The sequence below is a fragment of the Vigna unguiculata genome, chromosome 7, assembly GCF_037176805.1.
Source record: "Vigna unguiculata cultivar grain cowpea cultivar isolate G323 ecotype 2 chromosome 7, ASM3717680v1, whole genome shotgun sequence".
NCBI classification, from domain to species: Eukaryota; Viridiplantae; Streptophyta; class Magnoliopsida; order Fabales; family Fabaceae; genus Vigna; species Vigna unguiculata.
The window spans coordinates 25,523,954-25,596,042 of record NC_140798.1 but is presented as its reverse complement, the minus strand read 5'-3'; the positions used below and the strand labels follow the sequence as shown (position 1 = coordinate 25,596,042).

The window sequence follows — 72,089 nt, the reverse complement described above, 5'->3', positions numbered from 1 at the left end:
TATCTGTTTTGTTATTTTTTTCTGATTGGAATGTAATAACATTTATCTTTTGGTAATGAAAGTATCTTTGGTTTCTTTACTTTCACAAATCTTCTAGAATATTTCTTCTCGCTTAGTTGTTCCGTATTTCTTCTAGTTTCTTGATACATGTGTTCTTGTTCTCTTTTTTTCTAGTTCCAAATTGGTGTTTTCATTGACTCAATGGTGGAAAACACTTGCATGAAGGATATGCAATCCTAACTAACACGTTACAAAGAGGAAATTCGTCGAATCGTGACCTTGCTAAAAAATCGTGAGGGAACTTCCCAAGAACGAGATGATTTCCTGATGACTTGGGCCTAGTCATAGGCTCAATCAAAGACCAATCATGATGCTTCTTTCTTAGGCCTAATAGCTTCAAGACCATAATGGACCTAAAGGACTCCAAAAGCTTCCTAAAAGTTCATTAGAATATATTTATTTTTGGGCCAATTGTTTAGGCCATGCTTTAAAAATAAATTGTAAAATGATTAGAAGTAGTTTTGGATCATAATTCATCTAGATTTAGCAATTGGGTCCATTCACGACCAATTACAAAAGTTTAGACCAAGTTTACATTTAGCTTTAGCCATGAGTTGCACATTTAGCACATGTGTTAAATGAGAAAAGTGTGACATACCACCTGGCATGTGATACACTTTTTGTGGATCTTAGATCTAGATCTAGGTCTAGACACATGTGTTTCACATGGCCACCTTTCATTTAGTCTTGCATTTTGGTATTCATTTTAGGAGATGCTCTCTACTATAAATGAGAGTCTTCACACTCTTTGTAAGATTACTCTTGATTGTTATTGCAAATACATGTTGAGATCACTCCATGACTTGCACTTTTGATAGTCCAAATTGCTAGAGCATTCTCCTAGATTTCTCCTCTAGCCCTCCTTCCTAAGTTGGCCTAACCTCTTAGGAACCTTCTCTAACCATTTTCGCTGCCATTCCATCTCATTCTCTTCGGTGCATCTTCATCATTACTGCAAGGAAGCTTCATTCAACCATCAAAATCACTCGTGGAGCTTCATTATATCCCCTTTCGGTGGTTCCATACGTCCATCAGGTTGATGATCCTCCAGCTTTACAAGAAACATTGTAGACTCGAGATGCCTTATTACGGCTGCTAAAAATTAACTTGTCAAGAGCCCAAAATTATATGAAAACTCAAGCAAATAAGAAAAGGAGAGATGTCCAACTAGCTATCGGTGATATGGTTTTAGTAAAGTTATAGCCTATCGTCAACCGTCGCTAGCTCTAAGGAAAAACTATAAGCTAGGATTACGTTACTTTGGCCCTTTTGAAGTGTTGCAAAAAATTGGAAATGATGCCTACAAGCTATGCTACTGCTAAATTACATCTGGTATTTCACATATCACTCCTAAAAAAGTTTCATGGCCACTATAATCAGCATTATTTTCCATTGTCGCTTACTACTTATGAGTTTGGACTAGACCAACCTGAGAAAGTTCTCACAACACGAGTAGTCATGCAAGGTTCAACAGTAGTCCAACAACTTTTGATTCAGTGACAACATACTGAAGCAGCAGAAGCTACTTGGGAATCTGGACAAGATATAAGAAACTCTTATCCAACTTTCAACCTTGAGGACAAGGTTGTTTCTCATGAGGAAGAAGTGTAACATGCAACAAGGAAAAGGAAACAATAAACCACCCTCTAATAGAGATAATTGTAAAAGCACGAGACAAAGGAAGGAGAATGTTCTATTTAAAGACTGAGTGGCAAAATAGGAGACACATAAAATTTCTTTAGGCTCTTACGAAAATTTCTTCTTTCCTCACTTTCTTCTCGCTTACATGTTCCGTATTTATTCTAGTTTCTTGACACCTGTGTTCTTGTTCTTTCTTTCTTTTCTTTTTTTTTTCAGGTTACATAAGTACGTTATGTCCATAGTTGAAAATAATGCTAGACCAAACATACTTCGATTTGTTTGAAACAAAAGAGTGAAACAACTTCTTTGATTCGAGCTTTTGTTGCTTAAACGGAGTCTCGATTCAATAAAAGAGTTACAATAATCATAACTAGCATTATTAGTTATGTCATAAACATAATAATCATAACTAGCATTATTAGTTATATCTTTTCAAGCTCTGTATATTTTTCTAATAAGAATTTCTATTCATTCATCCTTTTTTAGATTCTTGCTCTTAATCTAACTTTTGTACATAACTTCTGTCATAAACATCACATAAAATCAAACAGAAAAAAGAAACAATAATCATAATGTTTCATACCTTAAATGCGACTCCTCGATTAACAGCAAGTTTCCAAGTTTCAGGACAGCAAAAAAATGATGTACTATGTTAGCTAGAAGTAAATGCAGATGTAATGACAGCTCAAAATAGTTTCTGCGCTCCCATTATTCTCAAGTGACTAAAGCTACCATAAAAATTCACTAGAAGCCATTCCTTTTGTTTATGTCTTGTCTTTTATGGTTGGTTGGGATTGGGCGACGATGTAGGTAGTGAACCAGAATAACCTGATCAAAAGTTTCCCAAAGCAGCAGCAAAATTGATAAATAAATAAACAAATACAACCTCATTATCCTGTAATATGTTCCAATTGATTTAGAAAAACAAAATCTTTCCTGGAATTCATCTAATTATCTTAATCACAACAAAAGGGTGACTAATTGTGTCCAAAATTAAATAAAATCAACCAACATGATTTGGATGATCTTTTGCTGACACTTCTACCTATGTTGTAGAGAATATGAATAACATATAAAAGAGCACCTACAGCACATGAAAAGAGCTATAAGATCAATTTTCCATGACTGTGTATTGATGAAACGTTAAACTTCAAAGTGAGCATGCTACTATTCTGAAACCCGGATGCTCTCACTTGTCAACCAAATCTTCTTCTGAATTATCAAAATTGCATCATCTTTGTCTTGGCTTGAGTCTTTCTCGAGATTAGATGTGGCCACTGAAATCCAGTGCAATGCTGGCAAGAACTTCTTTATAAACACCACTACTGACCGCTTATCATGGACAATGACGAAACCTTTAGGCCTCAGGATTCTATCCATTTCAATCAATAAATCCGTTGGACTGCATTCTTTCTCAATGATATCAGAAAATATACCCCATGCATGGAGCAAGTCATAAGTTCGAGGGTAGGTTGAAAATGCTTCACACCTGTCACATCAATCACAAAACATGGTCAAAAGAAGGTAATATTTCTTCCAACTAGAATGTGGTTTAACTATATGAAAGTAGTGCTTCCAATGGTGGGGTATCCTTGCATTTCAGAGAAATAACAGCAAAGTCTTGTAGATTAAAGGGCAAAGTTTCAGAGGTATTGAAGAGAATGAAGCAGTAGATTAAACAGAAATTGCTGTTATTATAACCTTGAGAAAGATAATTCCTTTATAAAGATAAGAGCCATACCAATTGTGAACCGTTCCTAACAGCCCTCTATCATATATGATCTTGAGAGTGTTTGGTCCATTTTCTGGCACCACATTCATAGTCCAAACGTCTTTGTCCTTCAAAGCAGCAGCAAATGAGCCCAAATGTGCCTTCATGTCCATCACATTCCGAATTGTCTCAGGCTTAATTTTATTGCCAAGCATTTTCCAGTAATTAACAACCTCTTGGTGCCAATATTCCTGAACAGAATTAGTTGTCATAAACAACGTAATCAGACACGTTGCTACGAAGCTAATATGCTTTTAGATTCTGATTTCAAGAATAATGACTTCTTTTGAGCCATATTGCACCCAATTTCATGACTGGGACAAAGATGAAATCACAATTAAGAGAACTATTCATATGGTGTCACATTTAGATTGTCTTCCTTTGGACAAAAATGGAGAGTTTCTTCATTTATTCATGTCAAATTTTATGAGAATGAGATCCCAGTTATATTTGTTTATACTTTCAATTGGCAAATGTTGGGTTTCCACTTCTGTCTTGTATTTCTCACAATTTTCTTCACTGTTACCTTTGCTTCTACTTTTGATGGTTATTTGCATTCATTATTCAAGTCATTAAAAGTGTAAACAGGATAGATTTTAAATTACCATGTCCTTTTCAAACATTTCAGTAGAATAGTTAAAGTCAGCAAGACGAGGAGGTGGAGTAGTCAATCGAGCTGGCCAAGGAGCCAAACCAGATCCTCTTGCTTTGTGCATCTCTGCATAGACCAGCAGAATATATGGTTATTGACTTTTCAACTTATGATAAAAGAGTAAAGAAACAATACCACAAATTGTTGATGGAAAAGAACAAAACCATGCAACATTAATATATGAAAAAAAATGAGTTGTATAACTTGTGTTGAATGTAATGTAATCAGAAAGAACATGGGCCCATCTAGAATAGCAAAAGCTATCTGATTTAACTAGCCAACTACTGGATATTATATCCATAATCACAAGACAGCCGCCCCTCAAGCACTACGTTGTTTCATTCATCACTTGTTATTCATAGTCAAATATTTTTTGAACTGTTAAGGGTCTATACTCTATAGGAACATTCTTATTATCAGTTTATTTCATGGTGTTGAGATTAGAGAACAGACTAAATCATTAAATGAAATGGAGAAGATATCACTCACGATCAGAGTAACGTGAGATGCAAGCTTTCATTTTAACTCCCCAAACAGCATCAGGATCATCATCAGGACTGCAGAGGGGAGGGTGAGTATCAGGCTCTCTTTTTAAGTAGCAGTCATTTGTAAGAGGCTTCACCCATATGACAGTCTGGTTCTTCTTAGCAGCAATTTTCCAACACATCTGCCCAACAAGAGCACTCATTTGTCTCCATATTCTTCGATCTTCTTCATCCTGAGCATAGGCTTCAGGAGATGAGTACGCAAAGTAGCCTCCTGGCCTGAGTAACCTATCTAGCTCAAGAAGAAGTATCCCATCTCTTTGAAGCCAATCAATTCTACAGCGAGAACAATGGGCAAGTTCAAAAGATCTACTAGGGTAAGGAAGTCTTAATGTCCCCAAGACACCAAGATATGCGGGAATTCCTCTTTCTAAAGCAAACTGTATTTGGTTTTCATGAACATCATTTGGTGCTAATGACATTGCTATTACATCAGAAGAAAGAAGATATCCTCCAAAGCTTGCAACACCACAGCCAACATCAAAAACATTGCGAAGTCTTCCTTCATCATTTATGATATTGTTTGGAAAGTTAAGCATCTGTAAATATCAAAACCACAGATACTAAGTTATAAATTTTTCTAGTCATGTAAAAGTTTTATGTTTTGGCCCAGACAGTAACTATCTTACATTGGCAATTGATGCAATATATTTGTCAGCACCGTAGTGGAAGTGAGTTCCTCCACCAGGAAAAACTATCTTTTCACCTTTTACAACCATCCATCTCTGGTCAGATTTCTCAGTTGCAAGATGAGTATGAGGTATATTTGCCCTCCATACCTGATCTCTGCTTTTGGGCCACTTGATTGGAATCTATTATCAAGAACAGAACTCAAAGCTTGTAAGCACAGAAATTTTCCCAATTTATTTAACTCTCTTAGTTATATCTAAGAGAAACAATGCTGGAGAAAAGAGAGACACCTTGTATCCTGGAGGAGGGGGAATCAAACAATTATAGCGCCTCTCAGGCATCGGGCAGTGTCGCTCGTAGTGCTCCATAATAGTCAGATCAAGCTTCAACCTTGTTTGGTATATGAAATTTCTGTCCAAACACGGAATTAGCTCTGAGAGACGATCATCACAAACCTGAAAAAAATTGAACACGAGTAAAATAACTTGAATCCTCAAACAAGACCTTAACATTCAAGAGAACTCACTGGAATGGTCTTCGGTATGGCACTTTCATCTCCTCCAAAAGTCAAAGATTTGCTACCATACTCAATAGAGGATGAACCGCTATCCCTAGAATACAGGTAAAAGAAAGCACCGACAATCACTAAAACTATCACAGGTATGACCAACCGCTTTCTCGGTTTCCCATCTGCTCTCCCTCTGCCCATTCTTGTCACTGCATAACAACAATATACCATGGTTTCAACTTCAACTGGCAGATAAAAAATAGATAATATACGAGCAAAAATAACTATTCAATTTCAATCAAACAACAATATCTCATAATTATCTCACCACAATCACCGTTTCAACCGTACCAACTCAGTTCCACAAAGCACCTATCTGGTGCAAACTAGAGCCACGAATCAATAACTGTACAGAAAGTAGAAATTGAAACCAATGAAACAGCACTCACTAGCACCATAATGAATGAAAAACTGAACCGAAAACACCAGAAGCACAATCCCTCGGAAAGTATACATTACTATTGGATAAAACCATTTTTCCAAATTCTGCGCAGATCTTTAAATCGAACATAAAAACAACAAATAGGAGCCCCATTAATGATAACAAGAGAATAAGTTAACATATTCCAAAAAGAGAAAAACAAAATCTAAGGGGAACAGACGCACAAACTCTAGATATGGGCGTGCATATGAATTGCCATCACCGACAAACTGCCAGCTTTCAGTAACCCATCTCGTGAAAAGAGTAGAGAGTGAGGTGGCAGAAGCAGAGAGATGAAAAAGTTATCATTTTGTGAATGTCGGAGGCAATTCAGATAAAGGGTATGGATCTGAGGAAAGAAAACAGACATGGACAAGGGAAAAACACAAAAAGATAGATAGCATTTTGTACCTCAGACTCCGCGTCTCTTCACTTCAGAGGTTGCGTTAAACTGGGGCATCGCATAACGAACAATGCAATATCTTAATGTCGTAAATGTCTTTTTACAAATCAAAATTTTTAATTTTATTTTCGTAAGTGATACACAATCACAGATTCGAGAAATGGTGAGATCTAACCTCTGCAAATGTTTACGGTGTTATTTATTGCTTCATTATTATTGGTCGATAAAAAGTTTGGGAGTAGTGGAGGAGAGGAACATGCAACGGAGTTTATCAAATGGTAAACCTTTCATCGTTTCAATCTTTCTTAAAAATTAGTTTTAATTTCTTTTCTGGTTGTTGTTTATTTGTGTGTTTATTAAAATAGATTTAGAAGTTGAGAAAAGAAATTATAGATATTTTTTAGTTTATAATTAAGTTTTAAATAAAATTAATATAAAAAATAATTCATAGGTTTAGAAAGTTAATATATTTGTTCTTCTTGATAGAGCTGTCAAAACGGATAACCTGACCCGATGCGGCTTGACCCATTACGGGTTGATGATTCAGTGAGCCAACCCAATCCAGCTCACTTTTTAGCGAGCCAAAAAAATTCGAACCCGGTCCGGCCCATCACGGGTTGGCAGGTTAAACGGATTGGCTCACGGGTTCACTTAATTAAAAAAAATATTTTTTTATTTTTTTCAGTCAAAACTAAATTCTAATTCTAATTAAAATCTAAATAAACTTTAATACAATTCAAATACAAACCAAAATAAAAAAATACAAAATATTTATGTGTTGGATAAAAAAACAACATAACATGATCCAAATGTAAAGCTCAACTTAATAAAAAAAAATAAAAACACTTGTGTGACCCTTTTATCTGCGGGTTAGTGAGCCAACCCGGCTCACCACGGGTTCAACCCGGATGAGTCGGGTTTTAAATGAGTTGAGTCAAAAATCAATCTATATTAAAATTTGTAAAAAAATTTCAACCCAACCTGGCCCGAACCCATGGTGAGCCGGGTTGGATCACGGGTTCCAACCCATTTTGACAGCTCTACCTGTGGAGGCAATAACAAAATATCAAGTAGCACAAATCAAATCTTACCCAATCTTTAACTCTTTGAGATGGATACTCTTTTACTCCTCGGCTTGGGTGTGTCTTCTTGTAGTATAGGCAGATTGAACATTTTTGGGTTACCTGTGGAAAAGACTCTGACGATCAAGTCAACAGAAACTCTCAAAAGTCAAATCACATATTAGAGAATTGATGAATTGTGTACCTTTAATTACTAAAGTCCACATGTATTTATAGAGCATTAATCACAGTTTACTTGGTTCATGGGCTGGGCCTTTATTGAGCTCGTTGGACCTCTTTTGGGCTTGTATGGGCCTAACCAAGGCCCAAGCAAGACTTATGATTTGATTATGGGAGTTTAACTATTATTTCCTAAGTTTGGGGTATGCGGCCTTTGCTCGTATGCAGCCTTGACCACTATGTATGCATAATATTTTTACATAGTTAACTAGTATTCCTTTTATGCTATAACTATAAGTTAGCGGTTGGGACCGGGTAGTTAGCCATATCGGTCCTAATCGCCTAGTATAGTACAATATCTATAAAAATATAAATAATAAACTTTGAAAAAATACAAAAGGATAAAACATGTGCAAAAATATAAAGTAGATTTTCTAAAATTGTATAATGTGTGCAAAAATATTAGGAGTAGACTCATTAAAAAGATAGATTAGTGTATGGATAGCGTGGTCTAATGTGTATTGCTAGACTCATCTAATAAATGCATTGATAAACTCATCTAATATATGTTGTTAGATTCGTTTAATCATTATATGGACACACTCGTCTAATATGTATTATTAACTTCATCTAATCAGTATATGGACAAACTTGTTTAATGTATATTATAAGACTCGTCTAATCAGAGAATGGATAGAGTCATTGATACAACTTAGATTTTTAAATCTTAAAATACCAGGCGATATAAGTGAAACTTTATCTATTGTAGAGAACATCTTCATACAACACTATATTCCAACCAACCAACAAAATGGAATTAGTTTATAATTCAGCATAACAAGATCTGTAATGAATAGGGAAGATGCTCAAGACGTCAAGTCACATTCCTACCATCGCACATGAAGAAAGGGAATATTTAGAAAGGGTTTCTAGAAACAAAGAGGTTGAAATAGAATTCTCGGAGATGAGAGAATTACCATAAATTGCTTAACTAACAAAATCTTGTAGCATTGTATTTGATAATTCTCTTTCTATTACTCCTCCTTGTCACCTTGATTTGCAAATTGGTTGCGACAAATCCATTCTTTGCAACTAATTTGGATTTTGGCTCTTTGTGCACTACACCTTCCATGTCACCAATCTTATTTTTCTTCATTAAAGTCCTCTAATATGTATTAATAGACTCATTTAATATGTGTATGAACAGAATCGTTTAACATATATAGCTAGTCTCGTCTAATTAATGTATGGATAAATTCGTCTAATGTGTTTTGCAAATTTGTTTCAATTTATCAAATTTGTTCCAATAATTTGTTTAGACTACACACTTATTGTTTTTGATTTATCATAATTAATTGAGAAATGCAAAATCAGATTTCTTTTGAACATAATTTGTGTAAGACCTCCACAAAAAATACAAAAAAAAAGTCAAAGAAAAATGTTGAGAAATAAAAAAAAATGATAAGTCATTGAAGTGAAGGCATCAATTCATGTTTTTCCTGCTTGACATCATTGTGATAAATCATAGTAAAGTGTATTTTTTAGGTTTTTTAGTATATTTTCAATTAACCTTCACAAAGGTGGATTAATTCACTTGTTTTAGGTCCAAATTTGATATTAAGACAAACTTATTTGTAGTTTATTAAAGTTTTCTTTCTGTTTTTAATTTGTCAATCTATTATATGTCATTCATAGGTTCCTTTTGTTTGTGCTAGCCTTGTTAATTACCTTTAGTTTCTTGATTGTCAATTGTTGGCAACTCTTTTCGTTTTGTCTTAATTCCATTCTCTTTGAGTTTAGCTTTTTTATGTTTAAGCCTTTTATTGCTTTATTTTCTTGGTTACTCTTCGATGTGCATTAAATTATGATGAGGAAGAACTCTTCCAATGTGAACCATTGCTAAGAGGCAGCATATTAGAGGGTGGAGGTTCAAGTGAAGCTCCCAGCCAAGGAATTTTCAAGGAGCATACCAAATACTCAAAGTGAGAGGAAAAAGTGAGTTTAAACACCAAAGAGCAAGGAATGTGGTCTCGAGAACTATCCACTTTTGGCTTGTGAAAGTTGTTCTTTCTTTTGCTTTCTTGTAAAAGGCCTTTAAGAACTAGTTATCTTAGGGAGAGCCTTTGGTGTTCTTCCATCTTTTGGCTTGTGAACTTGTGTAGTAATTGGTGTAGATCGTGAGTGTTTCTTGCTAGCCAAAGCTATAAGCCTCACCTTAGGAATTCGACTAGTTGCATTTAAATTTCCCATTTTAGTGGCTTGGTTTAAGATACCAAATTATAAAACCTTGCCAAATTAGGTGTCTGTTTTATTGTTGTAAATGTTTGATTTACTTTTGCTTTATTTGAGTCACATCTACGTTTAAGAGCACATCTTTTTGTGAAAATAGCAAAGCAAGTAGCAAGGTAAACACTGGCTAGGTAAGACTTGGTACTTAAGCAGTCCTTAGTGACTCACCTCTCTTACTTAAGGATGAACTTGTGAAACACTAGAAACTTTCACGCTAAGAAAACTTTTAAAATTAAAAGATGTCAAGACATGCTTCCAAACATAGTAAAAGTAGCTCTGAGGGTTCTAAAAATGCCTTGAAACAATTTTTTGAGGAACTCAAAGAATAGAAACTATGGAGGGAAAGGGAATCCCAAGCTAGGAGAGAAAACAATATTGAAAGAGAACTCCAACTAATTTGCCTAAGAGAAGAAGTTAGAACTTTAAGAGAAGAAAGAAAGCAAAGAGCTTTAAGCATGCATCATTCTAAGGGAAGTAGAAGTGGAAAAACTTTCTCCCAACAAGAGCTAAGGTTAGGGATTACTATCAACAACCTTCTCACAGTAGGAGGCAAAGTAAGGAACAAACCCATAGAGAAGCTAAGGTGGACTTGTGTTACTTCTATTGCAAGGATAATGTTTAGGCCTATTTGGACTGAGAAATGAAGGTGGAGCAATTATTTGCTTACCACCAAATCAGTGAAGAAAGGAAAGTGCCTTTGGCTACTCTAAGTTTTCAAGGGTATGTCATGTATTGGTGGACCTCCTTGGTCTAAGATAGGATTTACCATAATGATCCAACCATCAAGTATTGGAATGATCTGAAATTTGCCTTTAGGAGGAGATATATTCCCTCCAATTACAATAGGAAACTCATGGACAAACTCTAGAGACTTCAATAGAGGTCTATGACTATAGAGGAATGTAGGCAAAATATGGAGTTGTTCATGATGAGGGTTAGGGATAATTGAAGAAGAGGATATAACTCTAGCTAGGCTCTTAAGTGGGTTGTCTTAGCACAAATGGCCTTGTTGATTTGGTGCTTGAAGATTTGATGAAGATGTATGAAGCCATTGCATTGGAACATGTTTGAGCCATAATTAAATTGATGAAGAAGTGAAAAATTGATGATTCACGTGTTGATAAAGCCTGATGTGTGTTCTAAATCCGGGTTTCACATGAAGAACAAAAGCTTGAAGATTGGTTCTCATAATGTATACTATAACATCCCTACTTTTAATAAAATGCATTATTTACTTTAAATAAAACACTTGGAAAATCTTCTATTTTTATTAATCTTTCGTATTTTATTATGATGTAGTTTAAACATTAAAAATATATTTTATCATGATGTAGTTTTTACTTATTGAAAATAACAATAAGAAAACAAAACTAATAAAATATGTATATATATTAAAAAAAAATATTAGGTAAAAATATATTAATTAAAAGATTTAATTATGTCTTTGGTCCCTATTTTGGAGTCAAATTCTCAACTTGGTACCCAAATTTTTAAAAGTCTCAAAATGGTCCCCTTTTTTGTTAAAACGTCTCAAGTTTGTCCTTTCTGTTAACTCTGGGTTGACGTCGTTAAATGGGGTGTCACATGTCAGTTCATCAATTTTTTGATTTTTTTCATTTTGATTTTGATTTTTTGAATTTTTTTCTTTTTTATTTTTTTTTATTTTTTATCGTCACGCCATGTGGCAGTGACAGAGTGATGTGGCAGTGATAATGTCGGGTGTCAGTATTATACTATGTGTCATTTCCTTAGTCTCACTTTGGTTCCTGTTTTCTAATTTTTTTCTCAATTTAGTCCCTACTTTTGTAAAAATAATCTAATTTCGTCTCTCTCTAAATTAAAACGAAAATTAATTTTTATATAAATGTTATACAAATATTTTTATTAAATTTGATATTTTTATTCAAATTAATATTTTTATTGTATCTTTTTAACATAGCTAAGTTTATTTAAAATTGTATTTCACATTCAACTTTACTTAAAATTGTTTTCAAATTTTAAATTTATATGTTTTTTATTGTTACATGAACTAGTTAATTTATGATTTTTTTTCTATTAACAACTTTAAAACAATATTAAATAAAGTTCAATGTAAAATATTAATTAAATGAACTTAATTTGGTTAAAAATATTTACTTGAAATATCAATTTTGATAGAAATAATTTTGTATATTTATATAGAAATTAAATTTGATTTCAATTTAGAGAGGGACAAAATTGCAAATTTTTACAAAAATTGGGACTAAATTGAGACAAAAATTAAAATAAAGGACCAAATTGAGATTTTGAAAATGACAAAAGTGACACATGTCATTGTCACTACCACGTCACTTTGTCACGTCACTGCCACATCACTCTGTCACTACTACGTGGCACGATGACAGCTTGACACGTGACAATTTTTTTGATTTTTTTAATATTCAAAAAAAAGTCAAAAAATCCAGGAACTGACACGTGGCACTCCCTCTAACAACGTCAACGCAAACTTAACAGAAAGGGAAAACTTGAGACGTTTTAACAAAAAAGGAGACCAATTTGAGACTTTTTAAAATTTGGGTACCAAGTTGAGATTTTGACTCCAAAATGGGAATCAAAGGCATGATTAGACCTAATTAAAATATTATTAAATAGGTGTGTGTATTAAAAAAAATCTTCTAAAGAGATAAGAAGATAAAGAGAGAAGATAAAAAGAAGAAGAAAAACTAGAAAAGAAAAAGGAAAAAAAGATAACCTAAAGAGATAAATATTATCTCTTCATTAAAGAAAGCAATGATGATTTGGATAAAAAAAATGAGCACATGCATGACTTGACTTATATATATATATATATATATATATATATATATATATATATATATATATATATATGTATATATATATATATATGGAATGAGAGAAGTTATGTGAGAAAAAAAGAAAGGAGAAAGAGGGAGAAAGAAAGGAGAAAGGGAAAGAGAGGAGAGAGAGAGAGAAAGTTTAGAACAAAGATTCAAAGAGATTCTAGTCCTCTATAAATATTATTAGTGTGCCCTTCAATCAATAAGGTAAGGGAGTTTATATTAATCTTGATAAACTCATGGGTGTTATATTAATCTCTTATTTATTTTGAATCATATATTATTTTATTTACTTCCATTTAACTTATTTTCATTTACTATCCTCTTATATTTATTTAATTTATCTTTAGTTATGTACTGATTTATTTCTTTATTTTATTTAATTTATCCTCAGTTATGCACTAATCTTATCTATTTAATTTATCTTCAATTATTATGTATTAGTCCTTGTCATGTTTATTTAATTTTTTTTAATCTCCAGTTATGTACTCGTCCTATCTATTTATTTTATTTTATCTCTAGTTATGCACAGGTACTATTCATTTATTTTATTTAATTTATCTCCAGTTATGCATTGGTCCTGTTTATTTATTTTATCTCTAGTTATGCATTTAATTTATCTCCAATTATGCACTGGTCCTAATTATTTATTTTATTTAATCTCTAGGTATGTACTGGTCTTGTTTATTTATTTTATTTAATTTATCTTCAGTTATGTACTGATCATGTTTATTTATTTTATTTAATCTCCAGTTATGTACTAGTCTTGTTTATTTATTTCATTTAATTTATCTCTAGTTACGCAATGATTCTATTTATTTATTTCATTTTATATATTTCGAGTTATGCACTGATCCGGTTTAATTTATATTTTTATTATTATATTTATTTATAACATTCTAATCCTTATGTAATTATTTATTTAAAGTTCTTGCTTTGATTTTTATTTGATCATTATTTTATAATTAATAAATAAATAAATAAATAAATAAATGTAAAGTATAAGTAAATATTATTTTATTCAGTGAGCTTGGATAGAAGAAAATTACATGTATATTTTATTTTATTTTATATTCTTTGTGTATAATTTATACAATGACATGATTTGATAGTCATCACATTTTATGACCTTTGAAAATATCCAACAGTGTGTCAATTAAGTCTGGTTTCAATAAGTTGAGATTAAACTAGTGTCAGAGTATTTGTATTTGGGAAGTCACGGTTTGGTACACTACGAGATGAAAGGCAGGGACCATGGTGGGGTCTAAGGAAGCTTTACCAAGTAGGTAAATATTTGGATAATTCAGAATAGTGCACTGGACTAGGATATTCATGGGCCAAACTTAGGATTATTCGATACCTGCTCGGCATCACCAAGGTTAGGTAGTGAGTATATATCTCTTTTATGGGCCTATAAATGGCTAATATTCTCGAGAAAGAAATAATTATGATTGTAACAATGTTTTATGAGAAATATTCAACTACCTAATCACTTCCCAAAGTAACTTTTGATGTTCATAATGGACCATCAGAAGTGGAATATGGATCCATATGTATGGTAAAACGAGATCAAGCTTTGTGGTTGTAGGTCCAATTTTAGGCCCCTAGTGTCTGTATTGTTTGTTGAGTTTATTAAGATTGATATTTAAGGCTTATAAAGACCTCACTCCTTTCATATTTTTTCTTTTATATGTACATGTTGCATGAGTAGAAGGGGAACCTGCTCAGTGAGAGTTGTACGAGATATTATTGGTGGATCTTCTGAAGATTGACTCGTGGATAATTTATATTAATATCTCGAGGAGATATTTAAAATATAGATAATCTTATATTATGATGTAGAACTCTTAATATTATACAAATACATATTTTTGTAATATTTCATGAACAATTACAAAGATGTAAACTATTGATATATAGTTGGATATGAAGCTATGTTATTGTTGGTATCCTCTTGACGAAAATCTTATTGTGCAAAAAAAAAAGTAATTCCATCTTTTTATCAAATAATAATTATTCAATATAGTAGTTGGGGCGTCACATATACCATTTCGCATTGTATAAATGTATAGGGTCTAGTTGGTGTCTTTTAATCTGTTGAATGGATTTTCAACAAGTTGAATGATTTGTTGTAGTAGTTTTATTTGTTACGTATTCAATCATTGATTTATTTTTTAATCAAATGATTTCACTTAAGCTAACTGAAATCAACAGATTGAATGAAAAATCAACATGTTGAATTTGTTAACAGATTGACTATATATTATGTTTTTCCAAAGAGAGAGGTAAGACATACCATTTTGAGCACCAAATTATGGTGAATTCTGTGGAAAACTCTCTCTTTGGATCATACATAAGTGCATCTGATGAGTCATTATTTTTGTAAGACCCATAGAATTTAATTAATTAAATAAATAATTAATTAATAAATGCGGGTAGTGTAAGCCTTTATGACATTAAATTCTAAATTGTATGACGTGGAAGAGTACTAGCTCAAGTGGTTGAGAGTACTTTATTGAGTGAAGGAATAATCGCCAGGCGACGTGATACAATCCGACTCATTTATGGTATTTTGGGTCGCTGGGGTGATTCTAATCAGAGAAAAATGTCTTGTTGAAATCATGCGTGATTGGATGATTAAGTTGAATGAAATTGCATGAACATGGGGTAGGGCTTACGAATATGGGATTTTTTGGTTAGAAATCAATTGCATTGCATTGTGAATTGGATTACGAGTTACATGTTAAATGATACTAAGAACTGTTTAACGTGCGAGATTTGATGAACTTGGTTAAGTGAAGGTGAGGGTGAGCTTCGGGTTTCTTGGTGCAGAAAATGCTGGAGATTTTCCAGAACTGCTATTAGCCGCCTAGCGGCACTAGGATTGCCGCCAAGAGTTATACCGGAATATTGGGTTCTTGGGTTTTAGTGCATAGTGGAGATTGGGGAATTAATCTACATTATATGGAGTAGAAATTTTAGGAGTTTGGAATATTATAGGGGATTTGTCGATGAGAAAATGTGGTACTAATATTATCAAGGTCAATGGTGATAGATAGGAGTGGATTGAAGTTGAGGTAATATTGAAAAAAAAATGATAGAGATGAATGAATGAGCAAATGAAATTGATTTCTTGAACCTACTTGGGAAAATACTTGCTATTATGAAAAGAAAATGGGGCTAGGGTGTGGGATAGCAGTAACATTATGAAAGCTATGGTAGGTAACTAGTTGCACAAGTTAATAAGATTGTACGCACGTAGGAGAGGTATGCCCAACCTTAATTTGCTAGCTAATCGATAAGTATATAAGGTGTAGTGATGAATTAATTGTGGGTTGAAGGTAGCTAAACATGTTGGAGGAAGTTTGGACAAAAAGGGATTTGAGAGGGATAGCCAAAATGTGTACCATGGATTTACTAAGAAATAACGAAATTGTAATTTATGAGACACATGGTATGATGGAAGTGACTATTTTGAAGATGAGGTATGAACGCCATGAGTGAAAACATTGGGTAAGGGTCTGAGGAAAACTAGTAGTGTGCAAATACTGGTACGTCGCATTGTAGCGAGCTAGGTTCCGCCAGGCGAAAACATTACAACAGAGAGGCCACGGGTACTGGGGCACCTGGCGGTAGGGGTCTTCCTGTCAGGCGATAAATGTAGTGAGGCTGAATTAGAGGCGCTACGCGCCTAGCGGTACGCGTCACCCGCCAAGCGGTTTGGAAGCTGGCAACGCGTGGCAGTACGTGTCCCCCGCCAGGCAATTTTGCTACTGCAGCCTTAGGTCGTTGGATTTCTACATGCGTGATCTACATGGATTTTAGTGATGCTTCAAAGGTGGGATTTGATGAGTGCGTATTTTTGCCTTCATTCAGTGTTTAATTCTGGGTATTTAATTGAATTTATGTGCTTAAAGAGTGATTTAATTGATAATTATGATAATTAGGCTGTTTGAGCTTGTGTGATAAAAATGTCTTAAAAAGTGATTTTTAGTTGCATAAATTATTTCTTGGATATTTTAACGTTTGTTGATGCAGCTGAAATTAAGATTAAGCTCATTCAAGGTGGGAATATAAATTGATTGAAGTTACAAACCACCTTTAAATAAGGCTGAAATTAGCAAGTTTTGGAAAAATCACTTATGCACCCCAGTTTTTACTTATACACTCCCCTCTTTCTAAATGGGTCTCACCAAAAACCTATTATGCACTCCTTAATATGTCTATTTACACCCCCTCCTACCACTTAAACTCCATTCAACCAGATGTTGCCATGTGGCAATCCCCAGCTTTGAAATCAGGCCAACCATATGCTGACATGTGGCATTAATCCTTGCAAAAACATATGCACCAATTAAACATTGCCATGTCATCATCTCCTCCATCTCACACATGAAACCCTAACCTTAATTTCAGCCACTATGACCACCCTCCACGGCAGCCACTGCCGTTCACCATCAAAGCACCGTGAGTTGCGCTCCACCATGCTGGAAATCGCGCACCATTCACGCATCCAACCTTGCGGACACCACCACGCAAACGCCGTGAACAACCACCGTCGCAGCACCATCACCAACACCTCCATCACACCTGCACTTCGAGGTTCCGCGCAGTAGCAGCCACCGCACCACCGCGCCATCATGAGCGAGATCTGCACCGCTCTCCATCTCCACACAAACATGCAACACACCTTCATCATTTCACTAACGCACACTGCAACAGCGTGTCATTTGCGCGTCCATCTTCTCCATTGCAGCAGCGAACCAGCATTCTCCGCAATGCTTCACACATCCACGATCAACACCTTCGCATCACCAACCTCGCGAATCTACGCCTCCGCGAACCATCACGCATCTGTTTCAGCCACCTGCCAAACCAGAACCACCACACAGATCTGCAACAGCGCGCCATCATCACCACTGCAGCCGTGAGCGAGAACGAACAATGGCAACCACCACGCTCGCCGGAACAGCACCAGAACCTCGCACCATCGCGCCTTTGCCGTCAGCTACGCAACCAAGGGAGGAAGGAGGAAGGAGGAGCAAACCCTAATTTTGGAGAGAGTCTATGTGTCACGTGTCAGGCTGCTATTGGACAGTCAAACTGGTCAACTGGTCAACATTGGTCAAATGGTCAAAGCCAGCAGTCAAGGTCAAAACTGCAAAAATGGTTAAACAAGAGGGGCAGAATTGGATATTGGACAGTAATTAAGTTGCTAATTAATTAAATAAAGATAAAATATTTTAGCAACCGAACAGATAAAGTCCAAGTCCGATCCAAGTCCTATATAAAGAGACTAAGGGAGAAGCAGAAAAGCAAGTTCGGGACTTCGAAGTTTTGGAACCCTTAGGGGGGCCTAATTTCGTTTTCTTTCTCTCTCTCTCTCTCTCTCCATTCTTCTGTCTTTATTTTATTTTGTGTTTCATGGAGTGCTAAACTTCTTGGGTTGATTCCATTGTTATTTCATTATGGATTTTGAGGTTAGAATGAAATAATTCTTTGTTCTTTTTATTATTGTTGAGGTTTTCATTCATCTATGTCTTTTATCTTTGAATCACATAAAAAGTAATAATTTTAAATCTATATGCATGTTGATCATATGAGTACAAGGGTTTTTAAATCTAATTGAGACTTTACTTTGATTTTATTTAGAAACTTTCATGTGATTAAATGAGTTTTTACTAATAATTGAGACTTTACTTTGATTAAAGGTATTTACTCTAACCAAAATTAATTGAGACTTTACTTTGATTAATTAAGCTTTTTATTTGGTGAGGAGATAAAAGAATAGACATGATTAGGCATAGTAAAATTTGATTGAGACTGTACTTTGGTTGAATTTACTGTGGATAATCTAAAAGTTCTCACTTTTAATTGAGACTGTACTTTGGTTAAAAGTGAGAACACCAACAAATTAATTGAGACTTTACATTGATTAATTTGAAATCTACAACAATAATTAATTGTGCAATAATCTTTAGATAATCGATGATGAATCTATTTTGAAAAAGCAATGGAATTAATCTATTTTCTTTACTATTTTTTTTATTTCTTTTTATCTTTTAAATTTTATTTCTATCTTTGTTTATCTTAATCCCCTATATTTTTTATTTTATTTGACTAACTCATTTGTATAGTTTTATAAGAACTAATTTGTTAAAAATCAATTCCGTATTCGTTGGAAGACGACTTTGGGTTACTTTACCCTTTCTATTTTCTTAACTACTATCTTAGCAATACTAAAGTTGTTATAGTTTAGAAGTATTAATTTGATCGCGTCAACGACAGCGTTATCAGGATTGCTGGTGCTGGTGTTCCTTGAGTTGGGCTCGGAAGGTATCCGTTGAGTTGTGGCTCAGGATAGGGGTTTAAGCACGTGGTATTTCTTGAGTTGTGGCTCAGAATAACATCTCTTAATAATAATTTTTTAATTACAATAGTTATTAAATTCTAATTATAGATAAATGATAATAGATAATATAGATAAATTTTTAAATTTTCGAATAATTAATAATAATTATTGAATTACACTAAATGTTAAATTACAATTATAGATAATAAATAACATAGATAATACTTTTAAATTTCAAACAACTCAATAATAATTTTTTAATTACAGTAATTATGGAATTCCAATTATTATTTTTTATAAAATAAAATAAACATTTATAAATATTTAATAAAATTTAATTTTAACAAATCCATGTAGGGTCAAAATCCGAATAGCATTACAATGAACAGTAAAATTGATTAAATACAGTTATACAATTAAATTTGAGTTTATTAATTTGGTGAATTCCTTCATATATTCTGATTGCATTTTTTATATAAGGAAATATATAGTGCCAACAAATTTTTCACAACTTCTCTTACATATTGACGTGGCAGGTTGTGACATATGTTTTTAAGTTTTTACTTTAAATTTCACGCTAACAAGTTTCGGAGTGAAAAAAGCACATTAGTTTCAAAATCAGGGCATTTTAGGTTTCTGGAAAAACCTATTCTAGACTCATCTTTTCCAGACCCTTCTTCTTTATCTGTCGAAGACTATCTTATCTGCCTTTGTTGCCGATTCTTTATGATTAGGGATCGAGACTAAGCAAGAGTTCGATTTGCATATTCCTTCTCTACAATCCCTTGAACCGCTTACGACAAAAAGGAGATTTCATTGTTCGCACCCTAAGCTTTTGTTTTCGATCCTCTATTGTGTCGTTCATTCACTAGTGCAGAATAAACTTTTTACAGCGTCCAATATGCACCGATTCATGCGCAAACGAGGTATATGAAGATGCGGTGGCACTTTTGTAAGTTTTTCGAACTTTTATGCCTCGGTTGAACATAGAACCGAGGCATAAACCCCCCCAAAATTTTTATTTTTTCCGCTGCTTTGATATTTTTAAACAGGTGACAGACTTTTATGTCTCGGGTCAAATCTAACCGAGACAGATAGATGTTTATGCCTCGGGTCTCCTATAACCGAGGCATATTTGAGTGGAATATGCCTCGGGTGAAATGTAACCGAGGCATATAGATGTTTATGCCTCGGTTTAAAATCAACCGAGACAATAAGTCTTCTTAGGGTTAAAAAGAAATCGCGCCACTGTTCATCTTCTTCGCGTTAGTAGCAACATTTTTTTCTCTCTTCCATTTTCGAACGCAAGTCTCGTTGCAGAACCAAGTTTTTCGTGCCCCTTCCTCTTCAACTTCTCGCGTCTTCCTCCTCAGTTTCTCATCCAACTCCTTGATTCTTACGAGCAACTTCACCTTCTCCCTCTCGCAGTCCTCCAATTTCGAAAACGCAGTGTTTCGTTTCTCTTTGGCATTTCTCAGAGTGGACACCTTGGACTGCACCAACTCCACGAGGTTCTTGTGCAGTGCCATGTTCTCGTCGACCTCGCGTTGGAGCTGGGCAGTGCAGTGCCGTTTCGATGCCGTGTCGGATTTAAGTTGAGGATAGAGCTGGGAGCAGAAGACGTACTCGATTTGCGCGATGCGGTCCTTGGCGTCTTAAATTGAAGCGGTGAGGATGGTGCTGAGACTGCCGAAGTGGTGTGCGGCGCCGGAGTCGGTGAGAGGAAACCCTAACTTTAGAGACGGTGGGTTAGAAAGTTTTTTTTTTTTTAAATTCGTGATACCCATTAGGCCTCGGTTCCCTCTAGAACCGAGGCAGTAACCCTTGCATATGCCTCGGTTCGTAACCGAGGCATAAATAGATCTTTTTTACCTCGTCAGTATATGCCTCGGGTGTAAAACCGGAGCCAAAAGGTCAAAATAACCGCGGTCAAATCCCTTCCCTACACTAGTGATTGTGCAAGAAGGTTCACCATAGTTTGAAATTTACAGTTTCATCTCCATCGACGTTGTTGCTCAATTACTGACGAAAGTGGGAGAAAGGTGTTGTTGTCTGTTTCATCTCCACCTCCCTTCTCGAAAGTGGCCTTTGGGCCATTCGTAGTTCGTTTTCTTCGTGGGTACGAGGTGAGTGATTAGAAATCCATGCAAAGTGAAGGTTTACGATTTTTCCTAACATTTTTTGTTGTTTATTTTTGGATCTCTTTCGATGTTGTTTTGCTTCCCAATAGAGAAGAAAACCATGTTGTATTTGTGCGTTTGTGCGTTTTGTACCACAGGTGATAGGATTACAAATAAATTGTGACAAAAGGAACTCATTCAACTTTCTGCAGTTATTTCTCCAATAAAACATAAAATATGGTGTTAAATTCTTTTCCTAAAATTTTTTTTATTATTCATACTTTGTTAATGTCTTATAGATTTTATAGTTGGAAGTAAGGGAGAGGAAAATTTGTTTATTATTCATACTTTGTTAATGTCTTATAGATTTTATAGTTGGAAGTAAGAAAGAGGAAGGAAAAGGGGTCGAAGGCATTTTTGTCGTGGAATGTGAGGCTACCCTGTAAACAAGAAAAAAAAAATTGGAGGATGGCTGACAACAAGGCTCAACTTAAAGGCAAGTTCATGATCTCAATCCATAGAAATTGTAGTCATGTTCTCAAGGTGGAATCTAATTTGGCTCCAACAAAAACTATTTGGTACTGAGTTGGCAAAAAGGATGTGTTATGGGAATTCTCAACTTGTTTGGCCATCTTGGTGGCTTCCTTGCTGAACATGAAGACATCAACCAATCGTAAAACAATAATTTGTATCACCGATTGAAGGATTAACCAAGGATGTTTCAAGAGCCAAGTCATACGAACTTTATTTTTTATTTACGCGAGGAGAAAGCACCAATAATTAGAAGAAACTTAAATTACTAAATTTTGCAGTCCTATGTTTGTGAATGTAGTCATGTTGGAAATATATATATATATATATATATATATATATATATATATATATATATATATATTGTGAATGTTTGAAGAGTATGATACATTAGTACTTGTCTTTTATGATGTTAAGTAAGAATTAATTATAAAATGTTGAAGTCATATTATTGGATTTTTTCCCTTACTACATGTCAACCCGTGACTTAATAAATGCTAACCTAGGTGCAATGCATTGCACATGAATTTTTCTTTCTCTGATAACTTCAATAGTAACACTTTCATGCCTTGAGTTCATGTGATAAAGTTAAATCTTCATACTCATATTCCTTCAAGTGAGTCTAATTTACTTCTTTTTGTGTTTTGGAAAAGGAAAATAAAGGTGTCTATATTTCTTCTTCACTTCCACTATGCAGTATTATGGCTTACCCATGACTACATAAGTGTTAACCCGTGGTATACGTTTTGAACATGTGTGAAAAGATGTACAGAACCTCTTTAAATCTTCATTCTCTTCATTACTAGTGGGGAATATATGTTGGTGAGTCAAGGAATGCAATTTTCTTAATTTAATCCATAACATCATATCACTAGATCCCTTAACTACGTGCCAACTTGTGACTTAATAAGTGTTAACCCAGGTGCAATGTTTTGCATATGAATTTTTCTTTCTTCAATAACTTTAGTAGGGGCACTTTCATGAGTGATCAAGACAGTGGAGTGATGCATCAAGGAGTGAACAAGGTGATGGGAAGTGATAATGAACATGCTTCAGTTTGAGATGTAAAGTCATCTGAGACTTTGATACAACCTACAAGAGGTAATGGGGAGTATATGGGAGGTGAGTCAGTATATCAGATACAAGTTAGTTGGACAAGTATGAAGGAGCATTCAAGTGTTAAGGTTGCAAGTTGGAAGTCATTTTAAGTGTAGTGACTAAACCAATCTACATTGTTGAACATATATCGCTTAGCACAAAGGCAAAATTTCCAGTGACTATAGGTGTTGGAGTCGTTATATCAGTCGTGTTTGAGTGGTGGTTCTCAGAGGAGATAAGGAGAACATAGCTCCTTCATATCTCATCGATGAATTTTCGAGGACGAAAATTTTTGTTGTTGGGGAGAATGTAAGGCCCACTTACTTTACTACCTTTATTTTAAAGGACTGCTCCAAATAAGTTGGGCCTAGGGCTGGCCCATAAGGAACCAAAGCCCCTAAACCAGCTGAAACACTTTCATTCTTCTCACTTTCAGAAAAATAGTCTACTTTCTCTTAGAACAGTAACGTTCCTTTGATAGGGTTTGGGGTTCATCCAAGTTTAACTGAGTTCAACCCATTTCTTTCACTCACGTAAGTTACTTCCGATGCATACTCTTCTCTTTTAGTTTAATCTTCATGCTTGTCGTTAGGGTTCCTCGTAATAATCTCGTGCTTCCTCTGTATTGAGATTTTCAGCTCTTAAATATGCTCTTGGAGTTGTCTTGCTCATTCGTTTAAGGGTCGGGGTCGTTTTGACTAGCTCTTTCCAGGTAAGGGAAGCTAGGGTTTATGTTTTTAAAGTTATTTTGCCGATTTTTGGTCTGTTGTATGGTTGTGATGCTTGAATGAGGTTGTTGGTCGAATAAAAATGTATGGTGTGTAAGTATGTTTGATTGATGTGGCGCTACTCTTTTTCTACACTGCACACTTTTCGTAAAATGAAGATTTCTATTAAGTTAACCGTTGGATAGAGTTGAAATTTTAACAGCTGATCCTTAACACATAATTCTTGACTTTGACCAGTCGAATCTTTAATCGGAGCTCTGTAGTGAGAGCAGTTTTTATCTCAAGGTCACTGAATTTGTGTTGTTGACAACACTGCACACTTTTCATAAAATAAAAGTTACTACTTCGTTAACCGTTGGATCGAGCTGATATTTTAACAGCTGATCCTTAACACATAGCTTTTGACTTTGACCGGTTCGATCTTGAATCAAAGTTCAGTAGTGAGAGCAGTTTTTATCGCAAGATCGTTATAGTTTGGTTGTTTCTAGGGGTGCACAACACGGGCTGGCCCGCCCCGCATACTCCTTGGCCCGCGGGCTGACCCGTTTTTTTTTTTTTTTTTTTTTTTTTAATTTTTTTTTAATTTTTATGGTAAAACTTTCAATGTTTAAAAATTGGGAAACTTTAAAAAGTTCACAAAATTAAGTAAAGACTTTGGGAAATTAGATGATAAATTGATAATTCAACATTTTCATCGTATTCATACTATGACATACACAATATATTCTTTAAATTTTACAACATCAAAAATTACATAATACTTGTCTTTTCCAGTTATACAAGAATTTGAAATGTTAATGCAAGAGTCCATAAAAGAAGTAATTAATATACACAAGTGCAAGTTTTTTTTTTAATTTTATACGGACTTGCGGGCCGGCCCGCGTGGGTCGCGAGCTAGCCCGTGCGGGCCGCGGGCCAAGCCCAAGTGGGCCTACAGGCTCACTATCCAGGCCCTAATTGCCATCCCTAGTTGTTTCTCTGATCTTGAATGGTTATTACTCGCTTGAATCTAATTGTTATATTAAAAGCATGTGATAAATGATTATGCATGAGTGATGTGATTCATGGATTGTGGATGATAGGTTTGGTATGAACTTGGCATGTGATTTAAATGAGATGATTGGTATTAAGGAGACATGGTATTGATATGAAATACAAATATATATTCACTGTTTGGGAAGGATGAGTTGGTATGGATTCAATATTTGGTTATGAATGAGAATGGGTTGTAAAGGTTGGCATGAGATATTGTGTATGGTAAACATTACTTGATTGATTGAACATGATTGGTCTGTGGTCAATGCGTAATTCCTTGAAATCTCTAGGTGGGATTTCATGGTCTTGCTTCAGTGGTTGGGACGTAATTCCATGGCCCCTATTAGTGGGTGTCCATGGTGATGCCCCATCTATATAATTTGGTAAGGATTCAAGGTAAGGATTGCATCTTGACACTCTAAGGAGTCAGTTAGTCTCACTTAGAGCGGACTGACTCCTATGGTGAGAGTAGCAGGAGGCCTGAAATTCATTAAGGGTTAACCTTGTGTGTGAGGGAATTGATTCATTGTAACACTTGTAACACATAGCTCGGGGGTGAGCAGCTCGAGGGTGAGCAGAGGTATCCATCACAAGTGCGAGCATCCGCTGAATCTGACCAAATTATATGTATCCGGATGAGTCGAGTCGAGTCTTAGTGTATTGATTGGGAGGTTGGATGATGTATGTATATTGGACTGTGAAAGTATATATGATTGCATGGTAAAATATTTTTTGCTCTAGCTTACCTTTTTGCTTGTTTGATTGCCTTTGTATGTTGTTCTTCTACTGTTGCGATGATCATCAATTTATTGATGGGAGCATATGCGAGAGGTACTCGAGGTCAACAAAGAAGGGATGGTTCTGCTGCACAGTCTACCCGTGCTGTCTCTTTGGGCTTTTCTTTAGGGCGAAGGCCCGTGTATTGTATTGCCCTTAAGGCTTTATTTTGAATAGTGGTTATCTCTTACACCTTTTGGGTTGTAGGCCTTGTAGTGAGCTTTAGTATTTCCTTTTAAGTACCTTGGATAACTGTAAGGGATGACTTTATACTCCGTAACTTGCTCTTTATATTATCCGGTGTAAGATTTTATTTAATTACGTTATTATTTAAATGAGATGTTACAATATTATTTTAGTTTTATTATTATTATCTATTATTATTATTATTATAGTTAAACTCACATTTTACATTTATTTACTATGGGATCATATATCAATTACTTACACTTTTTATTTGTTTTGTTGTTAGATTTATTTTTATATCTGCATAATTATTTGAATTAAAAAATAGTTACTAAAATTATTAAAATGATAAAATGGACAAATATTTTTTTGTATGAATAATTATTTTAATTTAACAAATAATAATTAAGAAGATAAAATTTTATAAACAAAAGAGGACACAACAAATGTATATCTTTTTATATATGTAGTTATTATTATTATTATTATTATTGTAAGGCCCAGTTATTTTTCGTTTGGTTTATTTTATAGGTTGTCCAATTCTTGGGCCTAAGGGGAGCTGGCCCAATTCATTTTCTGACCTAAAGCGCCCAAAAACCTAAGTTGAGCTCACTTTCGTAAAAACAGATTTCCCTTCTCTTAGAGCTGCTGCCGCCTCTGCTAGGGTTCCAGAGCGCACCTTCCGTTCGCATTCCGCTTGACTCCGTTCTTGACCCACGTAAGTGTTTCCAATCCATGCTCCTAAAATCTCTGGTCCTATTTTTTGTGTGTAGTGTTAGAGCTTCAGTAGTAAACACTCCCTGTTCGTTTTTCCAACTATGTGATCTCCTCCTAGAGCTGTGGTACTCCGCTATTCAGTGTCGGGACACTTTAAACTAGCTCGTTCCAGGTAGGGAAGGTAGAACCCACTCGTGTATTTCATTCTTTTACTGTTGTTTCACTATTTTACTGAGGGTCTTTGACTGATATGTGGCTCTGTGTGCTTAAAATGCGTTTGGTATGTTGTTTTGGTTTGGTGAGTACGACTATTGCAGGAGAACAGTGGCGAGCCTTGTTACTCTCGCCCAAGCGAGCCAGTCTCGCCTAGGCGAGATGAATAGGGACTCGCCTGGAACCTTTTTGCGCGAAAGGTCGCCCAGGCGACCAGCTCGACTTTTGAGCAAGCGAGTACCTCGCCTAAGCGAGAGGGGTCTCACCTAAGCGAGCTCCCGCGTGTGCTCCTGCCCCTTTCTTGAGCGCTCGCCTAGGCGAAGAGGGACTCGCCTGAGCGAGCACGTCTCGCCTGAGCGAGCACGTCTCGCCTGAGCGAGACCCTTCAACCTGAGTGAGGGGCTGGGCGAGACAATGTGCTGTTTGGATGCTCGGTTGTTCTTGGATAATTAGTATTGGTTTGGAAATGAATGGTATGATGATAAACATGTATATAATGAAATGTTATGTATGCTTGGCATGATTCATGAAATGTGGATGACGGGTTTGGTATGGACTTGGCATGTGAAATAAATGAGGCGATTTTTATTAAAGAGGCATGATAATGAGATGTGTTGGATTCTATGTCCATGGATGGATTATGATGAGTTGGAATGGGTTGGATATGGAAATGTGAAAGGTAACGGCTTTAAAGGTCGACATAATGAGGGGATCTTTGTATCGTGAATATTGTTTGCTTTTATGTTCGTATTTGGTCTGTGTCAGTGCATAAATCCTTGGGGTCTCTAGGTGAGACTGTCAGGGTCGCGCTTCAGTGGTCGGGATGTAATTCCATGGCCCCTGTTAGTGGGTGTTCATGGTGGTGCCCATCTGTATAGCTAGGTAAGGATTCAAGGTAAGGTTGCATCCTAACACTTTGAGGAGTCAGTTAGTCTCACCTAGAGCGGACTGACTCCTGTGGTGAGAGTAGCAGGAGGCCCGAAATTCATTAAGGGCTAACCTTGTGGTGAGGGAAATTTGATTCATTGTAACAATTGTAACACATAGCTCGGGGGTGAGCAGCTCGGGGGTGAGCAGAGGTATCCACCACAAGTGCAAGCATCCGCTGAATCTGACCAGGTTATACGAATCCAGATGAGTCGAGTCGAGTCGTAGTGTATTGGATGAAGAGTTATGACATGCTTGGTTGTTGTATGAGTATGGGATGGTGAAAATATAATTGACTGTATGATGAATATGTTATTGGCTCTAGCTTACCCTTTTTGTTGTCTGTTGTATGTTCTGTGGTGTAGCTTTTTCTTTTGCGATGATCATCAATTTGATTGATGGGAGCATATGGGCGAGGTTCACGTGGCCAACAAGGGAATGGTGATTTCGCTGCTTAGCCATCTGGGCTGGAGTTATTTTCTTCATGTTTTCTTTAAGGCTATGGCCCGTGTATCGCTTTATGTCTTTCTACCCTACACTCTTTGTTAGTCTTGTATTTAATTTTCCTTTGGCATCGTGGTGTGCCCGGTTTTGTAGGGGTTGTGTTAAGAACCCTAGGACTACGCTATAATGTTATCTCTGTGTGACGTTTCCTTTAATTTTGCGCTTTAAATTAAATGGGGCGTTACATTTATGGTATCAGAGCAGTCATTCCTTAGGTCTGTGGACTTGGATGTCCGCTTAGCTTTCTTTGTGTCTTCTAAGTGTTCTTAGTTAAATTTTTGCCTTTATCGAGCCTAACCAAGTGATTTTCTGTGTGCCAGTGGACTATGACACCTCCTCGTAGGACTCCGCAATCATTCCAGGGAGACGCACTGGATATCGCCAGAGCAATAGAGGCGATGGTAGCTGCTATGACGCAGTAGAGTACCGCCATGATGCAGCAGCACGAGGCATCTATGCAGCGACAGGCAGCGTCGCTCGAGCAGCAGCAATTGGTGATGCAGCAGATGGAAGTTGCAAGGGTGGCTGCCGAGGATGCTCATCGGCAGCATATGGAGGCCCTCCACCAGCTGGAGGAGAACAGGGCGGCTGTCCCTGTGTTTGGCCCTGAGCCACGACCACCAGTCAGGGAGTGGAGTCTGGAAGACTTCCTGAAGCACCATCTCGTGAAGTTCAACGGAAAGACCAGTCCAGATGCAGCCGATCAATGGCTGAAGGATCTACAGAGAATCTTTGATGCGAAGATGTGCCCAGCAGATAACAGGTTGGCCTTTGTCGTCTACATGCTGGCCGGAGAAGCTGAACACTAGTGGATGAGCATGAAGTCCATCATGGAGGAGAGAGGAAAGCCTGTGACTTGGGAGGCCTTCCGGGGGAAGTTCCTCTCAGAATATTTCCCCGACAGTGTCAGATACGCCAAGGAGGTGGAATTCCTCCAGCTCACACAGGGAGAGAAGTCAGTAGCTGATTATACTGAGAAGTTTATGCATCTCAGCCGTTTCTACACCTTGCCACTCGATGAGGAGTGGAGATGCCGCAAGTTTGAGAATGGACTCCGCGGCGACATTCGCTTGATGGTGGCACCCTTGTCCATCAAGGATTTTGCTGCTCTGGTAGAGAAGGCCAGAGTAATGAAGAATATGAAGAATGAGGTAGAGGGTCAGCGGCCTCAACAGCCTCAGAGGATTGGTGGGCCATCTGGGTCCAAGCCCAGACATGACGAGAGGAGGAGACCGTACGACAGACCTCACCATCAGCATCAGGGGTCTAGGGCTCTTCCCCCTCAGCAAGGTCGAGTCCAGTGCTATATATGTGAAGGTCCTCACCTGAGGAGCGCTTGCCCACGCATGGAGGGCTACCGCAGATGCAAAAACTGTGGTAAGGAGGGCCACTTTGGGAAGGATTGTCCCACCCTTGCTAAGGCAGCAGCACGCCCTCCAGTTCAGGCTTCTCATCAGCACCAACGGAGAGATAGAGGCAACAGGCCTCAGGCGACGGGCATAGTGTATGCCATGACCGGAGCAGAGGCCGCAGGCTCAGGTAATCTTGTTATGGGTTGATGCATAATAGCGGGTTAATCCTTGTGTGTACTGTTTGATTCTGGAGCGACACACTCTTTTGTGTCAATTGCTTGTGTGGAGCGTCTGGGTCTGCCGGTGCGCGAGCTGCAGTGTGAACTTGCAGTATCTACCCCGACGTCGGGTTTGGTCAGGACGTCATCCTTGTGTGCTAGGCTTCCAGTAGAGGTAGAGGAACGCAGGTACAAAGTAAATCTAATTTGCCTGCCCCTGCAGGAGTTGGAGGTGATCTTAGGGATGGATTGGCTCTCTGCCAATCGCATTCTAATAGACTGTCGTGAGAAGAGGTTGTTGTTTCCTGACTCAGAGGAGTTGGAGTTGGTGTCTCCTGAGGGGGTGGCGAGAGAGATTCAGAGTGGCGCGCAATGCTTCATAATCTTCGCTCGTATGGAGGTAGAGGAGAGAGAAGGACCATCAGTTATACCTGTGGTGCAGGAGTTTGAGGACGTGTTCCCGGATGAAGTGCCTGGGTTACCTCCCAGTAGAGAGGTGGAGTTCTCTATTGACCTAGTCCTAAGAACAGGTCCAGTCTCGATGGCTCCATATCGTATGGCTCCGGCAGAATTAGTGGAACTCAAGAAACAGATAGAAGAGTTGATGGAGAAACAGTTCATCCGACCCAACACCTCGCCTTGGGAAGCGCCAGTGTTATTGATGAAGAAGAAGGATGGAAGTTCATGTCTATGTGTGGACTACAGGCAATTAAACAAGATGACGATCAAGAACAAGTATCCGCTCCCGAGGATTAATGACTTGATGGATCAGTTGCATGGGTCGTCAGTGTTCTCGAAGATAGATCTACGATCGGGGTACCACCAGATTTTAGTAAAGGCTGATGATGTACAGAAGACGGCCTTCAGGTCCAGGTATGGCCACTACGAGTATGTGGTTATGCCTTTTGGTGTGACCAACGCTCCGGCGGTGTTCATGGATTACATGAACAGGATCTTCCGGCCTTTCCTAGATAAGTTTGTCGTAGTCTTCATAGACGACATCCTTATCTATTCCAGGACTCAAGAGGAGCATGCGGAACACCTGAGGTTGGTGCTTGGTGTTTTGAGAGAGAAACAATTGTACGCCAAGTTATCCAAGTGCGAGTTTTGGATGGGGGAAGTTCAGTTTTTGGGACATGTGATATCCGCCCAGGGGATTGCAGTAGACCCAGCAAAGGTCGAGGCAGTGGTAAAGTGGGAGAGTCCTAGTTGGCCACAGAGATCAGGAGCTTTGTAGGGTTAGCGGGCTACTATAGGAGATTCATAGAGGGATTTTCCAAGATAGTGGCGCCTCTTACTTTGCTTACCCGAAAGGACCAACCTTTCACTTGGACGGACAAGTGTGAGGAGAGCTTTCAAGAGCTAAAGAGAAGATTGACGAGTGCTCCTATATTGGTAATACCGAATGTGGGGAAACTGTTTGAAGTCTATTGCGACGCGTCTCATCTCGGGCTTGGTTGTGTCTTGATGCAAGAAAAGAAGGCAGTGGCGTATGCTTCACGACAGCTTAAGGTGCATGAGCGTAACTACCCCACTCATGATCTAGAGTTGGCGGCGATAGTATTTGCCTTGAAGATCTTGAGGCACTATCTCTATGGTGCTCAGTTCCGTGTGTTCAGCGATCATAAGAGCCTCAAGTACTTGTTTGACCATAAGGAGTTGAACATGAGGCAGAGGAGGTGGATGGAGTTCCTGAAGGATTACGACTTCGAGCTCTTATATCACTCGGGGAAGGCAAATGTGGTGGCAGATGCTTTGAGTAGGAAGACGGTACATACGGCACATCTAATGATAAAAGAGGTAGAACTACTAGAGGAGTTCAGAGACATGAGGATACAGGTGGAGTTGGGGTTCGAGTCCATTAGGTGTAGTACCCTTACTATATCTAGTAACTTCTTGGACTCGATCAGGGAGAGGCAGTTGTTGGATGCTAGTCTGGACAGGGTTAGAGAACAACTTGGATCAGAGGAAGCTAGAGACTTTGCTTTGAGTGATGATGGCATACTGAGGTTTCGGGGCAGAGTATGTATACCCGATGATGCGGAGGTAAAACGGTTAATTCTTGAGGAAGGACATAAGAGTCGTCTTAGTCTGCAGCCTGGCATGACTAAGATGTACCAGGATCTCAAGGAAAACTTTTGGTGGCAGGGAATGAAGAAGGATGTGGCACAGTTTGTATCAGCTTGTCTGACTTGTCAGAAGGCGAAGGTGGAACACCAGAGACCCGGGGGAATCCTACAGCCTTTGGAAATACTAGTGTGGAAATGGGACAGCATCTCCATGGATTTTGTGACCCATTTGCCACGGACTTTTAGGGGACATGACACCATCTGGGTGATAGTGGATCGGTTGACCAAGAGTGCCCACTTATTGGCGATGAACTTGAGAATGTCAATGGCCAAGTTGGCCCAACTATACATTAAAGAGATAGTGAGGCTTCATGGAGTGCCTTCGAGCATAGTTTCCGACAGAGACCCACGGTTCACATCTCGGTTTTGGCAGACACTATAGGGTGCGATGGGTAGCAAGCTCACCATGAGTTCAGCTTATCACCCTCAGACCGATGGCCAGTCTGAGAGGACGATCCAGTCGTTAGAGGATTTGTTGAGGACTTGCATATTGGATCATCTGGGTGCTTGGGATGAGGTATTTCCTTTGATAGAGTTCACCTACAACAACAGTTTTCATGCGAGCATTGGCATGGCGCCATACGAGGCTCTTTATGGCAAGAGGTGTAGGACTCCTCTTTGCTGGTATCAGGATGGGGAAGCGGTGTTGGTTGGACCAGAATTGTTAGAGCAGACCACCGAGAAGGTGAGGATGGTGAGAGATAGGATGCATGCCTCTCAGAGTAGGCAGAAGGCCTATGCAGACCGTAGGAGGAGGCCCTTGGAGTTCACAGCCGATGATCATGTATTCTTGAGGGTGACCCGAACCACTGGTGTGGGAAGGGCTCTCCGCTCAAGGAAACTCTCCCCTAAATTCCTTGGCCCATATCAAATCACGAGAAGGATTGGACTGGTGGCTTATGAGATAGCTTTACCCCCGCAGTTGGCGAACCTTCATCCGGTGTTCCATGTGTCACAGCTGAGGAAGTATGTATTCGATTTGGCCCATGTGTTGGAAGCGGAGGATATACAGATCAGGGAAGACCTCACCGTGGAAGTACTACCCATAGCTCTTGAGGATAGCAAGGTTGAGGAACGTCGAGGAAAGACATTAGTCTTGTTAAAGTCATCTGGGATCGGAGGACGGGTGACTCGACTTGGGAGTTAAAGGAGGACATGAGAAAATCACATCCACATCTTTTTACCTGATAAGTTTCATTTTCGGGGTCAAAAATTTTTGTTGTTGGAGGGAATGTAAGGCCCAGTTATTTTCCGTTTGGTTTATTTTATGGGTTGTCCAATTCTTGGGCCTAAGGGGAGCTGGCCCAATTCATTTTCTGACCTAAAGCGCCCAAAACCCTAAGTTGAGCTCACTTTCGTAAAAACAGATTTCCCTTCTCTTAGACCTGCTGCCGCCTCTGCTAGGGTTCTAGAGCGCACCTTCCGTTCGCATTCCGCTTGACTCCGTTCTTGACCCACGTAAGTGTTTCCAATCCATGCTCCTAAAATCTCTGGTCCTATTTTTCGTGTGTAGTGTTAGAGCTTCAATAGTAAACACTCCTTGTTCGTTTTTCCAGCTCTGTGATCTCCTCCTAGAGCTGTGGTACTCCGCTGTTCGGTGTCAGGACACTTTAAACTAGCTCGTTCCAGGTAGGGAAGCTAGAACCCACTCGTGTATTTCATTCTTTTACTGCTATTTCACTGTTGTACTGAGGGTCTTTGACTGATTTGTGGCTCTGTGTGCTTAAAATGCGTTTGGTATGTTGTTTTGGTTTGCTGAGTACGACTGTTGCAGGAGAACAGTGGCGAGGCCTGTTACTCTCGCCCAAGCGAGCCAGTCTCGCCTAGGTGAGATGAACAGGGACTCGCCTAGAACCTTTTTGCGCGAAAGGTCGCCCAGGCGACCAACTCGATTTTTGAGCGAGCGAGTACCTCGCCAAGGCGAGAGGGGTCTCGCCTAAGCGCGTGTGCTCCTGCCCCTTTCTTGAGCCCTCGCCTAGGCGAAGAGGGACTCGCCTGAGCAAGACCCTTCAGCCTAAGCGAGGGGCTAGGCGAGACAGTGTGCTGTTTGGATGCTCGGTTGTTCTTAGATGATTAGTATTGGTTTGGAAATGAATGGTATGATGAGAAACATGTATATAATGGAATGTTATGTATGCTTGGCATGATTCATGAAATGTGGATGATGGGTTTGGTATGGACTTGGCATGTGAAATAAATGAGGCGGTTTTTATTAAAGAGGCATGATAATGAGATGTGTTGGATTCTATGTCCATGGATGGATTATGATGAGTTGGAATGGGTTGGATCTGGAAATGTGAAAGGTAACGTCTTTAAAGGTCGACATAATGAGGGGACCAGGGATTTTAGGAGCATGGATTGGAAACACTTACGTGGGTCAAGAACGGAGTCAAGCAGAATGCGAACGGAAGGTGCGCTCTGGAACCCTAGCAGAGGCGGCAGCAGCTCTAAGAGAAGGAAAATCTGTTTTTACGAAAGTGAGCTTAACTTAGGGTTTTGAGCGCTTTAGGTCAGAAAATGAATTGGGCCAACTCCCCTTAGGCCCAAGAATTGGACAACCCATAAAATAAACCAAACGGAAAATAACTAGGCCTTACAATTATCACTACGAGATATTATTATAATGGTGTTATTATTATTATTATTTTTTTTATAGTTAGACACACATCTTAAATTAATTTACTACAAGATCGTAATTTAATTATTTGTCATTTTTATTTGTTTTGTTGTTAATGTATATCGTTATATATAATTATAGATTATTATAGTTGACATTAGCCTTCACGTTACAATTAATATTAATATTTATAGCATAAATATTATTATTATTATTGGTATCATTATTATTATTATTATTACTATTCATAATGGTGTTATTATTATAAGTGTGCTTTTTGTAACACTCCATTTAATTAATAAACGTAATTAAAGGAAGCGTCACACCAAAATAATATAGTAGCGCAGTCTTGGAGTTTAAACATAACTCCTTACCATTATCCAAGGCACACAACGATGCCAAACTAAACCAGATACAAAAATTCAACAGTAATAAAATGGACATTTAAAGGACAGCCAATACATGGGCCATAGCCCTAAAATAAGGCCCAAAACAATAGAATCCAGCCCATGTGGGCTACACAGCGAAACCATCACCTCCCTGTGGACCAGGGGTGTTTCTCGCATATGCTCACATCAATAAGTTGATGATCACCGTAAAAAGAGAAAACCACACACACAGAACATACAACAAACAATAGAAAGGTAAGTTAGAGTATAAAACAGTCTATCATGCAGTCACATGTTATTTCACAGCCCAAGCAGTATATGTCATCCAAACATGTTATGACTTCTCAAACAATACACTAAGACTCAGACTTGACTCATCCGGATACGTATAATTTAGTCGGATTCAGCGGATGCTTGCACCTGTGGTGGATTTCTCTGCTCACCCCCGAGCTGCTCACCTCCGAGCTAAGTGTTACAATGTCTCAATCCCCCCACACAAGATTAACCCTTAATAAATTTCAGGCCTCCTGCTACTCTCACCACAAGAGTTAGTCTGCTCTATGTGAGACTAACTGACTCCTTAAAGCGTTAGGATGCAATCTTACCTTGAATCCTTACTAAATTACATAGATGGGGCACCACCATGAACTCCCACTAATAGGGGTCATGGAATTACATCCCGACCACTAAAGCACCACCATGAGGTCTCACTTAGAGGCTCATGGAATTATGTGCTGACCACATACCAATCATACTCAATCAATCAAGTAATATTTAATACAAATATAGATCCCATGCCAACCTTATTAACCATTCTTCATTCATATTCCATGTTGAATCAATAACAACACATCCTTCCCAAATTCATGAATATAGAATTATATCTCATGCCAATACCATACCAAAATTTATCATGTCTCACCCATGAATTATTCCATATCTCATATCAGTTCCATACCAACTTATCATATTCAATCCATGAACCAATCCCATACATGCACATTATGCATTTCATGCCTTTAACATATCAGCTCATCCAAAATATAGTAAGCATACAAAGACAATATGAGAAAAACAATATTGGGCCTTACACTTTTTTTAATTATAGAAAATGTTGTTATACTAAATATTTTTGCTAAATAGAGTTTTAATCTTTTAAAATTTTTATAATTTATATTAATAATATTATTAGTATTTTTAATTATTAAATAAATATAATAACAATTATATTATTATTCTAAAAAAATTTAAAATAATAACAATTATATTATAATTATTTCATAAAATCAATTAACTATATTATATTATGATATCAGTTCTATTTATTATATTTAAAATTAAAATTATTATTGCATCACTTAAATTTACTAATTATATTAATAACAATATTTGCAATAATATAACTTAATATAACAATATTTGTAAACACAAGCGCTATCGCGCATGTGTGTATGCATTTTTTGAATTATATTAATAATTGATGATATTGTAATGTTATTAAGTTAATAAACAAAATAAAAGTATATTTATAAAAAATAAAATAAAATGTACGGAGAAAATAAGAGAAAAATAACTGTTGATGAATAGTAAGTGAAAAAAAGAAAAAGGAGATAAATAAATAATTTTATAAAAACTTGTAAAAGTAACCATGAATTTTTTAAAATTTAATAAATAATTAAATTATAAAGGGTAAAGTTGGAATTATGAAATGTGGACACAAAAGAGGGAATTCCTTTATATATATAGATAGATAGATACGTTCACTATTTTAATATTTATAACAATATATAAAGATGATTCCCTCTTTTGTGTTCACATTTCATAATACCAATTCTACCATTTACAATATAATTATTTATTAAATTTTTTCAAAATTAATGGTTATTTTTACTTATTTTCTATAAAACTGTTTATCTTTTTTTTATTCATTAACAATTAATTTCTCCATTTATTTCACTTTATTTTTAATAAATATAAATTTATTTTATATATTAACTTAATATATTAAATACTATTATCATTCATATTTAAAAAATAAGTGCACGACGACATCTGTACGCTAATACAAAGGAAAACGATTGTTTAACAAAGTGAATGTTACAAACTTTTTGACAAAGTGACGTGGCATGTATTAAAATGATTTTTTTGAGTTAAAAAATGGAAACTGCACGTGTGAGAGAGAATTGAAGAATAGGGACGTGGGTTCAAAAAATAGATTGTCTTTCACATAACTGTTCTCGCGCGTTGGAGTTCATTTTTGGCCCCTCTTAAACCTTTTCTTCCCCTTCTCCACGGTGATACAGAACCATTCTCCTGCACATTTCCATTGCTTAAAATTTCCGCTGCATTCACCCAAACCCATTATCGTTGCACATCGAATCCCACCTACACGAAAGCAGTTCGTCCCGACGGTGGTAGACGAAATCACAGTGGAACGTTCCCGACGGTGGTTGACGGAGAGCATTGAAGTTGCAGGTTAGCATTTTCGATTATAAATCAATTTGGGGTTTAGGGTTTTGATTGGAAACCATTTCTGCTTGGAGTGGAATGTATTTTTGGGGTTTAGGGTTTTCATCCGAAACTGACGTGCTCCTTATGATATCTATGACAGCTTCGTGCCATTGCTGGAGGTGAGATGAAAATTGAAGTGTGGTGTTTACGGAGCTGACTTATTTGCAGGTTATTTCAATTTTGCTTTTGTGAGTGTCATTTGAATCTAGCCTCCTTTATTTTGAGTTTTGTTCTTTGTGAATCCCCTATTTGATTTGAAATGGTTTGTTGTGTTGTGGTGTTTGATGAAAGTATGATTGGATGGCTTAGTCTTACACACTCGTTGAATGAATTCTATTAGTTGGAAGCTTTATATTATTTGCATACTAAAAGTTGCAATGCATTTGCCACATAAACAGTTACAATTTGGTGTTTAATATTTTGGTCCATGTTTACGTGATGTATTATCCATTTGTCATATTCTTCATCTTTTCATTTTGATTTGGTTACAGTTGTTATTATATCTTTACATTGTGACGTTGTTTCTTTTTATTCTCAACTCATGTTAATTTGTATGTTAGTAATTGATTTCATATTATTTTGTTGAATGAACCTATGAATCAAAGTTTTACCTGAATCATATATGCTACATATGTTTTATGACAAAAAATGAGATTAAATTCTGTAGTTATGATTCTGTAAGAATATTGGAACTTTTGAAAACTCCCCTTGCAAATTTTGTATCACTTCGCTACTAGTGTCAATGGTGAATAACATGAACCTAGTTAACACCATTTAAGAATTTAGATTGGAACTCTATTTCCAAGCACATTCTATTGTGATAATAATTTGGTTAAAATTTTTCATATTTTTTATATTATTTGAATTCTAAAAGTTGCAATGTGTTTGCCACATAAACAGTTCCAATTTGTTGTTTAATACTTTGTTCCTTGTTTTATTAGTTTGATTACTTTATTTGATCATGTGGTGTTATGTGTTTTATCCGTTTTGGTGATGTGCTTTTTTGGTTTTTATGATTGATTTTCTGTGTGGTCATTTTTAGGTTTTAGGGCGTTGGTGAGTGTTTGTTGATAACTCTACTAAGTATGGATATGCAACAAGGTAATGACTCCATTGAAAATAAGGTATGAATAACGTTACCATACATTTGATTTGTGTTTGACATTTTAATAAGTCCCATTAGTGTAGTTGTTTAATTTTCTTTGCAGATACATTTGAGGCATTCTTGTGGAACAAAATATCTTGCATCTATTAACAACCAGTTAACAGCAGAGCAAAAATTATTTATTGAAGGGACATGTTTCGGATGGTTAACAATGTTGAAGGAGCCTACGAAATTGTCTAGAAACCTTCTTAGTAAATTATGTTCTAGATGGGATGACAAGAGTGGATGTTTTCAAATTAGATCCCAATCAGTTCGATTTACTTTATTGGATGTTTGTGTAGGTCTTGGTCTTAGGGTGGTTGGTCCAAAATTCAATTTAAACGAAATCGAAGTGGAGAGTAATTGTAGGAAAATGTTTCAAAGTAAGAACGTCGACTTAAGCATGTTGTATGACTTCCTAATGCGAAATAGGAAAGAAATTTCTATACCTGACTTTTGTAGAGTTTATATATTGTTGGGCATTTGTGAATTTTTGTTGCCAAATCGTATTGGTAGGGTTTTCCCAATTCTGTTTAAGCGGGTAGATGATATTGAAGGTCTTGGAAATTTGAATTGGGGTGTTGTTGTGTATGAATACTTGGTTGGGAGCATATGTCGTGCTTCTTTCTTGTTTAAGAGAGGTGGAACTAAAAGACACTTCCATGTAGATAGATGTGTTTATTTGCTACAGGTATGAATTTTTGATTTAGTGTTTACTTGACTTGAATGATGTTGTAGTATTTGTTGTTGATCGACAAATGTTCTTCATTCATATGTTTTGTAGTTATGGGCTTATGACCATCTGCTTATGTGGTCCCAAAAGGGTCGATGTTTGTCAACCAAATTCCCACGTGTTTTGCATTGGATGAATGTGAAAGTGGGCGATTTTGTCATCAGTCGAAGTTTCAATAAGAATTTGGTAATTTTCAATTTAGTTATTTTTATTTTTGTAATTATTACATGGTTTATTTATTGCATGCACTGATTTATGGCTTCATTTTGGAATGGTATGCAGGTTGTTTTTGATGTAGTTGCCTCACCAGAAGAGTTTGGTTATGTAATTGTTAGAGAAGCTTTTGAAGCCTTTGGTCGTGGTTTTTCTGAGAAGACAGACGTGACAAACAACGATGGGTTAGAACTTGCGGTAGATCAACAAGAACAGCTCATTGATGAACTAGAAGCTCAATTGAAGGAATTGAAAAGGCATATTGTCGATAGGACAGGTGAATTTAATGAGGGATCTGGAGGGTGTTCCCATCCAAGTCATGAGTATTTTGATGACATAATTGGCGATGGTGTTGCGGATGTCAACGGTTGTTGCAGTGCTCAACACAGTTATTCCGTTTTTGGTAAAGACATGGACCATGATGAGGAAGTTCAAAAAGCAGCAGAGTTTGATAATGAAGACACAAATGAATATGAAGAAAGCAATATGTATGATCGAATGAAGCATCAACCACGATTACGTTTGAAGAGTGCAAGAATTCGAACCCTATTTGCCACATATCAGAGACGAAAGTTTCGTAAATAGATGTGTGTACTTGTTTTTTTGAAATTTGTGGAGAAAATAGTTGATGTATTTATGTTATTATGACATTGCAAGACCTTGTTATCGGACATCATTTAGAGCTTTTGCTACAATATTATGTTGAAGTGCTTACTATGTATAAGATAGATACTTTGTGTTGACCAAATTAGTGTCATTTATCAGGTTTGATGTGTCACAAATATGTACATCTGTATTGGTCCATAAACAGTAACTGTATTTGCCATTTAAGTTGTCAATGTCTACCACTTTAATCTCCAATTAAAATTTGAATTTTTTTTTTCCAAAATGTGTAAAGGACATACCCAGGCACTTAAATTATGCACTAATATTTGGATAAGAAAGTTAGGCATGTATCCGTGGTTAAATTTTGTTCCAATTCAAATGGGCACCTGTCTAAGGACAATTTGTGCAAAACCCTTTACAGCGTTTGCCATTTAAGTACTTTGTCATTGCCATTTAAAGTTGCAGCCTTGGTCTTCGCAAATTATTTTCGAACTTTATGTGCTTTCCATTTATGTAGGTCACACCAAAAAATTTTTACTGGTTTTTTATTAAGAGAGTTTAGTGAATAGAAAATGCAAATAAAGTTCCCACCTGTAGTGCAAAACATTTAACAGCGTTTGCCATTTAAGTAGTTCCTGATTGCCATTTAAAGCTGCATCCTTTCTGACACCAAACTATTTTGGAAGTTTATGTGTTTTCCATTTATGTAGGTCACACCAAAAAAGTTTTACTGTTTTTTTATTAAGAGAGTTAACTGAAAAGAAAATGCAAATAAAGTTCCCACCCGTCTGTGAAAATCTGTTGTGCAAAACATTTAACAGCGTTTGCCATTTAAGTAGTTCCTGATTGCCATTTAAAGCTGCATCCTTTATGACACCAAACTATTTTGGAAGTTTATGTGTTTTCCATTTATGTAGGTCACACCAAAAAAGTTTTACTATTTTTTTATTAAGAGAGTTTACTGAAAAGAAAATGCAAATAAAGTTTCCACCTATCCGTGAAAACCTGTTGTGCAAAACATTTAATAGCGTTTCCCATTTAAGTAGTTCCTGATTGCCATTTAAAGCTGCATCCTTTATGACGCCGAACTATTTTGGAATTTTATGTGCTTTCCATTTATGTAGGTCACACCAAAAAAGTTTTACTGGTTTTTTATTAAGAGAGTTTAGTGAAAAGAAAATGCAAATGAAGTTCCCACCTGTCCGTGAAAACCTGTTGTGCAAAATATTTAACAGCATTTGCCATTTAAGTAGTTCCTGATTGCCATTTAAAGTTGCATCCTTTATGACACCAAACTATTTTCGAACTTTATGTACTTTCCATTTATGTAGGTCACACCAAAAAAGTTTTACTGGTTTTTTATTAAGAGAGTTTAGTGAAAAGAAAATGCAAATAAAGTTCCCACCTGTCCGTGAAAACCTGTTGTGCAAAACATTTAACAGCGTTTGCCATTTAAGTAGTTCCTGATTGCCATTTAAAGCTGCATCCTTTATGACACCAAACTATTTTGGAACTTTTTGTGCTTTCCATTTAGGTAGGTCACAAAAAAAATGTTTTACTGGTTTTTTATTAAGAGAGTTTAGTGAAAAGAAAATGCAAATGAAGTTCTCACCTATCCGTGAAAACCTGTTGTGCAAAACATTTAACAGCGTTTGCCATTTAAGTAGTTCCTGATTGCCATTTAAAACTGCATCCTTTATGACACCAAACTATTTTCGAACTTTATGTGCTTTCCATTTATGTAGGTCACACCAAAAAAGTTTTAGTGGTTTTTTATTAAGAGAGTTTAGTGAAAAGAAAATACAAATAAAGTTCCAACCTGTCCGTCAAAACTTGTTGTGCAAACCTCTTTACAGAGTTTTCCCATATAGGTAGTTAGGGATTGTCATTTAAAGTTGCAGCTTTGGTCCAACCAAATTATTTTAGAACTTTTTGTGTTTGCCATATATTGGTGACACCAAGAAAGTTATACTGATTTTTGAATAAAAAAGTTTAGTGAAAAGAAAATGCAAATGAAGTTCCCACCAGTCAATCAAAACCTGTTGTGCAAAACAGTTCACTGCGTTTGCCATATATAAATTCAGTGATTGACATTTAAACTTGCATCCTTGTTTTCATTGTTAGGCATTGAAACATCCTTCCATTTTTTTGAGGAACTTATTTTTAAACATTATGAGCATGCCAGAACGTCATAAGACAAAACAAAATCCAGTTATTTATTTGCAGCCCACAACATGCATAGATCCAATAACGCACTGAAATAACGAAAACATGTTGTTCAATATGACTAACTGAGTTTGCCATATAAGTACTTAGTGTTTGCCATTTAATTAAAAGTTGAAATCCTAAACATGTATACATTAAACAAACATGGTATTATGTTAAAACATTCAGACACGAAAACAAACATAAGTTATCAATTGTCATCGTTCGATGATTTTGCATTTGATGTTTGCCCAAGATCAGTTGAAGGTACTTCATGTAATGGAGGTTTTAGTTTTTTCAAGATCGCTTCGACGTTCACTTCTTCTCCATGCCTGTTGCTTAGTAGGGTAACAAATGCCTTCACTAGATCCTCAGTTGGGGGGCATATGTCGAACTTGAATACCTATTCATGTATGAAATAATATGTTAGTGAATTTATTTAGTACATAATAAGATATGACTTATTTTATACATTTCGTATTACCTTCACCATGTTCCTTATTGTTATGTTAAGGTAATGAGTTGTGGAACTTGCCCGAAAAAATACAACCTATTTAAGTTGAATTTGAACAAGTTAAGTTTTGATAGACAATAAATATTTCAATTTCTCTTTTGTTATAAAGGACTTAGAAATAGGAAAGTACATCTTGTAATAGCATCACTGAGCCAATACCAATGTTTGGACCAAATTGTCCATCTTGTACAACTTTCTTATGGACACTAGCCTTCGCGGTTCCAAATTGATCCTACATAAAAATTAGACTACTTCAGTATTTATATTTGAAATACTTTTGCATTTCAAGTACGAAGGCATAACCACTAACCTTGATTGTGATTGTCATATCACCCAATCTGTTGTGCTTGCAGTCTTTGATAATGCATGCCAGAAAAGCCAACCTATCCTCATCCAACGACTTTCGGGTATGTAGTTTGGCATCTAGTTTGCTTAAGAATTGCATGTCACCATCACCACCCAAACCTGCATCGGAGTTTAAAAAATAATTTCATTTCAATTATAAAGTCAAACAAACTCGTATGATGTTTATACCGTGACGCTTGATAAACATTTTCGCTCATTTCCACCTGTCCTTCACAAATTCTTGTGTGTTTTTGGCTTCACTTGATTCCCTGTTTAATAAAACTGCTTGCACATTACCAGCTGGACCAGGAATAAGATCTATATTTGAGTTGCACTTTTTGAAAATTGTTTCCATGTTGGAGTCATCAATATCCAATCCCTCCCAAGGTTCCAATTGCGCACCTGGATTTAAATGAAAAAAAAAAGTCATTATGTTAATAAAATGTTACGTAGAATAAGATAATAAAAAGCTTGATTTTTTGTTGCAATGTTATACCGACATCGCAATAGCAAGATTTGAAGGCAGAAGTTCCTACCTCTTTGACGGTGAAAGATTACTTAAGTCATATACTTTTCTTCACTTTAAGATTTGATGAAGGGGAACTCTATTTAAATCACTTTAATTGCCTATGGACAAAATTCCCAATTTACCCTAATACTTACTTTCTCATCAAGCTTTCATATGACTGAAACGTACTATTGCATTGTAATAACTATTCATGTCCCATCCACCCAGCTGGGTCATTGAATGCAAACGGATGCAACCAACATAGCATTTCATCTCCCATTTATTACGGAACAGTGAGTTGGCGCCAACTTTCATCATTACCTTACCCAACTTTCTTCAACCTCCGTGGTGGTTCATTGGGTCATTGAATGTGCACGGATGCAACCAACATAGCATTTCTTCTCCCAGTTATTATGCAACAGTGAGTTCGCGCTTACTTCATTCATTATCTCACCCAACATTCTTTAACCTCCGAGGTGCTTCATAGAGGAGGTAAGTACACCATTCATTGCTATATTAAATGAAGCATTTAATACAATGCAGTCCATCTGTGATAGTTGGACAACATACCTAAAAATATAGTCTTTAATCTACAGTTCAACAACCATAGGGTTTTGCGAAAGATGTAAAGTTGATTCATAAAGACACCCGTTAAGATATGGTTCTTCTAGTTTCCAATGTGTGGGTATTGGCCTATATAGTTGTGGTAACAATAAATGTCCAGTAACAAGCTTATTTTTATTATTATTTTTTCATTATTTTTTAATGCACAGGAAATTTATGTGTGACCAACGACATTTTCAATAAGTATGACCATGGAAAATGTGGAAGCCACCCATACGTTGGGACTAAATGACATTTCCTTGTACGGGGACGACCAAAGTCAAGCAACCACTATGACGTTGGTACCCAATAGTTGTAATAATGAAGGTGCTGACTTAGACCAACATAGGGACCCCACTATTGGGATGTGGTTCGAAACAGAGGACGAGGTCAAAAAAATTTACAAGGACTATGCTATTCGAAAAGGTTTTGGGGTGAGGATAAGAACTTCACAAAAGGATCTGGATGGGAACATTTCGTATTTGAAGTTAGTGTGCTCGCGGGAAGGAAAATATGTGTTCGCAATCCCTCTAGAAAAGAAGACACTACATACCTAAAGGAAGAATTGTCCTGCTCAAATGACTGCACTTAAAAGAGAAGGAAAATGGTGCATTAAAACTTTGGTGGACGAACACAGTCATGATATTAGCCCAAGAAAGTCAAGGCTAATTAGAGGTAATAGAATCATCAATATGCATGCAAAGAGAACCCTTGACATAAATGACGAGGCGGGAGTGCGCATCAACAAGAGTTTTCGATCGTTGGTTTTTTATGCAGGCGGTTATGAGAACCTGGACTTTGTTGAGCGTGACGTTAGAAACTACTTAGGAAGAGGCGTGCTCTTGGAAAAAATGGGGACGGCCAAGCATTGCTAAATCACTTTTCCCGCATGAGAGAACTAAATAGTAATTTCTTTTATGAGATTGACTTGGACTCCGAAGATCATATCCGTAACATTTTTTGGACAGATGCAAGGAGTCACTCCGCATGTCATGATTTTGGAGACGTTATGTCCTTCGATACAACTTACCTAACAAACAAATATGACATGCCCTTTGCACCGTTTGTGGGGATTAACCACCACGGTCAATCAATTTTATTAGGATGTGGATTACTGTCTAAGGAAGACACAAGTACTTTTGTTTGGCTCTTTAATGTGTGGCTGAAGTGCATGTCAAATAAGGCACCAAATGGTATAGTTACTGACCAATGTAAGGCAATGCAAAATGCAGTACAATGTGTGTTTCCAAGTACTCGACATCGGTGGTGCCTTTGGCACATCATGAAAAAAATACCAGAGAAGTTGGTTGGGTATGGCAACTACAATGCCATAAAAGAAGCATTTAAGCAGTTGGTGTACGACTCCATTGATGGTGAAGCATTTGAGTCTAGGTGGGCTGAATTTATCAACACGCATGCATTAGAAAAAAGTGATTGGTTATCCTCGTTGTTCGAAGAGAGAGAAAGATGGGTACCATGTTACTTGAAGAATGATTTTTGGGCTGGAATGTCCTCAACACAACGAAGTGAGGGGATGAATGCATTTTTTGATGGCTTCATTAATTCAAGTACCACACTTGAACAATTTGTCATGCAATACGACAATGCCTTACGACAAAAGGCCGAAAAAGAGTACGAAGCTGACTTTGCATCCTTGAATACAACAATACCTTGTGGTTCTCAATCACCCATAGAAAGACAATTCCAAAGTGAGTATACCCATGCTAAATTTGATGAAGTCCAAAATGAATTCAGATGTAGGATGAATTGTTTTGTGAAAGATGTGAACAATAATGTTGTGCAATCAAAGTACAAAATATTGGAGGAGGTTATGTGGAATGGTCATTGTGCTAACAAGTTTTATGAAGTTTATTTTGATACTGGGAGTCATGATATAAGATGCAGCTGTCGATTGTTTGACTTCATCACCTACTATACTCAATCCTAAGCACATGCAAACATCAACACACCTAAGTGGGACTATGTGTTGTATTACACGAAAACCTTTAAATTCTGGAACCCATCTCCTTAGCATCTCCATCAGCAGAGGTTTTGAGATATTCAGAGGTCTATCCATTTGCAAACACCATTTGAAAGGTGTACCTTCTACCTTTGAACGATGTATATCTTTTAGTACACAGTTCAGGTGAACAATATATTGTGTTTTAACAAAATCACGAACCCGAATCTATTAAGAAACATATAATAAAACAAAATATTATTTTGAATTCAAATATTTGTTAACAAAAATTTCGTAAGAATATCAAACTTACCTTCTTTTCATCCTGGTTTGGCAGCTTTCGCTTAACCATTGCGACGTAACAAAGAAATGTGCACACCTACTTAAATTCTTCTGAACTGATGATGAATGAACCAAAATTCTACCTGTAACAACATCAACAACCCACACAAATTATTTCAGAAAACCATGGTTAATGGTGCAAGAAAACCATTACTGTGTCACTCTACTAATTATGAATTTATTTATTACTTCATTAATTAAATGAGACTTAAGAAGAACACACAGAGTCAAGGTCAATTTCCATGCTGCTAGCCAGCAACATCAATTGCAGCTTACTAAACTTTCATCATAACCAAAAGGATAAAACTCATGCATGTCGGATTGAGGAGTTATGAAAAGGGCAAAACTAAGATGAATTTCCTGAGGTACACTTTTTGTTTTTCTCCAATTAAAATTAAAGTTTCACCTCCTAGCTTCAACAGATCTTTAATACAAACCTCTATTATGGATATTGCAATGTCAAACTCCAACTCTGATTGGACAACAGTACCATAAACACGTAAGAAATTGCATTGAAGTTTTTTCCTTAATAAAACCCATAAAAAATAGCATTGTTCTTCCAGTAATGTACGTAGTTTTTTATCTTACACATTCTTCAGGTTCTAGTATACCATTGCAGGATTCCTACACCTGAGAGGGAACATGTATTTTCAAAAGTAACAACTGTTGCACTAAAATAAAGAATCCAACTACTTCTTTCAAGTACCTTAAAAACACTATAATAGTCCAGATTTGGGTGTGAGATCCTCCATGCAAAATCCCTTACTGGTACAAAAGTTCATTAACTAACTGTAAAAGCATTTCCACAGCAATAACATTAGCTTCCTGTATCATAGTTTTATACTGTCCCGAATCAACTAAACATTCAATATTCAAACCTTAATAGCAAAACTACTTTCAATATTCCATTAAAAGGATTATGACTAGCACATTCATGAACCATTGCACTATAAACAACAAACTATCTATCTAATTAACTGAAAACGGATACCTTAAGGATGCTCCCCGTGATTAAGGGCCTTTTGTATTTGACCCCAATGCCACTTCATTCGTATTCTCGAGTAATAATCATATGTTTATGCCAAGACTTATGGTGTGTTTGTTTCAACGCAAATTTGCTGAAGTAATTACTTCAAAATAAGCTAAACCAAATATACATTGGCCAACACATGTTTGTCTCCACTATTTGCAATGTAATCTTCCAAAATTAATTTGAAATGAAGATTTTCTGTTAAGACTAACTATTGTCCCTCTTCCAATTTCATAGGTCCTCAACATCAACACATCGATCAACCACACTCACAATCCCTTGCAAACTGAGAAAACCCTGAAACTACAATTCTCTCAAGAAAGAAAAATCCTAAGAATCCCATTTTCATTTTTCTACCGAATCGAAAAGTTAAGGAGACGAAGAGAATCAAGCAAAACCAAAAATCAACGTCGCAAGGGAAAGCAAAACAAAGACCTTAATGTAATAACAATGCTATTGATCATGATGATAACAAAACACTTGTGGGATGACACCGTCGACACTTCAATTTTCGTCTCACCTCCGGCAATGGCACGAAGCTGTCATAGATATCACAAGGAGCACGTCAGTTTCGGATGAAAACCCTAAACCCCAAAAATACATTCCACTCCAAGCAGAAATGGTTTCCAATCAAAACCCTAAACCCCAAATTGATTTATAATCGAAAATGCTAACCTGCAACTTCAATGCTCTCCGTCAACCACCATCGGGAACGTTCCGCTGTGATTTCGTCTACCACCGTCGGGACGAACTGCTTTTGTGTAGGTGGACGAACTGTTTTCGTGTAGGTGGGATTCGATGTGCAACGATAATGGGTTTGGGTGAATGTAGCGAAAATTTTAAGCAATGGAAATGTGCAGGAGAATGGTTCTGTATCACCATGGGGAAGGGGAAGAAAAGGTTTAAGAAGGGCAAAAAATGAACTCCAATGCGCGGGAACAGTTATGTGAAAGACAATCTATTTTTTGAACCCACGTCCCTATTCTTCAATTCTCTCTCACACGTCCGGTTTCCATTTTTTAACTCAAAAAAAATCATTTTAATACATGCCACTTCACTTTGTCAAAAAATTTGTAACATTCACTTTGTTAAACAATCATTTTTCCTAATACAAAATAAAATAAATAGGTGGCGTGCATTCACACAATTTAAAATAGAAAATTAAAAACATATGTCACAGCCTGCCATGTAAGAGATGTCAAAAATTTGTTGGCACTATATCACTTTTCTAACAGAACATCTGAAGTATAAAATAAGTTAGAAAGTTATATTATTAACGGAGTGTAATATATTTTTTTGAAATCAATCTGACACCGATTACGAGTGGTGTGCAAATAGGAATTTGCAAGCACGCGCAGTCCATGGAGAACTTTCCAGAATCTTCATCGAAAGGTACGAAACGCCGTCGAGATGAAGATTCCGACGCCGGAAATACATCCTCACTCGGTACGCAATGCCCCTCTCCTATCTATATGTTATGTTTTTTGAATCGCTTTGTAGATTGGACTAATCTTAACCACAATTAGCAGAGGACGATCTTACGTTCAACGATACCTTGGTTGCTCTTCGAATCATGCGAGCGCAGTTTCCCCACATTCACAAGGTTAGGTTACCGTTAACTACTTGCGAGTTCAGAATTTTAATTTTAATTGCATTCTCCGATCGTTTAACGAATTAGTTATTCAATCTGGATTTTAATAGTGGTATGGTGTACTTGTTTCTAGGGTTCGGTTGAGCCTTTTATATTGAAGTCACAATTGTATAGCAGTGTGAAGGACAGAACGCAAGTGGATAGGGAATTAGAGGTCTGTTTGTTGAGGAATTTAGACTTAGTTTGGTAAATGTAATTCGCAACTCAATACTGTTTCCTCCTCTCTTACGTTATTGCTAATTTATGCGAAGGATTTCTGTTGGATTAATGTGATAATACTAATTAATTTACTTGTGGTGCAGTCTCTGAGGAGGGACAAAGTTTTGCGTCTTTTCAAATTAAATACAGGACAGGATGATCATGCCGTAATGTTTTTGGATGACTACCTGAACCAGGTTGGTTTCCTGTTTGAAACCCTCTTCCCCCAGTTTACACTGTTGTGAGAGTTGGCACTTTTATGTCATTCAACAACTTTATATTGAGAATGTGGTTTTTATGTATCCTATTGTTGAGTTATAACCATTTCTTGATAAAATATGTCATGTGTGCTTATTTTTATTTTTTTGAAAAGCATATATGGTATTAACAACAGGTCCTGGGACAAACTATCCAATAAAGTGATATTTAGTGATGATGTGTGGTTACAACTTACATTTGTGTGAAGTGTAAACTAATCCGTCTTTGTATATATGTAAATTTATGTGTATAATTTAGTCTCAGGGATGTTTTATTTGGCCATAATGGCAAACTGTTCTATAATGAGAGACGTTTCCTTATTTTAGAAAGTTTTTTTCCCTTTCCAAGTAAAAAGATTAAATTTCGTTGGTGCTTTTTCTTATCAACGACCAATGTGTATCTACTGACTGAATTATGCTTAATTGTTGATAAACTGATTTCTTTACCTTGTCTAACTATTGATGCATAGATAGATCGTGTTGTGAAAAGAATGGAAGGAAAGAAAGTAGAGGAATATGAAGTTTTTGGGTGGTTGAAGACTCATGTTCTAGATTCAAAGCTTGAAACGGGTATTGAACATCATGAGCTTGTGAGTGAAATACTCAAATCAACATATTTTGATTAATCCTTTCAATTTCTACTATTTAACCGTCTACTCAACAAAGAAGTTTATAACTTGACAAAATGCCCTTATTTGGGAGTATTGAATATAATGAAAAGTAGGTTTAGGATTATTCTCCCTTGTGTAAAAAATCACATAGGGTGAATATATTTATAATAAAGAGTGATCCAAGTATATATGGCAACCAAACATAAATACGGTAAATAAAAGATATTGTTACAAATAATATCAACAATATCTAGCTATATCAAACAATGCTTATGTTTTCCTAATAAACATAGACGATATGTTTCCCTAATTAACGTAAAAGACAATATATCTAACACTCCCCCTTCAAGCTGGTACATATAATTGTATGTACCAAGTTTGTTACAAATATAATCAATTTTTGGTCCCCTTGAAGACTTAGTGAAAATATCTGCTAACTAATCATTTGAGCTAACGAACTCAGTCTTGATGTCTCCAGATACAATCTTCTCTTGAATGAAATGGCAATCAATCTCAATGTATTTGGTTCTCTCGTGAAAGACGGGATAAGAACTGATATAAAAGCAGTCTGATTGTCATATATATAATTTGAGTGACACCTCCAAACTGTAACTCTTTAAGCAATTGCTTAAGTTAAACAAGTTCACTAGATCTTGCCACAACACTTTGTTTCTTGCTCTTCCAAGAAATTAAGTTACCACCAATGGAGACACAATACCCGAAAGTAGATATTCTATCAGAAGGAGATTCTGTCTATCAACATTTGAATAGCAAACAACTCTTGTATGGTTATTGGAATCATATAAGAAACCTTTTAGAATTGAACTTTAACCCTAACTCAACCCAACAAAACTGGTTTGTAAGGTGATGTTTGCACCCACTTTATATACTATCAACTCACCTTATATCTAGTTGTTGTGGGATTTCCAACACTCCCCCTCACGTCGTGGTATATATATCTCGTGCGTGAGACTTGACATTAATGAGTGGTCTGATAGCGGTTTAAGAGCGGGTTGAACAATATGCCCAACAAACAACAAATCTTGCTGGGATAGAATATGATCTAATAATGACTATGATACCATATTAAGAAGTAGACTTTAAGCCTAATTCAATTCTACAAAATCGGCTTATAACATGAGGTTTGTACCCATTATATATTATAAACTCGCCTTATCTCTAGTGAATGTGAGACTTTCAATATGGAGAATACAAATGCATAATTTGAGAACCTGATTGATAGGTTCAACTAGTAATACTAATATCGAACAAATAAGAACAAAATATGCCTGATATTACTCACACAACACTCTTTCTGCCAAAGAGTAGAAGACAATGTTCTAGAATACAATTGAGGGACTTCGAGAGATCCTCGCTCTCCTACAACCACTTAGGTCCTAGAATACTAACAACCCCTTTTTCCTCCTAATCCTCAACTATTTTAAAATAGTCAGTTACATGACAGTTATAAAAGAAAAGAATACAGATGCAGAGGTTATAACTTTTATTTTAGTTATTCCTCCTTTCAGTCCTTTTATTAACTATTCCAAATCTATCATTGGCATGCCCACATTTATAGTGATTAATATTAAATACTAATATTGGAACATATTATTCCTTTTTACTAGCTGTAATCTTGTGGTCTGATAATTTTATTTAAAACAAAAATGTTGGTCAATATTTATATTATCCCAGGACACACTAAATGGTTTTCTGTGCTGAGGATGGTTTTTTTGATGCAGTGCTCACTCTTGTCACTCGGGGGAAAGGTGAAGGAGAGTCACATCTCTGTTCTAATTAACGCAGGCGTCCTTGTGAGTAAAGTGGAGTATAAAGCATTGCTTTATTATTCAGGCATTTTTGTGTTTATAATCATCACAAAAAGTTAATGATTATAAACAGAGCATTAAACCTTTAATGACAACTAAAAGAGGCAATCACAGTATTGTTATATTTTATAAATTAATACTTGTGTCTTTTCTTATCATAGCTTGTGAAAATATAAAATGTGAATGCTTGGGTTTTTTTCTTAGGGATTAACATTTGAGATTTTAAGAGTCTCAGTTCAGTCCTAGGGTTGCAACTTTGTTACCCAAAGTAGCAAAGTCAAATCCTGAAAATGGTGTCCTTGCATATGTGGGTAAGACTGCATACATCTACTACCCTCCAGGAATCCCATTAAGTGGTAGCTTTGTGCACTGAGTTGCCATGATTAACAGTTGGGTTTGTGATTGTAGTATACTTTTGCAACAAAGCTTGCTGTCAATGGTTAAACTTCATAATATTTTTGTTGACTTGGCTGACAAAAGCAACATCAAATAGCATTCAGATTTCTGAAAAGTATGAAGCAACGGTTATCTTGTAAATGTTTGGTTTTAAGGATGGAAAGGATGAATGTGGATAGTAAGATGTCATATTCGATGCGGGTGAAAGAGAAGAGAAGCAGTTTAAAAAATATGGTGGACCCACTGTTCTATTTCTCACCTATTTCTACTCATTTCTCTATCTCTTTCCCCATCTATTTTTTATTTCTCTTCAACCAAATACTTCTATTTTCCAGTTTATTTTTCATCTGTTTTCACTTTACAAACATATTTTCATCCAACCTATTTCTTTACTTGCCAATTAAAATAGTAATCTTTGCAACTTCTTTTGCCTAATAATATGCTTATTTATTTTCATATTGTCTTTCATAAGGACAAGAAAAGAAGATTGTATTGACTTCTCAGCTACCTGTTTCATCTTTTATTACATATTCTAAAACCCTGGCCCTTTTCCTGCATGATTTTTTATTTAGGTAGATATCATTGAAAATCTTTTAAATATGTTATGTTCTGTGTTTTCCGAGATTTGTTGATCATTGAGAATCTCGTAGCCTTTCTATAACTTTAATATGTGAAAAGACATGACAAACACCCCTTAGATTAAACAAATCACGGTTTTATCCTGCTAATTTTGGTTGTATACAAACTCTTGATTATATGAATATACTTTATGTGATTTTCTAGTAGTTTTGTGTTAATTATTCCCGTGTTAATTATTCCCTTTATATATCTGATTTTATCTAGAATGCATGTACCAATTGAGTGTCTTTGGGGAAAACAAAACAACTTAATTCATGTATATAATAAGAGCTAAACACAAGAGAGCTTTTACGTTTTAGGGGCTTAATTTAATAAGATTATTTTAAAAAACTTTATCTAGAAGCTTATTAAAATAAGGGTTTAATTACTCATTTGGTCCCTGTTTTCGTTCAAAAATATCAAGTTGGTCCTCATGTTTTTTTAGTCTCAATTTGGTCTCAATTTGTAAAAATTGATGCAAGTTGGTACTTTCTATTAAATTTCTTGAAACGAATCAACGATTTTTTATCAAAAGTGAAGCTGTTAATAAGGATTGTTTTGTTGGTGTAATTAATATAATTCTAGTGTCAATTTTGATGAAAAATTCTTGATCCGTTTCAAGAAATTTAACCAAAAGAACTAAATTATATCAATTTTTAAGAAATCAGGACTAAATTGTATCAATTTTCACAAATCGGGACTAAATTGAGATTAATAAAAAACTAGAGGACCAATTTGAAATTTTTGGACGAAAACAAGGGCCAAATGAAAAATCAAACCTAAAATAAGCTAAAAAAGGCTTGTGGAGGGTTATAAACCACTGTCACAGGTATTGTTACATGTGCAACATGTTCTTAATCATCTTCCTTCCTTTCTCGTTATAAGAATTGATTAGTCAAGATTTACTTATTTCTTTATAAATAAATTGTAATTGGACTTGATTTGATACCATAAATCTGGCATAGTATTTGATGACCAAGGTTGCATATAGACCTGGTGTTACACTGGAAATAATATTTCAGTGCTTTTCTTGATATTTATAGGCATAATCAAATACTCTCCATTTTCATCTTGTGTGCTTACATGATAAGATAACCTCCTAAAACTTCTTCCTAATGTCACATAGTATACAGTCTTTTGGTTGAATATTTATGCATAATAATTCTGCTGCAATCTTTTCAGACTAGGCAACTTATTGATCCAAACATGTATTGGTTTGCAATTCCAAACATTGGCTCACTTCTCAAGGGTATTGTTCAGGTATATGCATTTAATCTTTTCCATGTGCAATCCCTGGCTGCTTGAAACTTTTGCGTGATGTATGTTCATGTTTGATTTAGGGCATAATATGGGTACTTCAACTGAGGTATTACTGCTATTTGAGGTTAATCCACTAAATTTGAGGGCTGGGTTTTGGGTTGAAGGCTTGCATTTGGCTTGGCAAGTTATAACGTATATACCAAATAGCAAGTTAACGGATTTTTGTAACTTTTTATCAACTTTTAAAGTGCAGTGGATGCATAATGTGATTTTTAGCGCATATCATGTGCTAGGTTTACGATCACTCTTGACTGGAAGACATATTTGTATTAGACACATCGTAACATTGCTAGATAAACCTCACCACATATCTCGAGATTACCTAGCCTCTCCCTAAATTGACCGCCCTTCCCACTAAACTAAAATTTTCATAGGACATGCATTTGAAAGGTTATCAAGTAAATGATCCATTAGGTTGAACTCGAGCTGTTAAGCACCGTTTTAGGCATGGCTAAGTGCAGCTTTGAAGTTTATTGCATCAGATATTTATTCTAGAGCAGTTGAGGGATAATTCTGTGTGGATTGAGTAATTTCTTTGTCTTGGAGTGTGATTTGGGTAGCCCTCAGGAACTGCAAATATTTCATCTTTAATAAAACAAGTGATGTCGAGTTGAGGGATAATTTTGTGTGGGTTGAGTCTTTTCTTTGGGTTGTAGTCCTTTGGAACTGCTAATATTTCATCTTTAATAAAACAAGAGATGTCTAAATCCTTGAGATTTCATTTTTCTGGTCTGGATATGATAGAATAACCATTCTATCTACTTGTAAACAAAGGTTTGGTATACGATGGTGTTCTTTTCTATTGTCTATTATATCTTAATTAGTGTAATATATTTCTTATTATTATGAGGGCGAAGCTAGGTTAGAAGACTACAAGATACAAAAGTTGACCTCCCTCGTCCTCTCCCACCACCTGGATCCATTACAAACATTAAGATCATCATCATCGCCTGTCATTATTGTTTTGTGTCAACTCATTACTGTTTGTTGCTATTGCCAACATCACTTGCCACCATCACTCCTACCAGAGTTGTTGTCATCATCGCCTCTACAATTATCACTACTATCGTCATCATAGCAACCATCATTAACGTGGCTTTACCATTAATACCATCTTCATAGTATGCAGCCATTATTAATGCCACCACTTATGTTTTTATTATCGTCTTTACTACCATCATTGTTACAACAATCATGAGCTTCATTGCTACTGTTATTGTCATTTCCTTGTCCTCGTCGCTGTCACCGTTATTTATTATCATTTTGTTAATATTATTCTTTTCAAAATTATCAGTGCTATCACTAATATAACATTATTATTATTATTTGACTTTCATCATGATGTACATCAAGCATCGGATAAAATTAGCATTTATCTTGCTTTTGTCATATAATGCTCTTGCGCTACTTTGTATCCAATCTTATTTTGACCACCAAAGGATTCTTGACAGTTTAATAATATTTACATATATTTTGATAATTAGTAAACATTTTTAGAGGTAATAATGAAATTGTTTTTACTTTGTTGTCTAGGGAAGAAAGGAAATTATTTCTCTTCTCAGCCGTCGTAGGTATAAGGAGATGATGTTGTCCTCTTTGGAAAAGAAGCGTCTTCGAATGTCTCCACTTGATGTGAGATTTCATCTTCGTGATTTGATTGGTTCAGGTCATCTCAGAACTGACCAGACTCCAACTGGTTTAATCATTAGAGTCTCAAAAGATTAGAGATCCAGGAAGTCCTACATGCATGCATTTGTTTGCTTTCATCATCACTTTTATTGTCCAAGACATTTTCTCCTTTTAGAAAATCACGTTTGAGAAGTCTTAGAATTTGTGATTTACCTTCCAAACCAAGTTTGTTTGTTGCAAACAAACTTCAAATTATTTATCTACTCGTTTTGTTCATTTCGAGAAGTGGTGCTTTGAACATGTAGTGGCTTATATCACTTCAAATGCTTTTAATAGTGAGACAACTATATAGGTGACATGACCAGCTGTTTTATCCTATTTAATCAAGAAAGCTAGCTTAGTCACTTGGAAATTACTTCTATCAACTACGAACTCGGACCAATTGATGTTGGTGTAAGTCTCCTTTCTCCTTGTCTTAATATTTCCATCTATGATGTGGTTCTTCCCTTAACTGTTTACCTCATGATGAACAGAAGAACACATGTTCATGTACATTTCAGGGAACTCCTTGTTGGTACTAAGTGACTAGGTTTGGTTTTTTCATAGTTTCTTTCTATTTTGAATTTTTTGCCATTGTTAATTGGTATGATTCACTCTTTTCAAAGAAGAAAAGACTCCTATCATATTTTGTACGTAGCATAAGCTATACAATTTCTAAATTACAAGTGGGAAACTTACCTGTTTGTTATTTTAAATCCAATAGGTGCAAATTTTCATTTTTATCAATCCAAGAGGCTATCCTTCATTTGAAACAATTAGTCCAAGCTCAGGATTGATAAGTACAATAACCTTCCTCAAGCAAGTAACATTATACAAAATGGACAAACTATACTTTGATGGAATGATTATTTGTGGCCATGTTGGATTCCTAGATCTTTTCCTAACTTTCACTTGAAATCCTAAATGGTCAGAAATAACAAGATTATTGATTAATCTCAAATTAACTCCTTCAAACTGTCCAAATATACTTGCCTAGGTTTTCAGAATCAAACTTGATGAACTTCTAATAGACTTGTCAAAGAAACAATCTACTAGGCAGAGTTATTGCATGTACATCTTGTCGTTATAATTGAATATATGGAAATAATGAAGATGATTTCTTATTCTAATATTGAAATTCTTTTCCCTTGTGGACATGTATACTATTGATTTCCAAAAATGAAAAATGTGGTCTACAACATGTGCATGTCCTAATATTTTTGCATCTTTCTAGCAAACACCTAAACCTAGATGACATTGGTAGGGTTATCTCAACTGAAAAATCATGTCCTAGAAAACAACCACAATTGTATCATTGTGTAAAGGAACATATGATTCATGGGGCATTTGGATTAAGAAACAAATCATCTTCTTGGATGAAAAAGGATCATGTTCCAAGTTTTATCCTAAAAAATTCCATACTACAACCGTTTTGAAGATAATGATATTCCATTTGATAATTGTTTTGTTGTCCCTTACAATCTCTACCTGAGTAAAGTACCAAACTCATTCAAATGTGGAATGGTGTAACCGCAATACTTAAATCAAGTACTTAATTAAATACATTATTAAGGGTTATGAAATATTAATTCCTATAATGAGGACAAATTTGTTTAGATGCATAAAACCTATACATTTTGCAAAACTTCTTTGAAAACTACATTGTATATGTAAACTTTAGAGGTGTTTTTTCACGATCATGAATTAAGATTTTTAATCTAGACATACTCTAGACTATAGAAACTTGAATATACAATTGACCATGACTAAAAATTGGTGTTGGTAAATGCACACCCACTGATGTTAAAGATTGTTCCTAAGATTTTTTTATCATTATAGCATAAGATAACATAAAGGAAAATTGTCTTTTGATTAGTTTAAATGGTGATGGGATTGTCACAGTGACAAAGTCATAAATGGTATATAAATTTCAATTCCATTTGTGCTCCCATTAATAGTCTTTTGCATTGATAATATGATTTACAAGTTTTGTTACTATTGATCTATTTTCATTACACAAGCCTTGTGCTTGATCCAAATTTCTTAAAAACATAATTGGTGTCCCAAATTAAATCTATGATTTGGCATGTGTAGGTATAATTGGTATGATTTAGCATGGGTTATTAGTAAAATTGAGTGTATATAGGTATGGTATACTATATTAATAATGCATGTCGTCTTGTTGGGTATCAATGTGTAGACGTATTCATTGATTTCATCAATTGTTTCAATTTGTTGGTCAATGTTATTCTGTTGCAAAATCAGTGCTCTAGTTTGGGTATTTAAATCTTAAATTTAGAATGTGTTATTCTACGTCCTGGTAAAAAGAGAGATGGTGTCCCATTTGATGTACTGTGATCAAAATTTTACCTTGAGATCGTATAGTAGAAAATAGTGTCTTCCAGATGAATGTTTTCCTTGTTTCTTCATAACCATTCAAGCGGAATATACTCCTTTGTTCATTGTTTATAGTTTGGTTGATCTTTTGAAAAATATTTGTATTATGCTCTTATATGAATTATAATACATTACAATTAACTATATAAAAGAAAAATGTAATATTGCATTATGATAACAAAAGCCTTAAGTTGTCATAGAATTTGAAAATTGATTGGAATATAAGCATGATGCATTTATTGTTTTATGAAAAGTATCACAAATGCTACCTTGAGGAATAACATGAATAATATGTTTGAAATAACCTTCTAACTCTATCAATATGCCACAAAAAAGTTGAATTATATTTTTTGTTGCTAGTCATTGTCATTTAAAGTTAAATCTAATGTATCAATACAATATTTGTGATCATTGATCCTTTATCCCATTTGATTAGGTAAGCCAATTTTAATAAACATGCATGGTCACTTCTTTGCTCGATGCTGCAAATTGAGCGCTCTAGTGTGAGGATTGACATTTTGAATTTAGAATGAGCTATTCTACGTTCTGGGATTAAGAGAGGTGCTATTCCACTTAATGTAATGGTGAACAAAATTTTACCTTGAGATCATATAGTTGAAAATATTGTCTTGCACATAAATGTTTACCTATTCCTCTATGACCATATAAAGGAATATACTCTCTTGTTGATTGTTAATATAACCATATAAAGGAATATACCCCCTTGTTGATTGTTAAGAGTGTAGTTGATCTTTTGAAATATATCTTTATTATTCTCTTATATTATAAGAATTAGAATACATTACAATTATTATATAAAAGAGAAATATAACAATGCATTATGATAGCAAAAGGTTGAAGTTGTCATGTGAATTATTAATCTTGTGATCAAGTTATGCTCATATGAACATGTTTCAAGAATGTTGTGATATGATTTGCAGGTTCTTACTATTTATCTAGTTCCATTACACAAATCCTATGTTGATGCAAATTTCTTAAAAGCATAATTGATGCCCCAATCATTAGCTTAATACAATGATTTGGTATGTGTAGGTATAATTGGTATCATTTTGCATGGGCTATTAGTAAAATAGAGCGTGTATAAGTATAATATATTAATAATGCATGTAGTCTTGCTGGGTATTGAGGCTAAGATGTATTCCTCGATTTCATCAACTCTTTCTATTCTATTGGTCAATATTGTTTTGTTGCAAATTGAGTGTTCTATTTTGGGGATTGGAATCTTGAATTTAGAATGTGTTATTTTACGTCCTGGTAACAAGAAAGATGTTGTCCCACTTGATGTAGTGTGAACAAAATTTTACGTTGATATTGTATAGCTGAAAATAATGTTTTGCACATAAATGTTTTCCTTGTTCCTTCTTAACCATACAAAAGGAATATACTCCATCGTTCAATGTTGACAGCCTGGTTGGTCTTTTAAAAAATATATCATTATTATTATCTTATACTATAAGAATTAAAATACATTACAATTATCTATTTAAAAGAGAAATGTAAGAATGTAATATGATAGCAAAAGTTTGAACTTGTCCTAGATTTTGAAAATTGATTGGAATATGTGCAACTCATTAATCTTGTAATCAAGTTATGCATATATGAACATGTTTCAAGAATCATATATTACTATTCATCTGCTTTTGTTATGCAAATCCTGTGCTTGATCCATATTTCTTAAAAGAACAATTAGTGCCTTAATCGTTAGCTTACTACTATGATTTTGCATGTATAAGTATAATTGGTATGATTTTGCATGGGTTAGAAACATTGAGTTGTGTATTGGTATAATATAATAATAATGCGTTTAGTCTTGCTAGGTATCGAGGCCAAGACATATTCTTCGTTTTCATCAACTGTTTCAGTTTCAGTTTTGCTGGTCAATATTGTTTTGTTGAGTGTTCAGGGATTGGAATCTTGAATTTAAAATGTGCTATTCTTTGTCCTGGTAGCAAGAGAGATGTTGTCCGTGTTGTCCTACTTGATGTAGTGTGAACAAAATTTTACCTTGAGATCGTATATCTAAAAATAGTGTCTTCCACATAAATGTTTTTTGTGTTCCTTCATACTCATAAGTTATTCATTATTGACAGTCTGGTTGACCTTTTGAAAAATATATATTTATTATTCTCTCATTAGAATTAGAATACACTACAATTAACTATATAAAAGAGAAATGTAACAATGCAATATGATAGCTATTAAAAAAGTGAATTCAGGTATGAGATTAATCTCCCTTGTGTAGAATATACACATTAGGGTTGTATTATTACAAAAAATGAGTTAAGCTCTAAATACACATGAAGAATAAAGAATAATAACAATAAAAACTGAAAATAAGATAAAGATAAGATATCTTATGATATATTAACACTTACCCTAAAGTTAGAATTGTATGTACTAAGTTTGTTAGAAATATAGTCAATTATTGGTCTTTGTAAAGATTTAGTGAAAATATCTGGTAACCGACCAGTTAAGTTAACAAACTCAAACTTGATATCTCGAGATACAATCTTTTCTTGAATGAAATGATAGTCATTCTCAATGTGTTTAGTCTTGTCATGAAAGACAAAATTAGAACTGACATGAAGAGTAGCTTGATTGTTACATATAAGTGTCATTTGGTGAACATCTCCAAATTGTAACTCTTTAAGCAATTGCTTAAGCCAAACAAACTCAAAAGTGGTTGAAGCCATAGTTCTATATTTTGCTTCTGCACTAGATCTTACCACACCACTTTGTTTTTTGCTTTTTGAAGAGATCAAGTTACCACCAATGAAGACACAATCTCCAGATGTGGATCTTCTATCGAAAGGAGATCTTATCCAATCAGCAACTGAATAATAAACAACTCTTTTATGGTTATTAGAACCATATAACAACCTTTTCTAGCATATCCTTTAATGTACTTTAATATACGAATGACTGCACTCCATTGATCTTCGCATGGGGAATTAAGAAATTGGCTTACAACACTAATTGCAAAGGAAATGTTAGGACGAGTAACTGTAAAATAATTCAATTTTCCATCTAATCCTTTATATTGTTTGGGATCTAACATAGGCTCCCTTGATTTGGTAGAAGTTTAGTATTGAGATCCCCAAGTCTGTCAACAGATTTTGAATTCATCAACCCGGTTTCCTTCAAAATATCCAGTGCATACTTTCTTTGAGAAATAATAATACCATCTTTGTTGGACTGTGTCACCTTAATACCTAAGAAATATTTAAGTTTTCCAAGAACTTTGGTTTGAAAATGATCACAAAAATGTTGTTTCATATAAGAGATGCCATAGTTATCACTGTCTCTAAGAACTATGTCATCAACATATATTATCAAGTAGACACATTCAACACTTGAGTGACAATAAAAGACTAAATGACCTGCCTCACACCAAGTCATACCAAATTGTTGAACAACATTGCTAAATTTTCCAAACCATGTCCTAAGAGACTATTTTAGGCCATATAAAGATTTGAGAAATAACAATACCATCTTTGTTGGACTATGCCACCTCAAATACATAAGAAATATATGAGTTTTTCAAGATCTTTGGTCTAAAAATGTTAATAAAGATGTTTCATTTGAGAGATGCCATGATTATCACTATTTGTGAGAACTGTCATCAACATATACTATCAAGTAGACAAATTCAACACTTGAGTGACGATAAAAGACTGAATGATCTGTTTCACACCGAGTCATACCAAATTGTTGAACAATATTGTTAAATTTTCCAAACTAGGCCCTAAGAGACTATTTTAGGCCATATAAATATTTGAGAAATAACAATACCATCTTTGTTGGACTGTGTCACCTAAATACCTAAGAAATATATGAGTTTTCCAAGATCTTTGGTTTGAAAATGATCATAAAGATGTTGTTTCATTTGAGAGATGTCATGATTATCACTATCTATAAGAACTATGTCATCAACATATACTATTAAGTAGACACATCCAACACTTGAGTGACGATAAAAGATTGAATAATCTGCCTTACATTGAGTCATACCAAATTGTTGAATAACATTGCTAAAATTTTCAAACCAGACCCTAAAAGATTGTTTTAGGCTATATAAAGATTTATAAAGATTTGCAAAGATGACATACTAACTTAGAAGACTCCTCTTGAACAACAAATCAAGGAGGTTGCTCCATATAAATCTCTTCTTGCAAATCACCATTAAGGAATGCATTTTTAACATCTAGTTGATTAAGAGACCATTGTTGAAGAGTTACCATGACAATAAATAAACGAATATAAGCCACCTTTGTCACGGGAGAAAAAGTATCACCATATTCCAACCCAAAGATTTGGGTGTAATCTTTGGCCACATGACATGTTTTGAGACGACCAAAAGTACCATCCGGTTCAACTTTGATAGCAAAAATTCACATGCAACCAACAACAAATTTTCTAGATGATAATGGGATAAGCTCCCAAGTTTCACTATTATGAAGAACACTTTGTTCATCGAGCATGACTTGATGCCAACCAGGATGGGCTAAGGCATCACGAACAAATTTTGAAATGGTCATAAAAGAAATAGACCAAAGACATGTATAAAAAAGTGAAGACAATGTATGGTAACTTAAAGCAATATAACGAGGAGAGAGATTACATGTAGAACAAATACCTTTTCTGAGAACAATTGGAATGCCATGTGGTGGAAGGGGAGACTTAGTTGTCATATCCAAAGGAGACACAGTAGTTGACACTTGAGTTGAGTCACTCGATGGTTGTTAAGGATGATGACATAAAATATAAACCTGAAGTGGTGGTGGAGAAGAAACTAACGATGTAAAAGGCACACTTGGAAAGATCACAGGTCACAATAATATTGATAGTACTAGGAATATTGATGGTATTAGAAGGAAACTTAGTGGAATGAGAATGACTTTTAAAGTAAAAAGAATACTCCTTGAAGGCGACATTTGCAGAAACAAAATAACAGTTAAGAGAAGGAGAGAAACACTTGTATCCTTTTTCTGATCTTGTGAACCTTAAAAAGACACATTTGTGTTATTAAGAAGACAATTTATCAAGACCAAGACTAAAATTATGCAGAAAGCATGTAGACTCAAAAACCTTTAAAGGTATGGGATGAAAAGGTTCATAAAGAAATAAAATGGAATGATGTATTTTATTATCTAAAACTGAAGAAGACATATGATTAATAAGATAACATGCAGTAAGAATAACATCACTCCAAAAAGATTAAGGAACCTCACATGAATTAAAAGAGTGCGAGTTGTTTCAATAATAGATGGTTTTGAAGGAGGATAAGTTTGAGCAATAATAGCAGATTGAGGAGGACGACCATGTAAGGCATAACACCAATCAATTTTGTGGCCAAACTTACCATAATGATCACACTTGTGACGCCATTTTTCTTGTTTGCGAGAGCGGTTGCGGTCATCATGTTGAGATGCTAAAGTAGAGGAATCATTGGCAATGACAGGTGTATCATTGGAAGGTTGACAAGGCACACACTAAAGGGTAGAACAAGTAGAAGTAAAATTGGGTGTAATAGGAGAACCCAAAATCTGATCACGGACATGAGAATATTTGTTAGCAAGTTCGTGTAAAGTCAAAACCATGAAGAACCTTAACCATTTCTCGATTTCTTCAGTACGGGTAGAGGTAGGAGGTAATACTTCATTAAATTCATGAAAAAGTGAATTCTTCTTACCCAAATAATAAGTCTTGCGTGCGAGGAGCAACAACTTTAAAAAGGTCGTGACAAACACCACATAGACGTTGAGTGTCATTGGTGTATAATAATTTGACATGTTTCCAGACTTCATAACATGTGTCGTAGGCATGAAAGATTGGTTTAAAATAAGATTGAATGGTATTCTTGAGAATCATGCATAAATGAACATTAATTCTCTTTCAATGGGGAAAATCACAGGGAGCAATATCAGTTACTTGAAAAGTAAGATGATCAAGATATCCATTACTCTCAAGCCAAAGTTTAACGTCAGATGCCCAAGTGGCATAATTCTTGTCATCTAACTTATCAATGGGCAAATGCACATTGACATTGGTGGTAAAAGCTAATGAGTCATACATATTGGAGGTAGAAGCGACAAAAGCGGAAGAAGCGAAAAAAGAAGCGGAAGACGCCATGGAGGAAAAGAGAGAGAAACCCTCAAAATTAGAAGTGCTCCGATTAAGGAACCAAGAACAAATCCCGGTAGACGAGATCGAGGTGAGGTCATCGACGGTGATCGCACCGGAGAAGAGGCTGGATGCACCACCACGCACAACTGAAACAACAACAAATTTGAGATGTTGTGGAGGCGCTTATGGGTGTGTGGAAGCTCCGACGAAGGTGTCGTCAATGACACTGACACTGTGGTCGCCTGGAAGAGGCTATCAAAACCGTGTGGTCAACAATCAAAATGGTTGCTCTGACGATGATATTTTAGGTTTCAAGAATCCTAATAATATGAATTTTTAGGTTTTTACTATTTATCTACTTTTGTTACACAAATTCTGTGCTTGATAAAAATTTCTTAAAAGCACAATTGGTGCCCCAATCATTAGCTTAATACTATGATTTGGCATGTATAGGTATAATTGGTATGATTTGGCATGGGTTGTTGGTAAAATTGAATGTGTATAAGTATAATATAGTAATAGTGCATGTAGTCTTGCTAGAAATCGAGGCCAATATGTATTCATCAATTTCATCAACTGTTTCAATTTTGTTTAGCAATATTTTTTTGGTTTGCAAAAACATTCCATATTTTTAGTTTTCCATTAAAGCGAAATATGTCCTTTTGAATATGGCTGTGATAAGATCGCTAAATTCAGGATTAAATATTTTGGTGGAATTTCTATCTCAAATAAACCATCGTTAGATTCACTTAGTGTACGATCGCAAATTCTAATTATCAAGTTTGAAACTTTCTGAGTGTTTACAATAGTAGAACTTTGTAATCCATGATAAAACAAATGCATGTTTGTTGTCAAAGACAATACTTGACAATGATCCTATAAGCAATATGCTTTTATTGTTCTATGGAAAGTATCATATATGCTACCTTGAGGAATAACACGAATAATCTGTTTGAAATAACCTCGAAGACTATCTCTGTGCCACAAAAATGTTGAATAAGTTTTTTTTTGCCATTCATTATATCATTCAAAGTTATATTTAATGTATCAAGAAAATATTTGTGGTCATTGGTGCTTTATCCCAGATGATTAGGTAAGCCAATTTTAATAGATATGCATGGTAACTTCCATCTTTGATGTTGCAAAATGAATGCTTTAGTGTCAGGTTGGCATTTGTAATTTAGAAGGTGTTATTCTACGTCCTAGTAATAAGAGAGGTGGTTTTCCAATTAATGTAAGTGTGAATTTTTTCCTTGAGATGATATAGCAGAAAATATTGTCTTCCACATAAATGGTTTCCTTATTCCTTCATAACCATATAACGAAATATACTCCCTTTGTTCATTGTTGATAGTCCAGTTGATCTTTCGAAAAATATATCTTTATTATTCTCTTATATTATAAGAATTAGATTAAATTACAATTAACTATATAAAAGAGAAATATAACAATGCATTATGATAGCAAAAGCTTGAACTTGTCATAGAATTTGAAAATTGATTGGAATATATGTAGCTCAATAATCTTGTAATCAAGTTATGCATATATAAACATGTTTTTAGAATCCCGTGTGATATGATTCGCATGTTCTTAATATATATCTACTTCTGTTACACAAATCATATGCTTGATCCAAATTTTTTAAAAGCATAATTGGCGTCTTAATCTTAATATTATGATTTCAATGTATAAGTATAATTGGTTTGATTTTGCTTGGGTTACTAATAAAATTGAGCGTGTATAGGTATAATATATTAATAATGCATGTAGTCTTGTCAGGAATCGAGGCTAAGAGACATTCATCGATTTCATCAACTATTTCAATTTTACTGGTCAATATTGTTTTGTTGCAAACTTAGTGCTTTAGTGTGGGGATTGTAGTCTTTAATTTAGAATGTGTTATTCTACGTCCCGGTTACAAGAGAGATGTTGTCCCATTTGATGTAGTATGAGTAAAATTTTATCTTGAGATCGTATAGTTAAGAATAGTGTCTTCCACATAAATGTTTTCCTTGTTTCTTCATATCCATACAAAAGGAATATACTCCTTTCTTCACTGTGGACGGTCTAGTTAATCTTTTGAAAATTATATCTTTATTATTCTCTAATATTATAAAATTTAGAATTCATTATAATTAACTCTATAAAAGAATAATGTAACAATGCATTATGATAGCAAAAGCTTGAACTTGTCATAGAATTTGAAAATTGATCGGAATATACGACTCATTAATGATGTAATTAAGTTATGTATATATGAGCATGTTTTAAGAATGGTGTGTGATATGATTTGCAGGTTTTTAATATTTATCTACTTCCATTACACAAATCCTATGCTTGATTCAAATTTCTTAAAAGAATAATTGGTGCCCTAATCTTTAGCTTAATATTATGATTTAGCATATATCGGTATAATTACTTTGATTTTGCGTGGGTTACTAATAAAATTGAGTGAGGATAAGTATAATATATTAATAATGCATGTAATGTTTTTGGTTATCGAGGCCAAGATGTATTCATCGATTTAACCAACTGTTTTAGTTTTGCTGGTCAATATTGTTCTGTTGCAAATTGAGTGCTCTAAGATGGAATTGGAATCTTGAATTTAGAATGTGTTATTCTACGCCCGAGTTACAAGAGAGATGTTTCCCCACTTGATGTAGTGTGAACAAAATTTTACCTTGAGATTGTATAGCTAAAAAAAATGTCTTCCACATAAATGTTTTCCTTGTTCCTTTATAACCATACAAAAGAAAAATTCTCCTTTGTTCATTGTTGACGACCTGGTTGATCATTTGAAAATTATATCTTTATTATTCTCTTATATTATAAAAATTACAATACATTACAATTAACTATATAAAAGAGAAATGTAATAGTGCATTATGATAGCAAAGCTTGAACTTGTCATAGAATTTGAAAATTGATTGGAATATATGCAGCTTATTAATCTTGTAATCAAGTTATGCATATATGAACATGTTTCATTAATCCTATGTAATATGATTTGTATGTTCTTACTTTTTACCTACTTCCGTTAGACAAATCCTATGCTTGGTCCAAATTTCTTAAAAGCACAATTGGTGTTCCAAACATTAGCTTAATACTATGATTTGGCATGTATAGGTATAGTTGGTATGATATTGGATGGGTTATTAGTAAAATGTACCGTGTATAGGTATAATATATTAATAATGCATGTAGTCATGCTGGGTATCAAGGCCAAGACATATTCATCGATTTCATCAACTTTTTCAATTCTGCTAGTCAATATTGTTGTGCTGCAAACCGAGTGCTCTAGTGTGGGGATTGAAATTTTGAATTTAGAATGTGCTATTCTACGTCCTGGTAATGATGACTTCTTCTTGGTTCCATGGAAGCATGCGTGAAGAAGGGAGGCTCCATGGATGATGTTGGACGCGAAAGCATGAAGGAAAGAGGCTTGAAGTGTTTGGTTTGGTGTAGGTCAAAGGTTTCTTAAGAGAGGTGAGATCAACTCTCAAGAAAGAAGCTAGAGTAGACTAGTAAGGAGGCTACTCTAAAATGAGCTCAAGGGAGAGAAAATGTGCACACATTTTGGCAGCAATTCTTTACTAAATTTCAAGTTAAAAATACATGTCATAAGTATTCTATTTATGGGCTAAAATGTGACCAAGGAGTCTCCAAAAAGATGAGAGAAAAATGAGTCTAGAAAGTTGAATTTTGGAGCCAAAAAGGAGTATTGGGAGGTGTGACTTGACACCTAAGCAATCACACTCGCCTTGTCATGGGGCGCTAACTTGGAGCCTTGGAGAGTAAGCTTTGAAGCTTCTAGATCTCTCTAGCTTATGTGCTTCAATTAAAGCCCATTTTAAGGCCCAATTCCCTTTTCAGTCCAAATTACTTATAAACCCAATTTCTTTTGAGGTCCAGTACATGGCCCAAAGAAAACTCTATTCTATTGGGCCCAAAATACAAAGCCAAAAAATAAATCCTAATTTACCATTTACAAGTAAAGAGTCAGGCTAGGTTTTCACATCTTCCTTGGGCCATGTGAAGTTCATCTTGGGCCTTGCATGTTCAATTAAGACCTATTCTTTTTGTATCTTCCTCGTCATAGCTCTTGTTGTAGGTCCCCTGGCTAAAGGTATCTCATCATCCCCTCCTTCTCGAGAAGGATTTGTCCTCAAATCTGTAGTCTTTACCTCATCATCAGTACCACTTGCAAAATGTATTAAATCAGCAATATTAAAGGTGGCATGCACATCATATTCCTCAGACAACTTTATCCTATAAGCATTGCCATTAACTCTTTTCAACACTTTAAAGGGGCTATCACCTTGAGGGCTAAGTTTAGACTTCCTTTGCTTAGGAAATCTATATTTTCTAAGGTGTAGCCATACCCAATCCCCTTCTCCAAAAATCATTTCACTCTTCCCCTTATTATTGTACTTAACATACCTCTCTGTTTGTTGTTGGATTTGTCTTTTAATTCTCTCATGCATTTTCTTGACAAAATGAATTTTTTCCACCCCTTCTTTATGAATAAAATCAAAAGATGTAAGAAGTGGTAGCAAATATATAGGAATGGGAGGATTAAAGTCATAAACAACCTAAAATGGATAGGTCTTAGTAGTTCTATGAACTACTCTATCATAGGCAAACTCACTATGGGGAAGACATATCATCCCAAGATTTGTGGTTACCTTTTAAAATTGTCGTTATCATAGTAGACAAATACCTATTAACAACTTCAGTTTGCCCATCAGTTTGTGGGTGACATAAAGTGGAACTTAGTGTCTTTATCATACTGTGGTGTGGGGTAAACCATGAAGCTTGACCACATCTTTAAAGAAAAGCCTAGCAATGTTGCTAACATTATCCACTTTGTGGTAGGGTATAAAATGTGCCATCTTACTAAAACGATCCACTACCACGAAAATGAAATCAAAACCCCTTTGTGTTCTTGGGAGTCCTAAGATAAAATCCATACTTATATCTTCCTATGGGGTTGAAGCAATAGGAAAGAGTGTATATAATCCTTGAGGCATTGTCTTAGACTTGGATTGCAAAAATGAGACACATCTATTTCAATGCCTTTGAACAACCTTCCTAATATGGGGCCAAAAGAATTTTTCTGTCAAAAGACTCAGGGTTTTTTCTACCCCAAAGTGACCCATCAATCCTCCTTCATGTGTTTCTTGCACAAGAAGTTTTCTTTGTGAAATTCGAGGAATACAAATATTTCCTTTTTTAAACAACAAATACCCCTCATTCATATAGAAACTTCCTTGAGGTTCTTTCATACACTCAACATAAGTAGAGGAAAACTCAGAATCTTCAACATACATTTTTGGAATATGATCAAATCCAAGAATTTGGGCTCCTAATTTTGAAAATAAGGTGTGCCTTCTAGATAAGGTGTCAACCAGCACATTACTTTTGCCCTTCTTGTACTTAATCACATTGGAAAATTGTTTCAAAATTTCCATCCACTTAACATGCCTTTTATTCAACTTGTGTTGGTCCTTCAAGTATTTAAGCGACTCATAGTCACTATGAATGATAAACTCTTTGGACACAAGGTAGTGTTCTCAAGTTTGAAGGATTCTAAAAAAGAGAAAAACATGAACTTATACATAAGGATGCAAGACTCAATTATGCAAACTAAAGCTCAAGTCGCCATTTCTTTGGAATGACGCCATTTTATTAAATCTCTTTTATTAGGAGATTTAGTTAGGCAACACCTTATTTGCACTTGTGTTTTTGTTCTCCTAGTTTGTTCCTGTTTGTCTGATTTTATGCTTTTATGTTTATGTATTTCTGTTCTTGTTTATCTGTCTCTATTTTTGCTGTTGTTTACTATCTTCTGTCCCATTTTTTGAAAATTTTCAGTTTGTAAATAAAAATGCTAGAATTTTTTTTTGTTCGGTTGAGTTTGAAGTCTAAAGCTGAGAAAAGGAATTGTTAACTTGCTACAATGAGGTAGAGTAGGTTGAAATGCTTAGATTTTTTGATGAATAATTTCTAGAACCAGTTTTGTCAAAATTTTTGCATAGTGAGTCTTGAGCTTTCAATCTTTTGTTGTGTGTGATTGCATGTAGGCTAGCATCATTTTAGAACTTGTGCATTATCTTTTTGACACAGCTGAGCATTAGGATACCTTTTGATACATTTGAGATTGAGACTGAAAATATATGAGTAGCGGGCTTATAGGACTACTTTCACTTTCTTCTATTTATAATGAAAACTTATACAAGTACATGGAAGACTAAGATACTGCACTAGGACCCTAGGTGCATAATTAGATACAACAGTAGAGGTTTCCCACACTACACCTTATACATAGGGTTAATGATATAAAATAGAAGTAATAATTCTAACACTCCCCATCAAGCTGGAGCATACAAATTGTATGAACCAAGCTTGGAACAAATGAACTTAATCCGAGGTCCCCTTAATGACTTGGTCAACACATTTGCAAGTTGGTCATTTGACCCAACAAACTCAGTACAAATTTCCTTGGTCATCAATTTTTCTCGAACAAAGTGGCAGTCAATTTCTATGTGTTTAGTCCTCTCATGAAACACTGGATTTGATACAATGTCGAGAGCAGCCTGGTTGTCACAGTACATCTTTATGGTTTGAATTTCACAGAAGTTACGCTCTCGAAGAAATTGTTTTACCCATATGAGTTCACACGTGAGAGACGCCATTGCCCGATATTCAACTTTAGTGGTGGATCAGGCCACTACATTTTGCTTTTTACTTTTCCAAGAGATAACATTTCCTCCAAGGAGGACACAATATCCCATAGTAGAGCGTCTGTCAATAGGGGAGCCTGCCCAATCAGCATCATAGTACCCAGAGATTTGAACATTTCCTTTATCTTCATATAGCAAACCTTGTCCTGGAGCCTTCTTGAGGTACCTTAAAATACGGATGATGGCATTCCAATGTCCAAGACATGGAGTCTGCATAAACTGACTAACAACTCCAACTGCAAAAGATAGATCAGGCCTCATAATAGTGAGATAAATTAACTTTCCAACAAGCCTCTTATATCTCTCTGGATTAGAGAATAATTCGCCTTCTTCTGTTGTTAACTTCTGATTTGGGCCCATATAGGATTGTCTACTGGTCTGCAGTCAATCATGCCTGTTTCTTGTAATATATCAAGAGCATATTCCTTTGAGAGATTACAACTTCATCTTTTGACTGAGCTACTTCAATGTCCAAGAAGTATTTGAGGCTTCCAAGATCCTTGGTTTGAAAATGTCTACATAAGTGCTTCTTAAGTTGAGATATTCTAGCAGTATCATTTCCTGTAATGACAATATCATCAACATATAC

General features: G+C 35.5%; 4 protein-coding genes, 1 long non-coding RNA gene and 1 pseudogene across 14 annotated transcripts; 5 read left to right on the top strand and 1 right to left on the bottom strand.

Moving 5' to 3' along the window:
- Positions 1-2,540: 2,540 nt before the first annotated feature.
- LOC114191829 (putative methyltransferase PMT3) lies at positions 2,541-6,915 on the bottom strand. Of its 5 annotated transcripts, none has more exons than XM_085676273.1 (10): positions 6,700-6,907; positions 6,474-6,540; positions 6,136-6,213; positions 5,826-6,016; positions 5,590-5,754; positions 5,299-5,481; positions 4,614-5,208; positions 4,078-4,190; positions 3,443-3,663; positions 2,541-3,190 (listed from the first exon to the last, which is right to left on the bottom strand). In XM_085676273.1, the coding sequence occupies exons 4-10, from the start codon at positions 6,006-6,008 to the stop codon at positions 2,869-2,871; spliced, it is 1,782 nt and encodes a 593-aa protein (XP_085532399.1). In that variant the 5' UTR covers positions 6,009-6,016; positions 6,136-6,213; positions 6,474-6,540; positions 6,700-6,907; the 3' UTR covers positions 2,541-2,868. The 5 variants fall into 5 exon arrangements, with proteins under 5 accessions (XP_085532399.1, XP_085532400.1, XP_027937047.1 ...); XM_085676274.1 differs by having other exon boundaries at positions 6,474-6,525; XM_028081246.2 differs by lacking the exon at positions 6,474-6,540 and having other exon boundaries at positions 6,700-6,915.
- A 13,106-nt stretch (positions 6,916-20,021) lies between these two features.
- Positions 20,022-26,017, top strand: LOC146884709 (uncharacterized). The gene is made up of 2 exons (XR_014996600.1): positions 20,022-20,362; positions 21,897-26,017. It is a non-coding gene; the product is annotated as an uncharacterized LOC146884709 (long non-coding RNA).
- Positions 26,018-29,076: 3,059 nt separating this feature from the next.
- LOC114191247 (uncharacterized) lies at positions 29,077-33,885 on the top strand. Its single transcript, XM_085675989.1, has 8 exons — positions 29,077-29,785; positions 30,095-30,521; positions 30,834-31,005; positions 31,422-31,666; positions 31,727-31,862; positions 31,965-32,072; positions 32,904-33,043; positions 33,720-33,885. The coding sequence occupies exons 1-8, from the start codon at positions 29,077-29,079 to the stop codon at positions 33,883-33,885; spliced, it is 2,103 nt and encodes a 700-aa protein (XP_085532115.1).
- Positions 33,886-36,884: 2,999 nt separating this feature from the next.
- On the top strand, positions 36,885-40,392 carry LOC114189738 (uncharacterized). Its single transcript, XM_085675342.1, has 6 exons — positions 36,885-37,426; positions 37,563-37,630; positions 38,505-38,586; positions 38,671-39,297; positions 39,391-39,525; positions 39,622-40,392. The coding sequence occupies exons 3-6, from the start codon at positions 38,548-38,550 to the stop codon at positions 40,135-40,137; spliced, it is 1,317 nt and encodes a 438-aa protein (XP_085531468.1). The 5' UTR covers positions 36,885-37,426; positions 37,563-37,630; positions 38,505-38,547; the 3' UTR covers positions 40,138-40,392.
- Positions 40,393-45,222: 4,830 nt separating this feature from the next.
- Positions 45,223-46,281, top strand: LOC114191246 (protein FAR1-RELATED SEQUENCE 5 pseudogene; annotated as a pseudogene).
- Positions 46,282-48,885: 2,604 nt separating this feature from the next.
- On the top strand, positions 48,886-59,348 carry LOC114192336 (Serine/Threonine-kinase). Of its 6 annotated transcripts, XR_014996700.1 has the most exons (10): positions 48,887-49,111; positions 49,195-49,268; positions 49,390-49,470; positions 49,619-49,711; positions 50,242-50,361; positions 52,125-52,196; positions 54,408-54,485; positions 56,079-56,177; positions 56,527-56,627; positions 56,708-56,960. XR_014996700.1 is itself a non-coding variant. In XM_028082029.2 (9 exons), the coding sequence occupies exons 1-9, from the start codon at positions 49,027-49,029 to the stop codon at positions 56,533-56,535; spliced, it is 711 nt and encodes a 236-aa protein (XP_027937830.1). In that variant the 5' UTR covers positions 48,887-49,026; the 3' UTR covers positions 56,536-59,348. The 6 variants fall into 6 exon arrangements, 4 of the variants coding, with proteins under 4 accessions (XP_027937831.1, XP_027937830.1, XP_085532026.1 ...); XM_028082029.2 differs by having other exon boundaries at positions 56,527-59,348; XR_003606096.2 differs by having other exon boundaries at positions 48,889-49,111; positions 56,079-56,627.
- Positions 59,349-72,089: the final 12,741 nt, after the last annotated feature.

Bases quoted from the DNA above. Each gene is read 5' to 3' on its own strand.
- LOC114192336 (XM_028082028.2), top strand. From the start codon at position 49,027: ATGGAGAACTTTCCAGAATCTTCATCGAAAGGTACGAAACGCCGTCGA. The intron at 49,712-50,241 runs GTTGGTTTCCTG...ATTGATGCATAG, and splicing joins TGGATGACTACCTGAACCAG to ATAGATCGTGTTGTGAAAAG. The intron at 54,486-56,078 runs GTATATGCATTT...TTTGTTGTCTAG, and splicing joins TTCTCAAGGGTATTGTTCAG to GGAAGAAAGGAAATTATTTC.
- LOC114191829 (XM_028081246.2), bottom strand. From the start codon at position 6,008: ATGGGCAGAGGGAGAGCAGATGGGAAACCGAGAAAGCGGTTGGTCATA. The intron at 5,755-5,825 runs GTGAGTTCTCTT...AATTTTTTTCAG, and splicing joins CCATACCGAAGACCATTCCA to GTTTGTGATGATCGTCTCTC. The intron at 5,482-5,589 runs GTGTCTCTCTTT...TCTTGATAATAG, and splicing joins CCCCTCCTCCAGGATACAAG to ATTCCAATCAAGTGGCCCAA.
- LOC114191247 (XM_085675989.1), top strand. From the start codon at position 29,077: ATGGAGGAGAGAGGAAAGCCTGTGACTTGGGAGGCCTTCCGGGGGAAG. The intron at 31,667-31,726 runs GTTCGAGTCCAT...GGACTCGATCAG, and splicing joins AGGATACAGGTGGAGTTGGG to GGAGAGGCAGTTGTTGGATG. The intron at 33,044-33,719 runs GTTAAAGTCATC...CGACTGTTGCAG, and splicing joins CGAGGAAAGACATTAGTCTT to GAGAACAGTGGCGAGGCCTG.
- LOC114189738 (XM_085675342.1), top strand. From the start codon at position 38,548: ATGGATATGCAACAAGGTAATGACTCCATTGAAAATAAG. The intron at 38,587-38,670 runs GTATGAATAACG...TTTTCTTTGCAG, and splicing joins ATGACTCCATTGAAAATAAG to ATACATTTGAGGCATTCTTG. The intron at 39,526-39,621 runs GTAATTTTCAAT...AATGGTATGCAG, and splicing joins GAAGTTTCAATAAGAATTTG to GTTGTTTTTGATGTAGTTGC.